The 72,089-nt window shown below is 42.6% G+C and overlaps 3 protein-coding genes across 3 annotated transcripts in view; 1 reads left to right on the forward strand and 2 right to left on the reverse strand.

The window, feature by feature from the left end:
- Window positions 1-2,303, forward strand: part of mrpl18 (mitochondrial ribosomal protein L18) — an 8,542-nt gene extending 6,239 nt beyond the window's left edge. Inside the window, exons 3-4 of the mRNA XM_028812283.2 lie at window positions 1,730-1,964; window positions 2,078-2,303. Of these exons, the coding sequence (XP_028668116.1) occupies window positions 1,730-1,964; window positions 2,078-2,149 (307 nt within the window). The 3' untranslated portion in view covers window positions 2,150-2,303. The remainder of the gene's footprint in view (window positions 1-1,729; window positions 1,965-2,077) is intronic.
- Window positions 2,304-6,346: 4,043 nt separating this feature from the next.
- Window positions 6,347-47,802, reverse strand: si:ch211-203d1.3 (protein phosphatase Slingshot homolog 1). Its single transcript, XM_028812281.2, has 15 exons — window positions 47,340-47,802; window positions 24,962-25,003; window positions 24,468-24,641; window positions 24,271-24,386; window positions 22,467-22,535; window positions 22,314-22,379; window positions 22,030-22,224; window positions 20,161-20,254; window positions 19,868-19,996; window positions 19,718-19,764; window positions 18,699-18,845; window positions 12,304-12,504; window positions 11,937-12,204; window positions 7,826-8,008; window positions 6,347-7,736 (listed from the first exon to the last, which is right to left on the reverse strand). Exons 1-15 carry the CDS (start codon window positions 47,400-47,402, stop codon window positions 6,588-6,590), a joined length of 2,943 nt encoding a protein of 980 aa, XP_028668114.2. The 5' UTR covers window positions 47,403-47,802; the 3' UTR covers window positions 6,347-6,587.
- A 14,236-nt stretch (window positions 47,803-62,038) lies between these two features.
- The window catches only part of ankrd13d (ankyrin repeat domain 13 family, member D), a 36,338-nt gene continuing 26,287 nt past the window's right edge, over window positions 62,039-72,089 (reverse strand). Inside the window, exons 13-15 of the mRNA XM_028812284.2 lie at window positions 68,567-68,736; window positions 68,357-68,436; window positions 62,039-63,159 (exon numbers count right to left, since the gene is read on the reverse strand). Of these exons, the coding sequence (XP_028668117.1) occupies window positions 62,865-63,159; window positions 68,357-68,436; window positions 68,567-68,736 (545 nt within the window). The 3' untranslated portion in view covers window positions 62,039-62,864. The remainder of the gene's footprint in view (window positions 63,160-68,356; window positions 68,437-68,566; window positions 68,737-72,089) is intronic.

Here is a 72,089-nt window from a genome sequence, read left to right on the forward strand (position 1 = left end):
TCACTTGTTGAATGGAATTATGGAAATAAATCAACTTTGTCATGATATTCTAATTTTATGACCAGCACCTGTATAGATATAATGATAATCTTTACTTTGTAATATGTATAGTGTTCAATGGAAGTGTATTAGGGCCAAGCAGAAGAAATGAAAAAAAGATTTGGACACAGTGAAGAAAAATAAATGTGTCAAGAATAAAGTCAACATGCCGACTTTATTCACGACATTCCCACTTTAATCTCTCTTTAATTTAATTTTTCCTTCTCAGCGACCCTAATACGCTTCCATAGTTTCCCACAGAAGTGTAGTCTTGAAACATTGGCAACACAGTCTGTGGACATTTTTGGCTTTAAGCACAAGAGTTGGGTTGGGGTTGTCCTGCAGCTTTAAAGCGTTAAGGTCCTGTCAAATTACACAACTTTTCCACTGATTTCCGGTGGCAGACATTTATGTAATCTTAATGAGTTGGCTTAACTGCAGCAAATGGTCTCGATTTAGTAAGTTGGCAGGGCAGACTGTGTGTGTGTGTGGTTTGTTACCCAGTGAGCACTCGGCTGATAGTACAGCACATCTAATGCGGCTACGCGGGCTAAAGAGCACGAGTGTTTTGAACCTGGCAAACAGAAGGCCAACATTTGTGTTGTGGTTTTACATATGGAGACACAATAAGAAAAATGTTTTTTTAAAAGGCTGAGGCTGCAGCTAAAGTCACGGTTTCTGAAAAGCATTCGTACGGCTTACCTCTGTGTGCTTGCGTGCAGCCAGTTTAAGCGCAGGTGGCTCGGTGATTTACATCCATGGCGTCAGTTGCACTTTGTACATATTGTTCCAGTAGTTTTAAATACTGCTAATCAACTGTAAAAAGTGTGTAAAATGATTAGTGTTGCAGTAATTGTGATGCTCTTTGCATGAACAAATATATGTTCCATTAAAGTTTCACTTTGTTAATTGTTACATTTACTTAAAAGTGCAGCAAAAAAGTATTTGGCATCCAGGGATGCATTAACCCCCAAGTGTGTGGCAGTTTAAGGGTTAAAGCCCCAAGATAACGCCAAAACGCCCGGCACCTTCTGGCAATGAAAACGCACTGGCATGAATTACAGTACATATAGCGGAAACATCAGTATTTTACATTCTAGCACTGTGGGAGACATAGCAGTACAGTACTGTACAGTATATGGGTTTAACTTTACATTCTTTATTTTTAGGTAATGTATTAAGAGTTTGAAATTAAAGTATTTTGGGGGCATATTTAGGGTTTAAACTATGAAAATAGGCATTTTTTTTTTACCACATCCAAAATTTGCAGGTGCTCTAGGAACGTAACCCCTGTGAATTTTGGGGGTGTACTGTACTTTGTAAATCCATTGTATTACTCAAACTGACCATTGTGGAAAATCAGAGTTGCCCCGGCCTCCCCACTTACTCTTTTTAATAAAGGATTTGGCTGGCACTTGGCGCTCCACCTCTGCCCCCATCCTCAAGTGCATGAGCTAACTTGGATGAATTGATGCTGAACACTCGTGCCAACAGTGGCACCTGGTGGAGAATGTCTGAAGTGCAACTTGACTGCTTCAAGAGCACAGAGAAAGGGAATAAACCAAACGCCTTGTGGTGTTCTTTTGATAGGAATTTGCTTCCTAGTCATCCTCCTCATTAAATTTCAACTTGTTTGCATACTTCCAGGGCTAGGTGTAAACGGACTGATTTGTTTCTGTCTTGTGCCCAGACTGTATTACAAGCGCTCCCAGCATCACATCACTGCCTTTGTGGAACATGGGCCTTCTGGCACTGTCGTCATCTCGGCCTCTACCCAGGAGTGGCCCATCAAAAGACACCTGTACTCGACGCAGGATGTGGCTGCCAGTGAAAACATTGGACGAGTGCTGGCCCAGCGCTGCCTTGCGGCTGGAATCCAGCACATGACCTTCACTGCAATCCCCTGGCAGTACAAGTGTGAGTCGGTGAGTTGTAAGCGACGGCAGGCATACACAGTGGTGGGCCCAGAGATACGGAACGTCTAGTTTCATTTCTTTTTTTTTAATAACGCAATTCACTTTTCTTCTTGTGTTTTCAGATCCAGCGTTTTCGTAATGCAGTCAAAGAGGGAGGCGTCATACTGAGTGAGCCCCGGAGAATTTTCAAGTGACTGCCCCACCATGTCCTATGCACACAGACGTTTCTAAAATGGTGAATTTGGAGGTGGTGTGTGATTACAATCTGGACAGTGGACTGAGCACCAGTGTAGACCTGTAAACAGGTTTGTTGAGTCATACCAACCTCGGGGGGGTGTACAGGAAATAAAAAAAAAAAAGACTGCCCTGCTGTAGGTGGTTTCAGAAAGTTGGCAAAGACCATGCCAAAAAAAAAAAAAAAAACCAATTTATTAAAACCGGTTGTTATACTGTACAAGGTCTTGTTCCAAGTGCCTTTTTGTGGGCTAAAGTGGCCATTTTGGTCTAATGGCAGGGTGTGTGATTTTGGTCTTGCACCCATTTTTGGAGACAATTGGATTCGGGTTCGAGGAGAATTCACCAAAAGGCAGCTTCATCAGTGATGAATGTTGGCACATCAGGTATCTGCACAATTACAGATAAGCAGCTTTTTCATTTATTATGAGTGTGTGGGGCGATCATCGCTATCGAGAGGTGAGCCCACAATGCAGTTTTATTTATTAAAAAAAAAAAAGCCATATCCTATAATATTAAAGTCCTGAATACAGTAATCCCTCGCTACTTCGCGGATTTTATATGTAAGCATATCTAAATATATAACGTGGATTTTTCACTGCTTCGCGGGTTTCTGCGGACAATGGGTCTTTTTACTTGCTTCCTCAGTTGGTTTGCCCAGTTGATTTCATACAAGAGATGCTATTGGCGGATGGCTGAGAAGCTACCCAATCAGAGCACGCAGTTAAAGTTCCTGTGTGCTGCTGATTGGCTCAGCGATGGAGTGTTGCATTAACCAGGAAGTCTCATCTCACTCATGCAGCATTAACGTGCTACTGCACAGAAGATGCAAATGATTGCAGAAAAGGTAAAAGTTTTGGATATGTTGAAGGAAGGGAACAGCTACACCGCTGGAGGACACCATTACAGCATAAACGAGTCCACGATTCTTTTTATTTAAAAAGGAGGAAAAGCATATAAGATCTACGGCCGCAGTGTCCTTTAACCAGGGTGCAAAATGAGTTGCAAGTGGACGTGATAAGGCAGTAGTCTGGATGGAATCTGCTTTAGGAATCTTTGCAACAAGGTCGACGACGTCATGACCGCCTACAAGCTGCTACGTGTACTTCGCTATACAGTAAGTGTAAACTTATCTACCGATTTCATATTGCTTAGCAGTCGTCTCTGTTATTAATAGAGTAAATGGTGGGTTGTAAACAATACAGGGAGGGTTTAAAAACGTCCAAATACACGTTAAATAATTAAATAAATATGGTGTCCCTACTTCGCCGAAATTCAGTTATCGCGGTCGGCCTTGGAACCTACCTCCCGCGATAAGTGAGGGATTACTGTAGTAAGTAATGACCAGTAGCTGCTCAGATGATGCCTCACTCCACACTTTCCCAAAATAACAATACAGGAGTATAAACCGAGGTGAGTATGTGACACTGTTCCCTTGTAGAATTCCTGATCTGAACCTACGCTGGCCGTTTACCGAGACGCCTGTTCTGGCCTTGACGTGGGATGCTCAGCCGATCCTTAATAGTTGTTTTGGTAGCCCTGGACTACTACAGAAACAAACACAACAGGACCAGTGACGGAATGGAGCGTTAAAGCTGGTCCTGTAGAGGCGTTAACATGGGGTGACTTATTCTAGTAGAGACATTAATCATCCAGTAATGCCATTCGATTATATGATCTGCGGCCGTTTACAATTCATCGCTTGCTTTCTTATCCTTGGCTCTAGCCACACAATGAGAACGGCCATAATGGTTTGTTCTTTTAAATTGGGCTTGAGACCTTTACTCAAGTAATTGCAGGTTTTCATCATAATCAGATTAGGCCCCGTCATAAACCATCCCACTTACCAGTGTGACAGAGTAAGGAGCTTCCAACAATTGAGCCACTCTTGCCCCATTAAAGACCTCGCTATCCAGATTGTGCCACCATTGCTTGTGTGTATCAAAGCATTTCCCTCATTTAGAGAATGAAGTTCTGGAGGCAGTGAAGGAAATCTGCAACAACATTAGTAAGCACACCCATTATGGAGGTTCATGGTGTGCATAGGTTTAACGTTGTAATACCAGCTGAAGTATGGAAGGTGTGAGGTACAAAGCATCGCTCAGCGGTCTAGTGAGCTTGGACTCCCAACTTGTCAAGCACTCCAATTATAGACTACAGAATAAAGAACAATAATCTTCATCAAACTAGCACTGTATAGGAAACAAAACACAGCAAGATAAAGTTAAACGATCAACATGTCCACAGCAATTTTAGTCGTTGACTGCACTGCTCATGGCTGATTTGATTCAATGTCAGGTATGAGCATCTCGCACATGGACATACAGTAACACTTGTGTTCAAAGTCTGCAAATGCCGTCCTCTATTGTTTGTCACCATCTAGGACTTGAATGGCACTCTTCAGTCACTTGAGCACGCTAACAACATTCTCCACTGTCACAATCCATCCATCATCCAACCCGCTATATCCTAACTACAGGGTCACGGGGGTCCGCTGGAGCCAATCCCAGCTAACACAGGGCGCAAGGCAGGAAACAAACCCCGGGCAGGGCGCCAGCCCACCACAGGGCACTCACACACATGGGACAATTTAGAATCGCCAATGCACCTAACTGGCATGTCTTTGGGCTGTGGGAGGAAACCCACGCACACATGGAGAGAACATGCAAACTCCACACAGGGAGGACCCGGGAAGTGAACCCAGGTCTCCTAACTGCGAGGTAGCAGCACTACCCACTGTGCCACCGTGCTGCCCTACTGTCACAATCACCATTTAAAAAAAAAAAAAAACATGCCAGAGGATTGCCGGGGACCTCAACCCGTCCCAATGGTTTTGGTTAGGAGTCATCCATGGCCGGAACACACTTGCTCCTGCTGGGTGAACTCAAAGTTGCCAATTTGATAGTGGGATGTGTTTTTTGGGGTGGGATGGAGAAACCCACGTGACGAAAATAAATGCTAGACTGTATCCCGTCACTTCAAGCTTCACCAGTCCCTCCATTAGTGTGGCTACACTGGTAATCCAAGGTCTGTATGCTGCCCTTCTAACTTCACCGGGGACAGCAGCTGTAGGGACGTTGATAAGTTTTTGTTTTGTTTGGGTGACATAAAAATCACAAATTACAAAGAGACCATAAATTGAAAAACTTGGACATCTAAAACCCAAATTGGTTACAAAACAGCTAAACATTTTGTAGAGAATGAACAATAAAGCAAAGTAATATTTGCTTTCAGAAAAGGTAACTTTGATGACAGGCTGCCCCCTTCTGTGGGATGCCCATTTTCTCCTGAAAACCTGCTCACAAGTTGAATTTTTGCAATGCAAACACATCATTAATACTGAAATAAAAAAATCACTTGTCTGAATTACCCCCATTTTTGCTCCAGTAATACCACAACATGTAACACAAACATATTATAACATTGTTATTAAACATGTTATTAAACATTAACTCCAGTAACACAAATGTTATTAAACATAACATTAAATTGTTATTAAACATATTAAACATTAACTCCAGTAAACATGTCATTAAACATGTTATAACATTATTATATTGTTATTAAACATTAACTCCAGTAACAAACATGTTATTAAACATTAATCGTTATCAAATAAACCTTAATGACATTAATTACCATTTAATAAAGCTCTTTACCTGGGTCTTGTCACTTCAAGCTTCACATTCACTGAAACAGCCTTTTCGTCTTTCTTGGGCTCTTCCTGGACCCCTTCACGATCTTTTTTTGGAGCCACCATGCAACAAGACCCGTGCCAAGTTGACCAAACCATAGCACGTGAACGGCGAGTCAGTTGTGAAAACGATTGATCTCGTGATCATGCATCACCGACATCCAAGCCCAGCTCCATTCCACAGGTTACCGCAAGGCAATCTTACAATGATTACCAAGATGACTGGCTGATACTGCTAGTAGTCTTTGAAAATTTCCCCCGGCTGTCTTCATAGACCAAACACGGGTGTTAAATCGATACCCAAATATTCATAAAAAGAGGTTGCTTGTAATTTAGGGTGGGGGGAGGGATGCTACTTGAAAGTAGAAAATGAACAAAATCCGGAGGTGACCCTCATAAGTGTAGCAGAGCAGGCACAGATGTCATTCAGTAGAAGAGACTTATAAATTAAATATATTTATTGTTTACATACATACATCCAACAATACTTTTGCATAGACAAAATATTAAAAAAAAATTGCATAAGGCAGTGTTCCTTATTCACCATTTTACTGGCTGGGAGAAAATAATCAGGCAGTGGTGTGACAGTAAAGGAGGAGGAGACGGGTATGGTAAGACAGCCACAGCCCTCCATTCAGACCAAGTCCTTGTCACCAGCTAACCTAACCGTCTGAAGATTGTATGACTGGCCATCACTAACCTCTTCAATCTACTGCTGCTTCATGTTTATTCACAGTCACAGCTTCATTTTCTTGGTCTTCTCCTATGCTTACATTAGTGGAAGGTTCTACATCGGCACTTGTTTCTGTATCGTTTCCTAAGCTTGGCTGTAAAGGCACAGGACATATAATTTGGTCTGGAGCTAGATCTGTTGTGGTTTCCTGAGGTGGTACCTGTGAGCCTGATCCTTCACACCTACTCTCAGACTCCTGTAATGTTGGACTCTCCTCAACTGTTGTTTCAATGTTCCTATCGATTTCCTCAGCATTACTGGTGTCAACAAGACTTGGTTTAGTTTCTGGACCTTCTGCACTCCCCAACTCCTTCAACTTTTCAACTATCCTGGCATCTGACTCCTCATCCTCCGACTTCCCCATCCCACAGTTATCCTGTAGCTCCACTGTTCCACCTGTCTGTGTAGGTTCCTCCATTTCCATCAATTCCTCTTCCTCAGTGGAGGATGAGGTAGGTTCATCTTCCTCTGCTAACTGCCTTTGCAGTTGCATGTCTTTTTCTACCAGTTCACTTTCCTCTTTGATATCCTGCCCATCTCCTAAGTCAGGCCTTGAGGTATCACGTTCACAAAGCCCTGTGATTTCCTGCCTGACTTTTGAGACCAGACCAGCCTCCTTCAGCTTGTGAACAGACTGTAGCCTTTCCATTCTACCTATCTGGCACCGTGGGTCCCCAGCATCACCATGTGTCTCCAGAATCTCTGCCTGCCTCCTGACTTTCCCCCTCTCAGGTTGATACGATAACTTACGAGACATAGCACTTCCCCTCCCGGTCTTGGGTCGGTGTCGCCTGGACGTCTTTGGGCTGCCTCCATGCTCCTTCCCCTTCTGCTTCTGATAGAGTCTGGGACTGTGCTTGTGTCGATGTTCAGCCTGTCTGTCTGCAGTGGCCATCTGCCTTCTAGGTGTCGAGGGGCTATGTCTTGGACTCGGGCCTCCTTTGTGCCTTCTGATGCTCTTGGGACTTTGGCCTTGAATATGCTGCTCTCTATTGGACCTCGGTTCAGGGGAGTGATCAATGGGCTTCTGGTGAACAAGGCGTTGCTTTCTCTGAATTGCACGAATGCGCTCCATCTTCCTAGCTTCCGGTGAGTGAGGTTTGCCTGTGAAAGATGAGCTCTGTACAGAAGGAGAAATGAGCGTATGGTGACAAAAACTGATGTAGGGCACAATGAAACAGTGGGAAGAGAAGAAATGGATCAACAAACCTCTTTATCATCTTCAGCTGCTTTCCTTTCCATCACTGCTGAAACCTGCTCTTCCTCTTCCATTTCACTGATTGATCGCATGAGGGTTGAAAGGTTCATCCGGCGACTGTCCCAGAAGGTGCTTTTTGGGGATAGAGGAACCTGTATACCACAGACAGAATCCAGCACAAGGGATGGGGAGGCCTGTTTGAAAAGATAAGAGATTTTGTGCAGAATGCAGATAAAAAAAATTGATACAAGTCAATGGTGACCAATGTTGGACAACAGCAAACGTCCATGAAGGAAATCTCATGTTACTTCTGCCGCATACTGTAATCCACACATCAAGTCACCCGGTCGTATGCTCACAACGCCCCAAACACGTGTGGTTATTAATTATTAAAATCTTGTTAAATAACTTGCTTCCAGGAAATGTTCTCATGAACTAAAATGAAACAAAGACAGGACTCTTGACCAATGAATGAGGGGGAAATGTGGGTCTTTGATTCAAAAGCACAATCCCTTCAGAACGGCCTTACTGTTTGTGGACTACTAGTGATTTAACAAGATTTTATGTGTTTTGGACATTGTGGGCATACGTCTTGATGACTTCATATGTAAGTGATACAACATCATTATTATTTTTTTTACGGACATTTTTGATATTGTTTGCTGTTGTCTGGCATTGGGTCTTTTGGAGACTTTGCTATGTCCTTTCTTTACAAAAAGTTGAGATTAAATTTTTTTTTCTCGGCTATCACTATACAAACTACATATGGCAGGGGTGGGCAGATTCAGTCCTGGAGAGCCGCAGTGGCTGCAGGTTTTTGCTCCAACCCAATTGCTTAATAAGAAACCCTTATTGCTCAAGTAACACTTCAGCTTCACTTTAGTTGTCTCGCTCGTTAAGATTTTGAACCCTTATTGCTTATTTTAGTCTTAAACAGCCATATTCTTGGTTTTTAATTGTTCCTAATTAGCAATAACAAGCAAATGACAAAAGAGACCAGCATTTCTCCATTTAGCTTGTTACCATTTACACCTCTGTGTGTATTTATTGCACTATTTGGTTTAATTAAATACTTGGAAGGAAAGTGAAGAACTGAGAATTACTCATCTGTTTTAGACTTCAAATCATTTGGATGATATCCTTAGAAAGGAAAATAAATCCAGGATATGAGAATGACCTGACATGGCAGAGTTAAAGCACTAGCAAGCCATGCAATTAAATAATTGACAAGGATTGGTTTTTAATTAAGCAACTGGGTTTAACAAAAACCTGCAACCACTGTGGCCCCCCAGGACTGAATTTGCCCACCCCTGACATATGGTAATAAATATTTTTGGGTGGACTATTCATTTAAATGAACTTGGCACAGTCACAACTAGTTCATGTTTCTTTAGGAGTCAAGATCAGTTAGCACAGCTAATTCAACCCCCCCCTTGTGAACCCAAAATCGCCTATAAAAAGAATTAAAAAGGTTAATATCCGATTTTTTCACAATCATGTTAAGACATTTATTTACCACCGGAAAAGTGTGTTCTTTAGCAATTTTCACGTATTTTACAGAATACAGCGCAGATTTGACTGCTTATGGGAAGACTGTTCCTGGATTTTGATGAATAAGCGGTCATTTTATACACACATCCATCCATCCATCCACTTGGACTACATACAGGGGTGACCAAAAGTAGGCTTACAGTTAAGAGTACGCAAGGTTGGCAGCTTGAACACTTTGCGAGATTGTACCCAAGTGCACTGTGCCATTCTTTTGAGTTAATAAAAGTTAACAAATCTATTGATTTAATAAAGCAATTTTAATAATCATAATGTGCATGTGTTTTTCCATATGAACAACTGTAAACCTACTTTTGCCCACCTCTGTATGTAATCACCAATTTGCCTAACCTGCATGTCTTTAATGATGTGGCTGGGGGGCTATCAAGAGGAAGGGCCTGTTAAAGCCCATTGCGGCACTTCCTGTGTGATTTTTGGGCTATACAAAAATAAACTGTATTGTATTGTATTGTATTGTGGGAGAACACCCCACCCAAACTCAAAGATGACACTAAATCTCACTGGGGGCACTGGCTGAGATTCAAACCCAGGATGCTACAGCGCTAACAACTGCTACCCTCTAGAAGTGTTACTCGTCTAGGAAGTATTCAGTTTGCTGGTTTCCATTACTAATACTATATGGCTGCTTCACTTTCACCTGCAGTGCTAAAACATAATTACTTATGTAGAAAATGTTTTAACTGCAGTAGGCTTTATGAAGGGTCGATCAGGAGCACTTTATTTTCACATTAGGCCACAAGTTGGGAAAACTGAGCTTCACAAACTCTTAAGTCGAGGCCTGTATTTATCAAGCGTCTCTGAGTTGGAAGATGATCTTAACTGCCTAAAAAAAATCTAAAGCAGTTTATAAAAGTTTCCCTAACTACTTCTAAATTATTAATTTGTATTTGTATGTGAATTTCCCCATGGGATTAATAATCTATCTATCTATCTATCTATCTAAATTCATAAAGACTTAGAGTTAGTACCAAATGCATCATCATGATTACCAAGGACACTATAAGGGGCATGCTGCAGCTCTGGGTGCAGTAAAATCATGAAGTCATTGACTCTCAAATGTCAACTCATACTCTTCCTCTTTGGGGGTAGGTGTAAGCTGCTTCATCATTACTTCTCATGTACTTTGGGTTGTAGGAGAAATGCTTATCCAATCAGACATTCAGTGCAATCCCTACGAGCAATTCTGAGACGCTTGATAAGGTTTCAGCAAGTCTGCAATTGGGGTATACACATCTAACCCAAGAGCAACGAGCCATAACTTCAAGGAACTGCAGTTACCATAACGGGATTGGTGGAAACTGTAAAAAACATTTTTTTTTCTTTTTATCTTGCATACCAGTAACGGAGCACTGCACGATAACGTGCAATAAATACACTTGACTTGACCATTCCTAGTTTTCCTCCTCTTTCTCTGTACATTTACCATTCGTTTGCTCAGAGGTTGATGTGCTTGCTGCTTCCTGAGCAGCTCTTCTTTTCTCCACCCTAGCGGCCCGCTTCTTCTCTTCTTTCATCTGCATCTTTTTGCGTTAAAACTTATTAAGTCAGTGTTTGTGTTGCAATTACTTAGTACGTTTTCATTAATTTTTCACTTAAGTCTTCAATCTGCCTCAAGAATGATTTAAGATATGAAGAGGTAGGGGAAGTGACGGCGAAGGTGGTAGGGAATGAACGGCACCTGTACACATGCGCCGCCCTGCTGGCCACTGCCGAGAGTTGATTCCAACATAAAATAAAAATAAAAAGAGGAATAACCTCGGAGGTCACTCATGAACCCGAAAGTGGATAGTAGACGTCACGTAGTATATGTGTAGCAAATTTCAGGTCAGTAGGTCAAACGGTTTGTGAGCTACAGGTGATTTAAAATCCTGGACAGACAAACGGACAGCCACGGTAGCGTATTATATAGAAAGATTTGAACTTTTGAACCATTTTAATAGAAAGGCAGCTCCACACGTGTGCTTTTGGGCTATTTCACTGCTAATTAACACAAAAACTCCATCTATGATGATTGCTGTCTGTGTGTCTGTGATAAAATACGTTACTTTCAGTTTCCCTTTGCTGCCGTAAACATACCTCAGAATTGTGAAATGTATACTTTATTTTTTTTTTTTTTAAATTTAGAACCTTCCCTTCCTCAAAATGGAAACAGTAGTGAGAATTACAGCTTTTTTTTCCGCCCCCGATTTGGTACGATGCACCACCGACACAATTTGAAAACTTCAAGAATTGGCACAGTGTTTAAAAAACTAATTTAAGAACACAATTTCACAGACAAGTTAATGGATGGTGTACCATAATCGTGAAAAGAGCACGTTGACTTTTACCACAAACTTCTCCTTCTCCAAAACTTACTGCCTCCGAGGGATACTGATATGAAGGGGTGAAGATCCCATACGCAAAAAGACAGCCAAACAAACTGGGACAATACAGGTAAACTAGAAACACAGCCGCCTTCTCCAAGAGTGGTCAGATTATTTTGTAGCGTTTAGAACTAACAAACACGGCACACTTTTGTGAGAAGCTTATCAGACACATGATCTGCTTACTTACAGGCTTTACCAGCTCTTGGACAAAGTCCTCCTGTTCCAGGTCTTCCACACAGATTTCTGGTGCCCTCAGGGACTTCTCTCGGACCCACAACTCTTCTGGGTAAAAATGTTCCTGGACTGGCACAAAGCCTCCCCGAGAGGAATCTGCTAGACCTAAGCCCTTGGATTCTTCCTCATCATCAGTGTCGGTCAAACTGCCGCGATCTTCGCGGTCCCTTCGCTGCATCTCTTGAGATCTGCGCTTCCACAAGAGATTGTGCCGTTGCTTGCTAGAACATATATAATCCAGGAAATAATTCAGTGAGGTTTGGGAGGGAGTAATAACTTGGTAGAAAGGAAGGGTAAACAAACAAAGCAAGGTACCATACCTGGCATCAAGAATGCCCTCATATGTTGCTAGCTGCTTCATGAAGGCAGGATTGGGCTTTACAATCCCTCTCTTCTCCTTCACGTATTTCAACGCCTGCTCCAGCGACCAGCTGTACTGCTTCATGGCAAAGGCTATGACTGTGGACGCAGACCGACTCACTCCCATTTTGCAGTGAACCAAAACGTTACTGCCGGACTGCCTGCAAGAAATCAAGAGCAAGACAATTCATTCCTCTCATATGGTTTAGTAATCTTGCCCTTTAGACAGATGTCTGTATGTGCCAACACAAAACTACCATCAATGCCAGAATTGTATCTATAAAGACAGCACTGCCCAAGATGTCTCTCCAACTCCAACCGCAGAAAATGGTAAGGCCTGAAACTCTAACTTCAATTTAACCCTAGTTGCATTCAATGGAGAAATATTTCTGATAAAAGTCAAACGAATATAATACGCAAACGAAAAACAAACAAAAAATAAAAACGATAACACGTGCTTCAGCGACAGCACACACAAAATGAAATATGACTTGAAATGGAAGTTGTCACTTTCACCGGTCAAAGTTGAGAAAGTGGGCTCTAGGGAGTACAGCGTTTTGATTGGCGAGTCCTCAGTAGACTTTGAATAAATCTTCGGCCATCATGCCCTACATTTATAGACAGACACTGAACATCAGATGCAGATTTCCGAGAGGATGATGAATTCAGGCTTGTCGAATTAAAGTAGTTGCTGGCCAACTTCTTTCCTGCCACGGATGATGTTTTGTGGCATACATTGTCCACGAAAGGCACTTTAACCTCTAAGGTTCTTTCAGTTAGGAGAGAGGCGGATGTGAGGCAGACAACATGCCTGCTTTCAAAATAGAGGAATGACGCAGGTTTTTCATGTATTTGTTATGAAAAGGAAAGTTCTGAAGATAAACTGAAAACTACATGCTGTCTGGGAGAAAGGTGCTGCACCAGCTACAAAATGAAAATGCAAGTGGAGCAGGCCTGTTTCACTATGGCGCATGGCATTTTTAAGGAACACCTTGGTTGGATTAAGAAGAATTGACTCTTTAAATTACAGTGCATCCGGAAAGTATTCACAGCGCATCACTTTTTCCACATTTTGTTATGTTACAGCCTTATTCCAAAATGGATTAAATTCATTTTTTCCCTCAGAATTCTACACACAACACCCCATAATGACAACATGAAAAAAGTTTACTTGAGATTTCTGCAAATTTATTAAAAATAAAAAAATTGAGAAAGCACATGTACATAAGTATTCACAGCCTTTGCCATGAAGCTCAAAATTGAGCTCAGGTGCATCCTGTTTCCCCTGATCATCCTTGAGATGTTTCTGCAGCTTCATTGGAGTCCACCTGTGGTAAATTCAGTTGATTGGACATGATTTGGAAAGGCACACACCTGTCTATATAAGGTCCCACAGTTGACAGTTCATGTCAGAGCACAAACCAAGCATGAAGTCAAAGGAATTATCTGTAGACCTCCGAGACAGGATTGTCTCGAGGCACATATCTGGGGAAGATTACAGAAAAATTTCTGCTGCTTTGAAGGTCCCAATGAGCACAGTGGCCTTCATCATCCGTAAGTGGAAGAAGTTCGAAACCATGAGGACTCTTCCTAGAGCTGGCCGGCCATCTAAACTGAGCGATTGGGGGAGAAGGGCCTTAGTCAGAGAGGTGACCAAGAACCCGATGGTCACTCTGCCAGAGCTCCAGAGGTCCTCTGTGGAGAGAGGAGAACCTTCCAGAAGGATAACCATCTCTGCAGCAATCCACCAAATCAGGCCTATATGGTAGAGTGGCCAGACGGAAGCCACTCCTTAGTAAAAGGCACATGGCAGCCCGCCTGAAGTTTGCCAAAAGGCACCTGAAGGACTCTCAGACCATGAGAAAGAAAATTCTCTGGTCTAATGAGACAAAGATTGAACTCTTTGGTGTGAATGCCAGACGTCACGTTTGGAGGAAACCAGGCACCGCTCATCACCAGGCCAATACCATCCCTACAGTGAAGCAGCTGTGCTGTGGGGATGGTGGCAGCATCATGCTGTGGGGATGTTTTTCAGTGGCAGGGACTGGGAGACTAGTCAGGATAAAGGGAAAGATGACTGCAGCAATGTACAGACATATCCAGGATGAAAACCTGCTCCAGAGCGTGCTCTTGACCACAGACTGGGGCAACGGTTCATTTTTCAGCAAGACAACGACCCTAAGCACACAGCCAAGATATCAAAGAAATGGCTTCAGGACAACTCTGTGAATGTCCTTGAGTGGCCCAGCCAGAGCCCAGACTTGAATCCCATTGAACATCTCTGGAGAGATCTTAAAATGGCTGTGCACCGACGCTTCCCATCCAACCTGATGGAGCTTGAGAGGTGCTGCAAAGAGGAATGGGCGAAACTGGCCAAGGATAGGTGTGTCAAGCTTGTGGCATCATATTCAACAAGACTTGAGGCTGTAATTGCTGCCAAAGGGGCATCGACAAAGTATTGAGCAAAGGCTGTGAATACTTATGTATATGGGATTTCTCAGTTTTTTTATTTTTAATAAATTTGCAAAAACCTCAAGTAAACGTTTCTCACGTTGTCATTATGGGGTGCTGTGTGTAGAATTCTGAGGGAAAAAATGAATTTAATCCATTTTGGAATAAGGCTGTAACATAACAAAATGTGGAAAAAGTGATGTGCTGTGAATACCTTCCAGATGCACTGTACATGGACATCTCTTTCTCTTGGTTATACGGAGGCAAAGCTTGCTTTTTTTAATTGTTCAGGTTGTATCTTTTTCTTCTACTTTGACTTCTAGTATTTAATGTCCGGTTTCTCTGCTAGGTAATGATTAAAAAGTTTGAATATTTCCTCACTGAAACTTACCTTGTTTATTGACATCATCTGCCCCCAGTATGCTTTTTCGAGTGATTCTTATTTTGTTTAGCCTATCCAAAGGTAGTGATCTGAATATGTTTGTCTTTAATGTTTGCTCAGGTGCAAGCTGTGCTCATTCTATTAGAATTGTGCAGCCTTTTCAGGGATAATGATGAGAAAGCTAAAGGATATTGGCATTTCTCTGGACCCTGCTAAGGTGTTTTGAAAGTTGCCAGCCTCTATTGGTCTGTTTGATTTGTGCAGCCCTTTTAAAAAGGTAGTTTATCTGGTATGTCCCAGTAGCAGCACAGCTGTTGAAGTGGTTTCTGTCCTTTATTAAGGTATTCTGAAGTGTAGCCCTTTCAGGGGATGTGCCTGAGATGGCGATCCCTTGGCCCCTGTAAATGTATTCTTGCTTGCTCTGTTTTGAAGTGAAGGTCGCCAGCCTTGGCCATTCTGCTTGATTTGATTTGTGAGCTTAAGATATGAAGGACAACTGGATGTCATGGGGTGTACACATAAATCAAAGTTAATAATTTAGGCATTACTAGTACCAACTTATCCACCAATAAAAAAAGGACCTTAGAGGTTTAAGTACCTTTGGTGAATACTTTACACCACAAACCAGACAAGTATAGTCATGACTATGAATACGCCTTTTGGTTGCCTTGGGAATCCTGTGGCTCACAGGTATGTGCAAAACTGCAACTGTGAGCATCCCATCTACTGAGGATTCCCCAATCAAAAATAATGGCACTCGCCAGAGCCCATCATCTCAACTTTGGATGAGTAAAAAAGTGATTGTTTTCATTTCAGGGCACATTTCATGTTGTATGCAGTGTCACTTAAATAAATAAACAAAGAAATAATTAAATACATAGAAAATGAGCAACTCAAATATTTCGAAACGTTTAATTATTTATGCTCACATATCATTGTGTTTTTATTAGTGATACTCTAATCGATCCACCACCGATGTACAGGATGAGTTTAGACATTTTCATTTTGTCTCCGGTCATTGAAATGCGCACTCCTCATTTTGAGGGTGAGCAGCACATAAGCTTGTGATTCCTGCATCTGCTCACGTTTTTAATTAGAAAAAAAACTGATAAAGTAGAATTTGCCTTTGCCTCAACAGTAAACAACAGGCTTAATAAACATCTTATTTTATTAGAACTGTGGTTTCTAATTATGATAAAACATTTTATTTTCTTGTATGGCATGTGTATTATGGATAAATACTTTGTATATACATTTTATTAGTTTAGAAAGGTGTATTCTACGGGTATTTTATTTATTTTGGTATTTTTTTTTATGGTCACGGAACAAGATGCTTACAGGATTTCATTTTGTTAATTTGAAAAAACAAAAACGAACAAGTCGCACCTTGTGGCTGCAATTTAAATTGTAGAATTACCACTTACCATACAACGTAAGCCTTCTACGCAGCCGTTTATGCAGGAGCTTGGTGTAAATCATATAAATAATTAAAAGGATAATGGAAACACATTTTAATAGATATCAGAATAGTCCAGTTCTAGTAATATTAAATCAGTTATTGGTATCATCCCAAATAAATAAATAAATAGGAGCGTCAAGTCAAGTCAGGGAGCAGGCACTGGTACAGTGCGTTGCTGCACCCACTACATGACGAAACAACTCGGGATCCCGGTTGGCAACCCCCCAGGCAGACACGTATTGATTTAATATCACATTTCACAAAGCATCTGTGTATTTATTTCTTTTTTCCCCCCAAAATGTTCCTCCATATAGTAGTAGTATTCTAGCTACCCTCACTGAACTGTACATTTATGTCAGATCATGTATATTTCCTAATCTGATGTTTTATACAATTACATGTTTGAATTGGAAGCTTAAAAACGAAGATAAAATGTAGGTTTCATGGTGAAATTTACACACTATACTCATTTCTTGAAATGGATGTCACTGTAGATGGGTAAAGAGTTAAAAGTAAAAATGAAAATAAATTTCTTAAAAACACTACTTTTGCTAATAACAACACCAAACACATTTAAAAATAATCAAGTTCTAAGCAACAGCATTTAAAATCAAAGAAAAATGCAAAAGGTACGTGGGACACGAACAAGTCTTGAGAATCACACGTGCAGAAAGTGACGATTTGACCCTTGTGTAAACTCAACATTTTCTGAAGCCATCAATAGCAATTAAATCGGAAGCCGATGCAATAAAATTATAGTTTTTCCCACCCCAAACACTGACACATCTAGGGCATAAAATGGAGGCTTTTTCAGTCAAAGAGCTACAAAACAGGTAGCTATTCAAGTGCTGGATTGTTTTTATTGATGTTCTTAACAGCTTAATGCAGTCTGATAAAGTAAATAAAAACAGAGCAACAAATAAAGGAATCAACACAAATTCCTAAAACTTGTTTCCATCTTCCTCTCCCCCCTCCTCATTCAAGGTCCTGTTTTCCAATTCAAAATCTTAATCACACATAAATGCAATTCCTCTACATATACTGCTCAGATATTCTAGAAGTATTTATTTAACAATTTTTTTCTAGCAAAAATTGCACGCGTGTTTGCCATTTTGAGTATACAGCTGGATCGACGGGCATGTAGCTCACGTGACACGAGTAACTGGACATTTTTCGTAGACTTTGATATTATTTTCTATTATCCAGTGCAAGTCCAAGAGGCCCAAACAGAAACTTTTGTTATCTCCCTTCAGCTTGATCAAATTTGATTAGAAAAGAAAACAAATCCATCTAACTAGTGTTACAAAAAACATATACCATTTTTGGGTAGAGTATTCCATTAACCTGAGAAGACATTTTACATCACTGCCATTTTAAATGCTAAAATGTATTTATCAATACTGGTCCATCACAAAGCCACACTCATTTCTACTAGGCAGAGTTAAAACCAACCATTAAGTTACATTTCTTCGAGTTACTGGAGGAAAGCGGGGTCAGAATCCTCCTGGAGTTACAAGGCACCGATCATAAATGTTCTTTGACAAATGATACATACCTAGCTCTTGAGGTAGATTGTCCATCAAACTGTTTCCACAAACCCTCACCCAGCTCTGCTCTGCATGCTCTAGGTTTCCTTTCTATGATGTACCATCTGCCTATTCAGTTTCTAAACCTACTTTGTTCGATACATGGACAGCCAAAAAACTGACATACAACACATCCAGCCTGTCATTCCATGCACTGAAGGAATAATGCAAACCACTGTTCCACCATGAGACAATAATGAATGTATAAAAACTGCCCCTAACACCACAACACACTCAGCACAACCTGTTTATCCGATAAACAAACATTCCAAGTGTTAAACGTCAGCCCAGACAATCCACCATCTTCTCTCCTGACTGCCAGCCTGCTGAAATCACATACAAGCTTTGACTTCAACAACTCCTTTGGAAAATTTGATCGCTATGCCCACCTACAATTGTAGATTCACTAAGAAGCAGAAGCACTTATGCATCGCATGCTTTATGGTTTTTTTGTCTACTCAACCCTTGAGACACTACCAGGCATCCTTGATGAATTGGTAGGTGTTATTCCAATGAGATAACAGATCTGTTGTTTCATCATCATAGACGCGGACGTTGTAATACTTGATGGATTCTGGAAAGAAGTTGTCGATTTCTCGTGTTACATTCAGAATGTGGCCAACCCTGTGGGACAAAAGAAGACATTTTAAAAAACAAAACCTTCACAGTGAAGCCAAAATAACTCCAGTTTTGGAGAGAAAGTTGGAGAATTCTGGCAGTCAAGCTTGAAAAAGCAAATACCCCATCGCACCTTTCCTGCTTAAGGAAGGGGGGGTGTAAGATATATGGGTAGAAAACACAGAAAAGTAAATGTTTGCCATCTACTTAATGACATTAAAATACTGAGGGAACATGTATGCCATGTTTTCAAAGAGATGAGCAAATGGATCATCTTCTCCTTGGCACCGTAATACAAAGGGAATACATATGCCATCTACACAAGGATATCAGATAGCTGACTTGCCATCAAAAGAACTGTTTTTTGAAGAGTACCAAACTGTAAAGTTCAACTGTTGAGTGTATTCATTGGCAGTGAAAGTCATGAAAAGCAAATATGGAGTCTATACATGGGTCCTCACTGGCAGGTGTCTTAATCGTCACATTTCCATAGTGTACAACGTTCAACTGTTTAGTCTGCTCAAAGGTCAATGTGGGTCAATAATACCGCCTTCCCCTTGAGTGGCCAAACAGTGCAAGTAAGTTGAGCCATCAGCTCATGCATGATAAGTGACATTCGGCTCATGGGTGTCACAATGATCATTTCTACTCAGGAATGGTGACATTCTGGGAGTCAAAGCAAACTATCAACTAGTAGAATTTCAATGGGACCTGCCTGTCCAAGCCTTTCTTGTAATGATGATGGACTACTGAGCCATGAAGGAAGCAATATGCTGCTGTCTACTGTGCGGTTATGGAAAGTTAGGTAAAATTTGATATGTCTGCTAGAAAGGTTGGTTTTGCACACTTGCCACTCTACAAGCAAAGACGGTAATTACTTGTTTCTCTGTAGTTCTTCCCAGTTGGCTGCATTCCATTCAGAGCCCTACAAAAACAAACCCAGAACAGAATGGTAATCCCGAGTTAAAACAGATGCCACTCTAATTAGAGACATTCAACAAATCTTGGCAACAAGAAAACCTATTCACCAGGAAGAGGTAGTCAAAGATCTTGGACGGTTTGTCCATCTGGGCCATAATTATCATCATTTCATTGTCAATGAATTCTCGGTGCTCCCGCATGTCACTGCCGGTCAGAAGCTCCAGCTCACTACGAATCTGCAAAGATAAGGATGCCGTTTCTCAGATTTAGACGTTCACTGCCTGTGGTCAAAGCTTGGTTCATTATTACTGACCACAAGTCTCTTTCATTTCAGCACACACACACACATCAGCATCACTCCGCACAAATACGAAAAAATAAAATGGTAGAAAATACCAACCTCTTTGGATGTGATGCACTCCAGGTCTTTGGTGCTCATGATTTTACGGAGTACGGACCGGATCTTTTGTTGAGTCTGCTCTCTCTCGGATGGGCTGTAGGGCACAAGACATGAAATCAGCAGAGCCTTTGCTGGAACTCCCCATCTACTAGGAGTTTTCCTTCTCTTCACAGAGATCAGAAATGCTGCATTCACATGCTATCCGTCACATGGGAAAAAAAATTTCACATCTGAGAGCTGGTTATCATAGAACTCAACCAGCTCAAGGGAAGTTGGTCTCATTCGTGTCGGGAAATAGACGTCCGAGGCAGAACTCCATTAGCAGCGATGTTGCTTTTTTTTTTTTCATATTTTACACTATCATCCCGAGGTATCCTGTATTTATTGAACACGTGGGACTTTAAGGTTATTGCAAGTACTGTATATACAAGCATGAATACCAGGAAAACGGCTCAGAAAGGGCCTACTTTGTAATGCTGACCTCCCACCTTCGATAATGCAAAATAAAAAATTTAGATCAGCCAAAAATGGTATTTTTCTGGTTGCTTTGTATTTGGATCCATAGAATATGTGTTTAATACCCTTGGATTACATATCATTTTTAACAAAAAAAACAAACCTCTATATATCTCACATACATAGCTAATCTGATTAATCTTTAGCTACTTTTGTGCAGACTGACCAGCAAATCAAAAGACATTTCTCATTTATCTCAAAACACCAATCTGAATTTCATCAGAAAACACAAGAAAAGGGAGACATTACAAGTAACAACTCTACAAATTCTGTCGCCCGAATTTTCATAATGGCAGCATCAACTTCATCTTGAGGTCTCACAGGATGGCAAGCCTTGCCAACTAAAGATCCTATTAAACGGACAGTCCCTTTGTCTTATTCAACTTAATATATCTCCTTGTTTCAGTCTAACAGTTCACTCTGAGGCACTGCTGGAAATCTTTGGGTTACAAAAGTGCATCACAGAGAATAGAAAATTCCCCCCTCACCTTGTAAACGGGACAGCTTCTAAGCTGCAAGTGACATGCTTCCGTCTGAGCAACTACATCTGGTACCTTAAAAGCCCACACTGAGAGTGTTGGTGACAACTCAGTGTCTTCTCATACTAGGAACCTCAAGCGTCACCTCAAGGTCTTATGCTGGTACAGTCATTCTCAAATTCAAGGTGTCCATGCGGTGAGAAAAACTCACAAAGTCTTGTGATAGTGGATGTCTTCCTGTTTCCTTAACTTTCATTATGCCTGGGTGCATGCCACTCAGATTCAAGGCTCATTTTATAATGTTTCACTTTAATCTGGGATCTTGTTCTAAAGACTACTGCAGACACAGGAAAATTCCCACTATATACTGTATGTAGCATATTTTGTGTGACACCCCTTAGTTACGTATTTATTCTCTGGAGTTTCCTCCTCTTCTCCAAGTCCACTACAGTGAATGTCAACCTACTTCTAAGGTCTTGTTTCTCAAAACGTGTTGGACTCAACTCGAGTCTCCTTATACTGGAAATCATATTTGTCAATTCAAGGCCTTATAATGAGGCACATGTTGAGGTCCCAATATGCTGCAAATTGACCCTTTAAACTCAAGATCTTGTCATACTGAAGTGTCTCCTGCCAGTCACATTTTCTCATAACAGGAGTCTTATGCCTTAGCTCATGACTAAATTATATGGTGCCTCCCTAAAGGTCTCACTATACTAAACGTCAAGCTGGAAATCCCTTGCTATAGTCAAAATCTTCCCTCATATCAATGTCCTAAATACAGAGTTTCTCTGCTTACTTGAACCTCCTCTCATCGTAAAGATTTTCCTGAAGAGCTGCCTGCCAAAACCACTTCTCTCACCCCCACCTTTACCTGGACGTGTTGTTGAAGCAAGAATCGGGCCGTACAGACTCCAGATCACTCATCATGTGCCACTCGTTGATGCAGATCCGATCAGATTCAATGTTTGCTTCATAAATCTTTGCCCAGTCCAGGCTGCATCCGCCAGGTACTAAGCCCTTAATGGAGGCTGACTGACAGGTCTTGTGTAGAACTTGAAGGACTGACCTGGACAATGCAGAAATGTATGACTGTGAAACATGTCACATATGCGATTTGTGAGAATAAAATGGACCACAAGTGGGCAAAAGGATTACCACATGGTTTGCACAGAAATCGGCTTGAAGATGAGAGTCTGTCCAGAAGTGGTGACACTGAAGCCCCTGTGGAGAGGAAGAAACTATGAGGCTTCTTAATAGAAAAAAAAAAAAAAAAGACACATGCATATACGCATACAAACACAGACTGACCCATCGCCGTCCAAGTAGACCTGGGTGTCACTCCAGATGGGCAGGACCAGGCCAATGGTGCAAATGTCCCTAAAAGAGAGACAAACACAATTTTATGTCTTGAAGGTGACATTTGTGAAATGTGCAAGTGTGTTCCAATGTAAGGTGAATCCACTGAATGAACTGAATGAAAGGCAGCCACAACCTATCTAGTGCTCTTCACTGAAGACAAACATGGATGAGAGTACTGGCTAGTGTTGTGTTCCAGTATTAAAAAATGTTTACCTAACTACTCAAATTTTTTTCCAACATCACTAACCACCATTAAAGCTAAACTTAGTACCAGAACCTTGTATTCATACCCCACCAAAAAACCACCCACCTTTCGAACAAGTATGTGTGTATCAGCACACCTGAAACTTCAATGGTGCTCCCACCCCACTCTGCATTATGATATGCGAGTATCTATATGCTTGAGACACCAAGAGGGAAAGCTTCATTAAGAATTCATGTGCCTTGGATGGACCCTGGCAGAACTGGGGTAGAGTGTGGCAACTGGGTTTCCACAGAGTGCAGGTGAACCGTACAGCAAGAATGCGAGCAGTCTAGGGTGACAAAGCAGCTTGGAGTCGGGGGAGTAAGAGTTGTTTTCCGTTATTTGCTTTAGGATCATTTTGGTACTGAGGTACGATACTCGAGTACTGTATTGACATTAGTACTGACCCAACACTAGCACTAACTTAAACAAGGGCCGACAGGGAAGTGCTTAGGGTAAAATGTGGATTATTATCTACCTTGGTGGTGCAATGTATCATGCTCTCTATTAAATATGGCATACAAGTCCCATATTGGTAATGACCCCCTCTACTTAAGCATTCATCCTTTGGATTTTCACCCTTTTCTCTTGGTTTTCCTTCTGGGAGTGTCACACTCTGTTTGAGGTCTCACTACATTAAATGTATACTGGACACAATTAAAAGTGAGGACTGATTAACTCTTAACACCTGTCACAAGTTGTTCACTTTCCGGGACCAAAACCTGGCGCTTTTGTTCACAGTCCAACAGTGGACCAGAAGACTGAAGTAGCTAATCTACACAAGTCATGGGTGCCTCAGATCAGATTAAGGTGGTTTGATAGACAATGGAGGATTCTTACTGACACCACCCACCCCTGTCTAGGAAGCAGGTGGCCTCATGGTCATCACTCAATATTCTCAATTAGTCTATTTTTTTCTTGATGAATTTAGTGACTTGCTCTTTCTTAATTACTACAAATCTAATACTAGTGGTGGTAGTTTGAGGGGTTTCAACAGATTGTTTTGGTCACAGAAACGTGAATGGTTAAAAGAGCTGTGGAGTCGGTAGATAAATCCTTCGACTCCAACACCTTAGTTTCTGGTACTTCTGACTCCGACTCCTCTGTATTTAATATGCTAATGTATTTTCCATGTTGACTGAAGGAAGGCAACATACACGTCGTTATTTAACCACAGAACTACTGGTTAGGAAACCGACTCTCTACCATATTGGTCAGTTTAAACAAAAGACAAGAACCCCCGAACACACATCAGGCCATAGACGCCTACATCATTACACTTGTTTACCCTCAAATGAACTTGTTAAACACATTATATAAGTCGGGATCTGATTTTATGATCGATTTTTCAGGTTTCAAGACCCGACTTATACCAAAAAGAATACTTCCTGACTCCAAGTCCTAGAAGTAAATCAAACAAATCAAATCTCTTAAATAGTTTGAAAAAAAAAAAATCAAATCAGTAAAGTGAACTGCAATGTCCATCATTACTACAAACACAAAGATTACTTCTCTTTGTCTGGAAAGTCCATGCCGAGCAAGATGTTCTCATCCTCATTTGCGCTTGTGGTCACGATGACTAGATACCGAATTCGATCCAGCTGCACTGACTCCAGACGCACAGCCTGCAATGACACAAGGTGGCAGGTTATGAGAGTTCACCACAAGTCCCTCCATCAATTCCCTGATCCTTCCCAGCCACTCACCAGTCGGATTTGATCTTCTGGCCGTAACAGCTCCAGCATTGACTGCAGGTGGCGCTGCTGGGAACCCGAGCTCTTTGATCTCATCAGGGAGAGCAAAGTGGGAGAGACATCGCGGTGGTCCACATCCTCATTATCCTGCAGGAGGAGAGCTGCCCCTTTCACTAGGACAAAACTCTCCCTGAGTGAAAAACCACAAAGTAAAGGAGAAGTGAGGGGCAAACATGATAAGCATCACCTGCCAAACCCTCCAAAGACACTTTCCACATTCACACTTACACCTCCACTTGTCTTGGTCAGCGTTTCTAATTACCACCCCAACCCCAGAACCCCCCCCCCCCCCCCACACACACACATCATCAGTTTAGAATTAAAGACATCCATTTCCTCCAAAAGCTAGGCATAATAGTCCTGCTCCACTGAACACCAGGGGTTGGAAACAAGCTGCGGTAACTGATAAGAAAAAAGGAAAGACTTAAAAAAAAGTGAAGTGTCACTTGCCTTTTTTGCAATCTTCCTCTTTTTGGAGGTTCTTCATCCTGAAATGACAGAAAAGTATAATTAAGAGCTTGTGGATCTGTAGCTTTAAGTATCTTCATCTATCCAGTAAGTAGCAGCAAGTCCGTGAAGGGGCACACTCAACACCATCCTAATCCAAATCCTGCAAAATTCAAAGCGGTAGGTCCAGGATGTTGGGGATCAGGGAACTTTATAATGACAGCTCCAAGGTTCTTATACCCAGTGGACTTTGGCATGCCCGGCAGTCCTCATGGAAATCATCGTGTCCCAATCAGCTTTTAAAATGTACCAAGCATGCGCATCACCTTCTGGGATCATCACAGGTAAGCAACATCACCCTAGGGGGGAGAGGGTGTTGTCACTAAACGTTATCTCTTTTCTCACCTGCAGTGCCAAGAAAACACCCACTGAAGGCATCGGAGTCCACCTCCTTTGGTCAGAGCCCCATAAGAGTAAATGCCCCAAAGGGAAAGAGAAGTCTCAATCTGGACCTAAAATTCATAGAGGACAGAGATCTCACTCAAGACCTTCTCTACCAAGCTACTGATTCAAACAGTCAAGAAGGCCAACTTTATTTCTGTTGCTACTGTGGTTTTTCTTTTCCATTGAGCACCCATTTTCTTTGATAGTAATCAAATTAGGATTAAAAAGGGGCAACCCGACTGGCACCCCAACATTTTCATGGAGTCCTTCTGGATCCTTCCACCTGTCCCTACCAAAAAGGAATTTATTTCATGGATGTTGCTTCACTCTATAGACCACCAGATCATCTTCATTTTCTGCATGAGAAAGAAATTTGTGCACATATTTACCCATTCAGGATTTTGAATGTGAACTCTTATGCTGTAACAAAACACTTCCAATGTCAAAATAAACCATTTTCTGTGGATATTTCACTGAAGAAGAGCAGCTCAAAAGTCAAGTGTGTGCATTAGTATTAAAGTGCTACACATTCATACTGTGCCAGGAACCCTTTTGCGTATGCATGTATGTCCCAGTTTTGCACATCATTCACGACCGATTTGTCCCCATTCTTTACGGAGATCCTCTTGGTTGGAAGGATGGCGTCTCTGGACAGCAGTTTTCAAATTGTGTCACAGATTCTCAACAGGGTTAAGATCAGGGCTTTGACTTGGCCATTCCAAAACATTCACCTTTCTGTTTTAGAGCCATTCCAGTGTCATGTTGAAAGACAAATCTTTTCCCAAGCAGTAGGTTCTTAACAGACTGGAACAAGTTTTTCTGTAATATTGTGTGGTATGTAAGCTCATCCATCTGACAAAACTCCCAGTCCCAGCACATGAAAAGCATCCCCATAGCATGATGCTGCCACTCCAATATTTATGGTGTTTCTTGAGATCTGGGCAGTGTTGGTTTTAAGACACAAACACATCTTTGACGTTTGGCCACAAAGTTCTATTTTGGTCTCATCTGACCATAAAACCTTTTCCCACATCTTAACTGGGTCTTTCTCATGCTTTGTAGCAAATGCCATACATGCTTTTATGTGGCCCTTCTTAAGGAATGACTTCTTCCTTGCTACCCTCCCACAAACACCTGCTTTATGGAGAGCTATTGAAATTGTGGACCCTCTGCACCTTCACTTCCAGTTTCACCCTAAGAGCTTTACAGAATTCAAAGAGGGACGGGTGCATTTTCAGTCGCCTAACCCACCAGTTGACGTCTTGCTCTGACGTTTAGTTTTCAGTGAGATTGTTGGTGCTGTGATGAACCTTCCACTTTTTGATGATGGATCCAACATTGCTTAATGGGACATTCCTACTCTTCGATATCTTTTTGCAGCCATCTCCTGATGACATTTGTTTCTCACATCAGCAGAATGCTCCTTTTGTCTTCATTTTTGCAGTGATTGTCCAACAAAGACTAAGGCCCTCACAAAGGTGGCTTTTTATATCCAGAGAGACAGAAAGGACTCACGAGTAGTACCTAATTATGTGTAATTATGACCGTCACCTCTGTGTTGTTTGTGATTCATTTGTCACTTTTGTTTAACCTGGAGCTTCCAAAGCACAGAGTTTTAAATACTTATGCAAACACTAACTTTGGAGTTTTTCTTGTTTAGTTAAATATTTACAGAAAATTGTTTATTTGGAAATGTACTGTTACAGCGTAAGAGTTTACATTCAAAATGTTGATTGGATAAATATGTGGACAAATCTTTCGTCATGCAGAAAAATTAAGATGACTTTCAAGGGGATTCAATACTTTTTGCATGACATGGTACACCCCAAACATACACCCCTCCCCCCTACACACACACACACATAGAGAAGTCAAAATATTATGATCACTCCCATATTAAGCAAATATCATCGACAACCTCATAAGAACTGCACATGTCAAGGACAGGGATATAAAGTGCCTTCAGAAAGTATTCGGACCCCTGCACTTTTTCAATATTTTGTTATTTTGCAGCCTTGAGCAAAAATCATTTAAATGAATTTGTCCCCCTTGCCCAGCAACACTCAATACTCCAGAATGACAAAGAAAGGGAAAACAAGAATTTAGAAACTTTTGCAAATTTATTAAAACTAAAAAAAGAGAACTATCACATCCATACAAGTATTCAGACCCTCTGCTATGCCAGCTGAACTCAATCTCAATGAAAATCCGTAAAACAGGATGCACCTGAGACTAGTGATGGGCCGCTCGATACAGTAATCCCTCGCTACTTTGCGGTTCACTTTTCGCGGATTTTATATGTAAGCATATCTAAATATATAACGCGGATTTTTCGCTGCTTCTGCGGACAATGGGTATTTTTACTTGCTTCCTCAGTTGGTTTGCCCAGTTGATTTCATACAAGAGATGCTATTGGCGGATGGCTGAGAAGCTACCCAATCAGAGCATGCAGTTAAGTTCCTGTGTGCTGCTGATTGGCTCAGCGACGGAGTGCTGCATTAACCAGGAAGTCTCATCTCACTCATTCAGCATTAACGTGCTACTGCTTCAGGGGCTGTGTCCAAGCGCCAACAGAAGATGCAAATGATTGCAGAAAAGGTAAAAGTTTTGGATATGTTGAAGGAAGGGAACAGCTACACCGCTGCAGGACACCATTACAGCATCAATGAGTCCACGAATCTTTTTATTTAAAAAGGAGGAAAAGCATATAAGATCTACGGCCGCAGTGTCCTTTAACCAGGGTGCAAAACAAGTTGCAAGTGGACGTGATAAGGCAGTAGTCTGGATGGAATCTGCTTTAGGAATCTTTGCAACAAGGTCGACGACGTCATGACCGCCTACAAGCTGCTACGTGTACTTCGCTATACAGTAAGTGTAAACTTATCTACCGATTTCATATTGCTTAGCAGTTGTCCCCGTTATTAATAGAGTAAAGGGTGGGTTGTAAACAATACAGGGAGGGTTTAAAAACGTCCAAATACACGTTAAATAATTAAATAAATATGGTGTCCCTAGTTCGCGGAAATTCAGTTATCTCCCGCGATAAGTGAGGGATTACTGTACTCAAGTTTTGACACTGTGTCGGCTTGCTTCAAATGCGCCCGTCACGTGATTTTGAGGCACGCTAGCGTAATGACGTCATTGATATCCGCGCAGTCAGCCGTCAATTTGGTCACTTACTAGTCTGCTAAAGTGCTTTGGCTCAAAGCGTAAAAGCAGTTGTCCGTGCTACAGCGATAAGGTGCGCTAACCCCAGTTCAAATCCTAATTGGGGCTCGCATATGTTGAAATAAGGATTTTGTATAAAACAGTTAAGTAGTACTTGTCTGTAAGTTAACAAATATATTTTGGAGACATTATGAACGATTTACATGGGGCACCTTTTTCCTTGGTGTGGAATCGTGTCCACCTAGAATCTGTAACAAATTAATGAGCATATTTTGCATAAGGTAGCACGTATTACAACAATCCAGAATCTATTCTACCCCACGTCAATCATATCAGAGAGGCTAAGAAACGCTTCACTAAAGCCGACGTGGTCATTACACCAGTATATGTGCAAGACACTCCTCATTAAACATTTTTACTATTCAGTGAATCCCAGATCTGTAACTAATTTGTATTATTGATTTCCAAAAAGCAATGTGAGTAAAAGCGTGTGCTGCATAACTAATCACAACTGTCTTTAAAACAGAATCAACGCCATCAGCAGTGCCTTCAGCAATTTTAGGAAAGCCTCTGGATTTCTGCGTTAACGAGACAAAAAGTTGTAAAGAAACTTTGCGAATTAATCCAGAGGTGAACATAAAGATCACTCAAGTACTGACAAGAAGGAGCAGCTGGATAAGCACATCTGGAGCCAAACTTTCAAAAAAGCACCTGACTTTGTCAGCAACATCCTTTCCTTCTGAATGCATCTTATCAAAGGCTGTGCTGCTTGGGGGGGGTGTTGGTAAATAAGTAATTTTCCGAACTGCAACACAACAGAGTAAATCATTGATGTAAATAGAATTATTGAAAGACTAAGCTTTTGTCGTTTCTGTATTCTTAAACCATCTTCGACTTCCACAATCCCCACAGTCAGTCACATTTAACGTTCCCTGCTCCTTACCTGTCTTGTTACCCAAAGCATCAACACTCAGTTTCATTCAAGGCTTTACCGTCCTTCCTTTCATAAACATAAAATAAGACACGCATTTCCTCTACATACGTGTCCAATAATAATAGTAAACTGGCAAGAATGAGAAAAAGCACAAGATGGGAATATTCATGACAAGAGCCTCGGCATCAGGGTGAGAATGTGCCTTGTCACCCATTACGTGAGCTCGTCTGCCACCCTTCAGTTGCACTGGCACACGTTACACTCGGGGTGGAATGCAATGGAGAATACCGACACCTTCAGAAGTGGAATAAATCGACTGTATAAGTAGAACATTTCAGATAAACTATGAATTTTGTTAATCATAAACAATGCAACATAACGATTATATGTGGTGTTACTTTTTATTTATGCTCACCAAACGTTACATATCTACAAGGGAAATAAATGAACATGGGTAATATGTTTATAATCATTCTCACTAAAATACACTGTCAAAATATATTAATGAGCAAATTGAGACACACTGGCCTTTAGGAAATATCAAAAAGCGTGTGCACTGTCATTTAGGACAGAATGCATTGTTAACGTGATACACTCTCTACTGACGCGATGTCACAAAAAAAAAAAGAAACAGCACAGTCCATGCAAACTCATATCCTCCTTGATTTTTGACCTTATGATTAATTGTCAATATCAAATCAATAAAGTCATTTTAAGAAGATGACAAGTCTGCTATAGTTAGTTCAATTAACGCTCCTTTTAAAAAGTTTGCTTATACAGAATATAAAACAGAATCTCAATGATACGGGACTCGCGAGTAGTAACGAATAATATGCGACAATGAGAAATTATAATTACTAATAACGGGAACAAGTAAAAACTACGACTTCCTAAAACGGACACTGTAAATGTATAGGCATTTCAATAAATAATTTAGGAGACTTGTGTGTGCATTTCAATATCGATTTAAGAACTAGGTAGGCCACCTGAAGTACTATAAATGGTAGCTCAAGCAGCACTTAACAGTAAACAGTCTAACAGGACAATGACTGACTGAAACGAAGATGCTGCGCCGCTACAATAAAGGTTCACACTGTCATTCTGCACGTTTAGAAGGCACTGATTGGCTGAAACTGTTTATAGCGAATTGTCCCAAGTTGGAAGTGCCATATAGCGATCAGAAACAAAAAGACACATTTAGGCATGCTGGACAGTAGTTTGTTTTTCTACAATACAAATTCAGTACGATACCAGGGTCTCCAAACACACAAATATGAAGCTTATTACGTTTTACAGTGAAACTCTTTACATACAAAATATAATTAGGGACGCATGCCCCCTGCCCGACTATGGCGGCCCAATCTTCCCTCGATTTGCTCGCTATCCATCCAAGCTGAAAATATTGTTAAACGGAGGAAGTGAAAAAAAAAAAACCTTTCACAAGTGGAGGATCAACGACGCAAACCCCTGGTGTTGTTACTGAGAGACAGTTGCAATACCATTGAGCCACCTAATCGGGATAATTAACGAGCTCTGCACAACTGAACTACTACTACTGTTCTTACTGCGGCGGATGCAGAAATATGTTGTTTGACATATACACGTTAAATTGGTTTAATTGACACGAGAGTATCATTGTTGTATTCTCCTAATGAAGACGAAAAAATGTATATAGATGTATACTATATGACGTACGGTTTTGAACAAAATTAAGCTTTCCATAAAAAGGCTGCACGATTTACCTCATATTATGTATATAATTATATAAAAAACTTGATATATGACAATATATCTTTGACACTATGTATCAGGCAAAGGAAATCACAGCAATCCACAAGAACAATAATTAATTCTCAGCAACTACCTGAATTGTAGTTTAACTATATCAACTGAAGTGTGTAATGTCAATACGAATTATAAAATATAACTAGAGACTTACCGGTAAGTGTCAGATTGACTCTCAAAATATAGAGGTCAATGCCTTTGAGTGTGCTGAGGCTTCACAAAGATTCAGTAACCAGTGACCATGTCTGCTCAAGGCTTGGAAGCCCTACCATAATCCAATCTCAGTACTACTCATGTCTGCTCGAGGCTTTGAAGCCTGTTAACCCAGTGCGCATGTTCGAGGCATCGAAGCCCGTCATGATGCAATCTCAGTACTACACGTCTGCTCGAGGCTTCGAAGCCCGTCATGATGCAATCTCAGTCTGCAGGTCTGCTCAGTGCTTCTAACCAAGCTTGACGATTCCAGTGTGCATGTCTGCTTAGTGCTTCGAATCATTATTCATCGAGCTCTCGTTTGAAGTACATATGGCATCAACAGAGTTCAAAAACTCAGAATTCCCATTGAAATAGAATGTCTGTGGATTATCCATACATGTTAAATGATTGTGCCCGATAATACTTTGTGGCAAAAAATAAAATTATAAATTACACATCATACAAATGCCGACTTGTAGAATGCATAATGCTGCAAAGAAGAGCTTTAGTAATACGGGTGACAACACATCTCTCACTAGAATACTCTCATAAATATCCATTCTTCGCCTCATGCAATGTTTTCATGCAACACTGAACGCATGTCATATAGTATACATCTATATATAATTGTTTTTGTCTTCATTACATACATACATAAAAAACATGCATTATATACATCCACCCTGCTGAAAACATTAGTGGTGCAGCAGTAGCGTTGCCACTCCATAATAAAGCTTGCGTGGGTTCGGGTCCCACGTCCACCCATTGTGAATTGTGACCCAAAAGAGTCTGTTTTTCTTTTTTTCTTTCATTTAACAGCAAATTCCACTGTGGACCAAGAGCGAGCAAGGCGAGAACACTAGTAAAGATCTATCAAATGGAAATGGGCATCTTGTTTTATGTCTAACAAAAAAAAATATTTGAGTGATGATTTCAACTGTTATTGTAGTTGTTGATGGCGGGTTTAGCAGTTTAAATTTTTAAATATTTAATAAGGTGGAATGTGTTCTTACTTTGAGTGTTGGGGGGGTGGGGGGAGAGCTACACGGTAAATGTGTTAGTAACTGGGATTGCGCCTCTATAACTGGAAGATTGCTTAGGAATGATACAGACTGGACATCTGCATGTTTTAGGAAATGTTTTATTATTGCACTGTGCTGTGACTAAGACAACTTTTTACTGATCGCCTGTCCAGACCTTGAAGATGTGTTCACGAGGGAGGGATGCTGCTGTTAAAAGCAAATGCTTTTTCGTCAGCAGGTCCAGATGTGTTTATCCCACTACTTTTTGTTGTTGCCTCAGCACTCAAGAGGATCTTTAATACCGACCTTGATACGTGCAATGCTCACTTGATACATGCACTGGTCACCTTGGAGTATCTCGTGTGTGTCCGTGTGTCAGTGTGCCGGTGACTGATCAGTGCCGTGTCTCTCAGCCTCTCTGATGTGCTCCGGATTGACACCTTTGAATGTTTGGTGCAGCAGAGCAAATTCAACCTGATCTACCACAGTGGGTTTGTGATCGCCTTATTCAATGGATGGGTTCATGGATGTCAAATGGCGATGAACAGAAGATGAATTAATGTAAATACGTGAGCTGCCTTATGCAATTAGTCATCGCATTTTGATGGCGATTCTAAGTGGGGATGATTCCCGAACAGATGTCTTATGCGATCCTTCCACAGTATCTCTCAAAATTATTTAGTTCAAATTGGTTATAAAGATTTCACTCGAGATTATTTTTTTTAAATTATGAGGAGTCTTTAATTCGGATCGAACTCTGGCTAACACTACGCTCAGAATTTGAAAAGCAACCACCTTAGTTAATTGAGCCACTGACGGCGTCTTTTCTTCGTAGCGAACTCGTTACTATTGAGCTCCAAAAAATATTGTAAAATATTAATAAATGAAATATTTTAATACTTGATCGAATAATAAGATTTGTGATTTAAAGATTTCACCTTTTCTTTCTCAAATGTGCTTACCTATATCATGGCAAAGTACAGGGATAAACGTTTATTTTCTGTCTACTCCGTTTTAATTAAGTCAGAACAAAGAAAACATTTAATGCTATTAAATGTGATCTCAAGAAAAGATGAGGGTTAATTATAATACTAATAACAGGAGCGATTATAATGATACAGTGCAAAAGTAAACACTAATTGAAAGAGCTGGGAATCCATGAGTGAGGCGTCTTATTTTGTTTAACTCTTGCTATCGTATAGTGCATTCTGCCTGTCGGCGTTAGTTATATTTGTATTTTTTACACATCAGACATTAGAAGCTGCTGACAAACTCTTCTCTTCATTGTCAGTCTGTAGCTGCGACAAAATAAAAGCAATAAGAGTTGTAACAGACGTCATTGAAGTGGATCATAAGTTTGCGTAACGTTAATGAAAATGGCCAGGAGGTGTCCCTAGAGAGGTGAGTGTCAAATGCTTCGAAGCTTCAATACGATTTCCAACACAATTGCTTCAAACATATCGATGCTTCGTGAGGCTTCACTCCGCCCATCACTACCTGAGACAATCAATTATCAATCAATCTTTCTATACCTTGTTTGGATACCACCTGTGGTCAATTCAACTGACTGCACAAAACTAGGGAAGGCCCATCCTGGCCTATGGAAGGCCCAACAGCTAAGAGAACACCATGCCACGAGGTTGAAGGAAGTACGTGTAGAGCTTAGAGACAGGGTCATGTTGAGGCATAGATCTGGGGAAGGCTAAAAACGACTGTAAAGGTGGAAATCAGCACAGTGGCCTTTCGAAATTCTTAAATGGAAGAAATGTGGAACAACCTGAACTTTTCCTAGAGCTGGCCAAAGTTAGCAATCAAGGAAGCGGGACCTTGTTAAGAGATGTGACCAAGAATAAAATGGCGGAGATCTAGAGAGCCTGTGTGGAGATAGGAGAAACTTCCAGAAGGACACCCACCACTGTAACACTTTACCGATCTAGAAATCATGACAAAGTGGCCAGGCAGACGGCTCTCCTCAGTAAAGACACATGAAAGTCTGCTTGGAGTTCGCAAATCTAGTTACAGTTTGGTGCCGCTGTGAGCGGCAGCCTTTCCAGCAGCTCCATGTACGACTTTATATTTTTCTACCTTTTTCTCTATCTCGCTGGTCATTCCTACCACTTTCTTTTATGTGGACTCATTTCCTGGACACTTTTTATGTGAATTTCCCCTTGGGGATTAATAAAGTATCTATCTATCTATTTAAAAGACACCTAAAGGATTCCGAGACTGCGACCAACAAAATTCTCGAGTTGGAATGAAACCAAGATTGAACGGTTTCTTGGTTTTCACATCAGTCATGTCCTGTCTGAAGTAAACCAGGCACAACTCACCACCTGCAGAATACCATTTCAACAGTGAACCATGGTGGTGGAAGCATCATGCTGTGCGAGCTTCTTTTTCGGCAGCAGGGACTGGGAACTTGACAGGGTTGAGGGAAAGCTGAACAGAGCAAAGTTCACAGATATCCAGAGTGCTCAGCATCTCAGATTGGGCTGAAGCTTCACCTTAAAACATGACAATAAACCCAAATACAAAGCAACAACAACACAGGAGTGACTTAGGGACAACTCTGAGAATGCTCTTAAATTCCCCAGCCAGACATGAACCCAATCGAACATCTCTACACAGACCTGAAGATACGTGTCCACCGATGGTCTTCATCCAACCTGACAAGGATGTGCAGAAAATAATGGCAGAAAAATCCACCAACTCCAGATACTGTATGTAAAGATTATGTCATCAGACCCAAGACGACTTAAGGCTGGAATTGCAGCCAAAGGGGCTTCAGTGGAGTACGGTGTCTGAATACTTGTGTCAATGGAATAGTTCAGCTGCGTTTTATTTTTAGTAACTCTGCAAAAAGGCCTACACTTCAGATTTTGTTTTATGAGGTCTTGAGAGAAGGGGTTTGAGATACTTTCTGAAGGCACTATATAACAATATGGGATCCAATTTGGGGTGGTGCTGCCACTGTCAGAACAGACTTGGGCTCTTGGGCTTTACAAGAGTTCCATGAGATTGAACGAACAGATATCTGTTAGGGCACATTGGTGGCACAGTGGCAGGGAGACCAGGGCTCAAGAGCTGGGGGTTTCCTGCTTGGGACTTGCATGTTCTCCCCATGTCAGTGTGAGCTGCCTTCCATAAGCCCAAACACATACATGTTAGGTAGCTTAGCGTTACTGCATTGGACCCCGATATATATATATATATATATATATATATATATTATATATACATACATACATACATACATACATACATACATACATATTATATATATACACACATATACATACACACACACAGTGGGTACAGAAAGTATTCAGACCCCCTTCAATTTTTCACTCTGTCATATTGCAGCCATATGCTAAAATCATTTAAAATTAATTTTTTCCCTCATTAATGTACACACAGCACCCCATATTGACAGACAAAAAAAAGAATTTTTGAAATTGTTGCAGATTTATTAAAAAAGAAAAACTGAAATATCACATGGTCCTAAGTATTCAGACCCTTTGCTCAGTATTTAGTAGAAGCACCCTTTTGAGCTAATACAGCCATGAGTCTTCTTGGGAAAGATGCAACAAGTTTTTCACACCTGGATTTGGGGATCCTCTGCCATTCCTCCTTGCAGATCCTCTCCAGTTCTGTCAGGTTGGATGGTAAACGTTGGTGGACAGCCATTTTTAGGTCTCTCCAGAGATGCTCAATTGGGTTTAAGTCAGGGCTCTGGCTGGGCCATTCAAGAACAGTCACAGAGTTGTTGTGAAGCCACTCCTTTGTTATTTTAGCTGTGTGCTTAGGGTCATTGTCTTGTTGGAAGGTAAACCTTCGGCCCAGTCTGAGGTCCTTAGCACTCTGGAGAAGGTTTTTGTCCAGGATATCCCTGTACTTGGCCTCATTCATCTTTCCCTCGATTGCAACCAGTCGTCCTGTCCCTGCAGCTGAAAAACACCCCCACAGCATGATGCTGCCTACCGCCATGCTTCACTGTGGGGACTGTATTGGACAAGTGATGAGCAGTGCCTGGTTGTCTCCACACATATCACTTAGAATTAAGGCCAAAAAGTTCTATCTTGGTCTCATCAGACCAGAGAATCTTATTTCTCACCATCTCAGAGTCCTTCAGGTGTCTTTTAGCAAACTCCATGCGGGCTGTCATGTGTCTTGTACTGAGGTATGTGTGGAGACAACCAGGCACTGCTCATCACTTGTCCAATACAGTCCCCACAGTGAAGCATGGCGGTGGCAGCATCATGCTGTGGGGGTGTTTTTCAGCTGCAGGGACAGGACGACTGGTTGCAATCGAGGGAAAGATGAATGAGGCCAAGTAAAGAGATATCCTGGACAAAAACCTTCTCCAGAGTGCTAAGGACCTCAGACTGGGCCGAAGGTTTACCTTCCAACAAGACAATGACCCTAAGCACACAGCTAAAATAACGAAGGAGTGGCTTCACAACAACTCTGTGACTGTTCTTGAATGGCCCAGCCAGAGCCCTGACTTAAACCCAATTGAGCATCTCTGGAGAGACCTAAAAATGGCTGTCCACCAACGTTTACCATCCAACCTGACAGAACTGGAGAGGATCTGCAAGGAGGAATGGCAGAGGATCCCCAAATCCAGGTGTGAAAAACTTGTTGCATCTTTCCCAAGAAGACTCATGGCTGTATTAGCTCAAAAGGGTGCTTCTACTAAATACTGAGCAAAGGGTCTGAATACTTAGGACCATGTGATATTTCAGTTTTTCTTTTTTAATAAATCTGCAACAATTTCAAAAATTCTTTTTTTTGTCTGTCAATATGGGGTGCTGTGTGTACATTAATGAGGAAAAAAATTAATTTAAATGATTTTAGCAAATGGCTACAATATGACAAAGACTGAAAAATTGAAGGGGGTCTGAATACTTTCCGTACCCACTGTATATATGTGTGTGTGTGTTTACCCTGTGAGGGGCAGGTGCTCTGTCCACAGGTTGCTCCTGTTTGTGCCCAACTTTCGTTGGGATAAGCATGATTTAGCACTGGATAAGCAGGTTTAGAGAATGAACAGTTGAAAGGACTACTGTTATTAATCAAACTTTATCATATTTAGTGTCTTTTGTAGTAAACACTGGCACAAAGGAAAAAAAAGATCATAAAAAGCCAGAGATCAACAACAGGCCAATATAAGCTTATTCAAATGATAAATTGTCAATTATTCACATCACAAGTATCGTGCAGTGCGCCGTTCCTGGTTATCTAGAACGTGAACACACTTGACTTGAGCATTCCTAGTTTTCATCCTCTGTACATTTATCATTTGTTTGCTCAGAGGTTGATGCGCTTGCCGTTTCCTGAGCAGCTCTTCTTTTCTCCACCCTAGTGGCCCGCTTCTTCTCTTCGGCATCTTTTCGCGTTAAAACGGATTAAGTCAGTGTTTGTGTTGCAATTACTTAGTACGTTTTCTTTCATTTTTCACTTAAGCTGGCACTTAAGTCTTCAATCTGCCTCAAGAATGATTTAAGATATGAAGAGGTAGGGGAAGTGACAGCGAAGGTGGTAGGGATGAGAATGCCGTCCTGCTGGCTGCTGCCGAGGGTTGATTCTTTAATAAAAATAGAGGAATAGCCTTGGAGATCAATCATCACCCCGAAAGTGAATAGTAGACGTCACGTAGTATACGTGTACCAAATTTCAGGTCAATAGGTCAAACAGTTTGCGAGCTACAGGTGATTTAAAATCCTGGACAGACAAACGGACAGCATATTAGGTAAAAGGAGACAGATGAAACGTAACACCATATTCTACATTATTACTACATATATTAAGTAGCAAAGGTGTCCAACACCACTACTACTTGGGTTAAAAGGTAATTGCCCCCTTACTCTCTGAAATAGCTGACCAAAGTTAACTGATAATTGGACTCGGCTGACTGAAATAACCAAAACACTGTATGGACCCTCACCATGACAGTGAAGTCTTAATCACAAGGTTTTTGAGAAGAATACAAGGCTCAAATCAAAAGAAACACCAAAAGAGATGAAGGAACAAAGTGCTGTGCAAACTTAGTATGGCTCTGGAGCTCCACTGCATCACAGTAAATGCAAATATCTTCAAATAAAACATTTGGAACAGGAAAGTCTGGCCTGCCAAAATTACCCCAGGGACACAGCAATGACTCATTCAAGATGCCAGAAGAACATCCAGAGAACTGCAGGCCTCTCTAACCTCAGCTAAAAATCAAGGCTCACAACTCCACAAGTAAAAAAAAATGGGATACATGGGAGAGTAGCAAAGAGGAAACCCCTGCTACTCAACAGTAACATCAGTGCTTGTCTCGCACCTGCAAATAATCACCTAGAAGCTTCTTGGAATCCTTTTAAATGGACAAACAACTAAGAAGTAGAACTCTCTGCATGAGAAAGGGTCCACTATGTCTGGTGTTCAACAGCAAGAACATCGGCCCTGCAATAAAAGGGAGATAAGAACTGTGATGGTGTGAAGAAGCTTTGCAGCCTCAAAACCTGAAAGACTGGCCATTACTTAAAGGAACCATGAATTCTACGTTTTACTAGAATATCCTTAAGGAGAATGTTCGGTCATCTGTCTGTGACCTGAAGATGAAATGTAACTGTGGTAGGCAGCAGGACAACAATCCAAAACAAAAAAAAGGAAGTCAAAAAACTGAATGAAGAAACAAAAATCAAGTTTTGGAATGGCCTGGTCAGACAGACAGACAGACACTGTACAGACTTTACAGACAAATGAGGAACCATTTCCACCCCCACCAATGTGTAGCACCCGCCTGGATGATGCAACTACAGACATTCTTACCACACATTAGCTATGAGGTGGTGAATGGGTGAAAGAGCTAGTTAGGCAATTGAGACAGGGGGATGACTAGCGGGCCAGAATGACCAGGCCGAGGTGGGTAATTTAGCCTGGACATCGAGGTATACCCTACTCATTTTGGAAGAGGCCCAGGGATCTTTTATGGCCACAGAGAGGCAGGAACTTGGTTTTAGATCTCATTCAAAGAACAGGCCCAAATTCTCACAGCATGGTGTCCCTGATGCTGCACTGGGGCATTGGGGTACACGCACAGACCACAGGGTAAGCACCCACTGATACATAGCCTTACCAACACTGAGGTTCACTGCAATCCCCTTTCTCATCATATTGCACTTTGTTTAAAGGTCTGATGCAATTCATTGTGTAAAATACGCAAAAACAGAGGATATTGAGAAGGTGCACATATTTTTTCACAACCCTATTGTTTAATTGGTGGCTATAATGTTTTTCTGAGGGACTGATGCACTGTCCAGTGTTGAATCTTGTGCCCTGTGCTACCAGCATGGTTACCAATGAACAAGTGGCTATCAGATCAATAATATGCCATCTCATAATCTATCCCACCCAATCCAGGCCTGAATAAGATGGGTGGGACAGAGCACAAGGCATAAAAATGTCCATGACATTGATCTTTTGTGATAGTATGGCTCCCTAAGTATACAGTGATCCCTCCTCGATTGCAGGGGTTGTGTTCCAGAACCCTAGAAATCATATGTTTATATGGTTATTTTTATATTGTCACGCTTGGGTCACAGATTTGCACAGAAACACAGGAGGTTGTAGAAAGACAGGAACTTTATTCAAACACTGCAAACAAACATTTGTCTCTTTTTCAGTTTAAAGTTTAAACTGCGCTCCATGACAAGACAGAGATGACAGTTCCGTCTCACAATTAAAAGAATGCAAACATATCTTCCTCTTCAAAGGAGTGGGCGTCAGGAGCAGAGAGAGAGAGAGAGAGAGAGAGAGAGAGAGAGAGAGAAGCAAACAATCAAAAATCAATAGGTGCTGTTCGAGCTTTTAAGTATGCGAAGCACAGTGCGTGAAGCATGTCGTTTGACAAAGCGGCTGCAAGGAAGCCCAGCAAGGAAGGGAGCAATGTGAAGGTAGTCTTTCAGCATTTTTTAGACGAGCGTCCGTATCCTCTAGGGCAGTGGTCCCCAACCTTTTTGACAGCAAGGACCACTTTATTAGATGAAAATTTTTCCACAGACTGTTTGGGGGGGGGGTTCAGTTTTATACATAATTTACTTAACAATTACTATTATTATTAAGTTATTAAGCAGTTCGCATATGTTTGCAACCCAAGATTTTTCTTCTTTTTTTGCATATAACAGATAACAGACATATACTTTACATTTGCCATTCCTACAGATTGCACATCACAAACAATAACACTGCTATCTTTTTTTCGTGTCTGCCAATTCTATAGGAGGGTGACAATGAGTTAAATTTCAATGGATGTTTTTCAAATGTTGACAAGCAATAAGCAAAAGGTATCACTGAAAACCACCGAAAACAAAAACAGTACCAGGAAAGTTCGAAGAAAGATTTTCTTTTTTTTACAATGTTTCTGTTTGGGGATCGTTGTGCAAACGTGCACAACTGAGCTGCGACCACAGATCTAACTGCTCTGTGGATGATTCGTTCAAGCATTTCAAGGTCACTTCGTTGTAATGAAAGCATCTGCTGAATGTACTTCGTAGTAACGCGATTTCTATAGACTTGTGTCATATGAGGAAACTGTCGGGACCATAAAAATACTTTGTTGTAATACTCTCTCACCTCGGTCTCTCTCCTCTCTCTGCACTGCTGCAAAGCCTCGCCCGGCAAGCGTTCTGAAAAGTCTGAGCGAGTCTCCGTAGCCGGCAGTTCTCTCGCGGGCCGGCTGTGGCCCGGTAGTGGGCCGCGGACCAGGGGTTGGGGACCCCTGCTCTAGGGGAGCGAACAGTCCCCCTGCTCACACCCCCTCCGTCAGAAGCAGAGAATGTCAGAGCAAGAGTGAGAGAGAGAGAGAGAAAAGCAAACAATCAAAAATCAATAGGACTGTTTGAGCTTTTAAGTATGTGAAGCGCCGTGCGGGAAGCATATCGCGTAACAAAGCAACCACAAGGAAGGGAGCAATGTGAAGGTAGTCTTTCAGCATTTTTTGAGGAGCGGCCGTATCCTCTAGGGGTGCGAACAGCCCCAGTGCTCACAATATATTTGAGGAGTTTTATTTAATACTTAATACATGCTCTGATTGGGTAGCTTCTCAGCCATCTGCCAATAGCGTCCCTTGTATGAAAACAACTGGGCAAACCAACTAAGGAAGCATGTACCAGAAATTTAAAGACCCATTGTCCACTGAAACCCACGAACCAGCGAAAAATCTGCGATATATATTTAAATATGCTTACATATAAAATCCGCGATAGAGTGAAGCCGAAAAAGTCGAAGCGCGATATAGCGAGGGATTACTGTAATCAATTTTGCAGCTTGCTACTCTTGGAAGTCTAGAATTTGACCTTTTCTGCATATTTTCTAATAATCTCTACATGGTCCCAGCTGCTCCTGCATGGAGTTTGCATGTTCTCCTTTATGTATGTGTAAGATTCCTCAATGTGATGAAGTCTGCTCCTATAGTCCAAAGCCATTCAAGTTAGGCAGATTATTCCTCCATCCTTCCATTTTCTAAACTCATTTAGGGACTGGGATAGGCTGCAGCAGCCCCATGACCCTGCTCAGAAAATAACTGGATTTAGAAACGACTGGATATCCTAGTGGCACAAAGGTTACAGGACTACATCACGATTTGAATGATCTGTGTGGAGTTTGCATGTTCTCCTTATGTCTACTGTTTCCACCCTCCCACATCCCAATCATATGTTAAAAATTACTCCATTAAACTGACCTGCTGCCAAAGCACATTCCCAATGGTGAGGTCTATCCAGGGTTGGTTCCCAGAAACTCTACCTTAGAACATAAACTGGTTTGGAAAAAAAGATTAAATTTATACAAAAGGCAGAGTTTTTATATAATTCAATTATATAATTCAATTTCTTGCTCCACTAGCCCCCCGTGTAGATTTTGTGTTCTCCCACATGCAAAAGTCAAGCAGCCCAAATTATAGCGAGACATTAGAGTGCATAGAGTGATGTGTGATATGCCAGGGTTCAGGACTTGTTCCTGCCTCATACCAGATGCCTACCAGTGACCCTCTACTAGAACAAGCACTTCCAGGTAACTGACGAATAGATACAATCAACCTTGTGGAAGACATACCGGGACATTGTAGCTATTAGCTAAACAAACAAGCTTGATGGCATGCATGTTCTTAACCTAAGAGCAACACCAGATGTGGCAGCCACATGCCATTGGGCATCTTCCTCAGACACCCATCTCTGGGTTTCCTTCTTGTGAATTTCCCCTTGGTGATTAATAAAGTATCTATCTTCTTCCTTCTCAGACCTCGGAAGGCTCGTCTTCCTTTCTACCACAGGAGATTTTCTGCTCCTTCCTATTCTGTTTGAGCCGGTTGGTCTGGTCATGAGAGACATCTTTTTGTCTCATCCACCTCTTGGTTCCACAGGCCCTGGACTTTCAACTCCTCACTACAGAACTTGCACAACTTGCCTGGTGAAGCAAGCAATGCAGTTGGCAGACTTGGTGCCACAGACAGGAGGACAGAGCTACAGGGACGGCGTAAGATGAAACGTCTAGCTGATCTCATTCCTGCCTGCCATGCCACCCCATGCTCTGAAGAACAGCAGCATTTCCCTTTTGTGCAAGGCGGCTACACCTTCTCGGCACAACAAGTTGGGACATGGCTGACGAGCAAAAAAAAAAAAAAAAAAAAAAAAAAAAAAGGTGCCACTGCAGCTTCAGGCCTCAGCTTGTCTTGCCTCCTTTTTGAAACCCCTCGCTGCTTGGAATTCAACTTCCCCCTCTACTAGTGCAACACTCTGGAGTTCCCACATTAGACAAAAAAGAAACCCACCATAAAGTCACATCTGCGAGGCTGAACAAATGTAGACCGAAGTATTTCAAACATGTCAGTCACGCACACCTCTCACTTGCTTCTCCACACTCGGCCCCCCTGTCCTCAGATGCCCCTGGTGTCAAAGAGCAGAGACTGGGCTCACCGTGGAGCTGATGGGACCCAACATTAGGGTTAGAAAGTGGACACCACAAAGGCTCTCATGGGCACCAGAAAGCGGGTCACCAAACAAAAATATTCCAATTTTGTGCCACACCATAGGCCATCTTCACCAGGTCTTGGTAACCAAAAAGGTGCCAGCAGGCAGTTTGTTCACATTGCAATGTGGTTAATGCCCCCCTAGTGCCCATCCCCCACCTCATCTTGGGGTGCCACCAGAGCACCTTTTCTCACTCGCTATCAGCAGTCAAGATGGAGTCAGCCAGGAGACCTTTTAGCGGCTGTACTTTGGAACAAGGGTAGTGCTAACAAGACAGGCTGGGCTCGCTCATGGGATCAGGGGACTAAAAAAGTGCCACCGAATAGACCTCAGGGCACTAAGACGGCACCAGCCAGTAAGCCTCAGGGCACTAAGACAGCACCAGCCAATAGGCCTCAAGGCACTAAGACGGCACCAGCCAGTAAGCCTCAGGGCACTAAGACGGCACCACCCAATAGGCCTTCCCAACTGGGTTGGTGCACAGTCTATCTGGTAGCACCACTGCAGCCCATTAAAACTAGTGAGGACAAGCCTTTGGGCAGCACTAAAAGACAAGGCGAGGATGACTTTGAAATGGCAGAAACCTCAGTAATCCTGCTGCAAGGCGATTATGGGTGGTGTCACTCTTATAGATCATCTTCAGCATGTCTTGAGGTGCCACAGGAGTGCATGGTCATCAGGAGACGAGGTTGTACCATCCAGACAGGATCTCTTTAGCATGTCTTGCAACTGTGGGGGATGAGGAGCATGCCAAGAGAAATGCCACCCTTACCTTATCATAGGAGGACCGTGGGTGGTGCCATCCAAAAGATCACCCTCCCCAAGGTGTCTCTAGCGACATGCCCAACGTCTGTGACTGTCATCCTAAAGCCTGATATGTGCACTCACTTGTTAAAAAGAATATAAAATATTCAAGGATCTTTAAAAACCAAAAATATGATTGAATGCCAACAATGCAACAAAGAAGAATAAAAGATGGCACGGCACAGAACACAAAAGATTCCCCAAGCCATGACTGTAATACTCTCCTACTGAAACGGCTCCACTCCCAAAGAATACAACCAGTAAAAACCAGTCAACCAGAACAGTTTAATCAACTGTGACCAGCAAAAGGCATCCAGAGCAGAGCACAAGAAAACATGGTGGGCACTCAAGTCTTAGCCAATGGAAGGGCAAATAACTGGCAGATTATGGTGTCCAATATGACCAAGCGATCATCGTGAACCTAGTCTGACTGCCATGGTGCCACATTTACTCTGCAACAGAGATGCACCGCCCCAGACCCTGCTGCCCAATGCTCGAGCTGGCACAGACCATATCTCACTAAAGAGACAGGACTTCTCATGCACTATCAATTGTTTCACTGTAGTGCAGCCCACAGCTCGTTGACCACCCAAGCCGCCCATTTGACACTCCTATACATACACGGTTGTCTTCCCACAAGCACCCACCCTAAAGAGCCATGACAACCGAACTACAAAGACGACTTAACTGGGAACCGACTTGTTCCCAGTTAAAAGGAAACGATTTCTCCTCGGCACACACTGGTTGAGACTGGTTCCTAGTGGTGGAAATAAAAAAAAAAAAAAAAAAAAAAACCAACAACAACAAAAAACAACTTCAGCAGCAGAGATGATTCTCCAACAGCGAGAGGACCAGTACTCCCAGTATCCATTCAATTTATGGAAAAGGAGACTACCAGTAAAGAGATAAAAGTCAATCACCACAAGCACAACAGTACGGAGAGGACTGTTCTGCCAGTGCAGATAGGCATCAGCTAACTTTTAAGCCAGACCCCAGTTACAATCAGTACACAAATGAGCATCCCAGTATTCCCACTAGACTACATTGGTTTCCAGTGGTTGTTTGGCAGATAGAGGAGTTTTCCTGTGCTACAGGCTAGTTTCAGGCAGCCAGTCCAGTTCAAAGAACCAGGGCAACCATTTCCAAATACTTTCCAAGACAACAAGAACCAATTCTCCCAGCAGGAACCCTCTCACTCCATCCAGGCTGGCTCAGTCTGATCTGCTCCACACACTGCAGGTAGCCATTCCAGTTGGTAATGCCAGTGCATTCTGGATGTCGGTAAACACAGTTGGGCTCCCCGTTAAGAATAAAAAAAAAATAAAATAAATAAAACAAAACACTCCTCCAACAAACCGGTTTCAGGCCAGCCGTCTAGTTAAGCCCGTTTCCCAGCTGCCACTTGGAGATTTGCTTACAGATCAGAAACAGTCAAAAACCACTTCACCCAGGGAAGGTTGACATCACGATGAGGATCGACCCCCAAACCCAATGCACATTTTATCTCTATCTACCTCAAACCAGCTGTTTCCCCCAGTATGGAATTCACACCGACTCACAATATGCTGTTTTATATGCTATGGCGGAGTGGTGGCAATCAGAAGGTTGCCGGTTTGAATCCCATAAATGCCAATAGGGACTCTGCTCTGTTGGGCCCTGAGCAAGGCCCTTAACCTGCAATTGCTGAGCGCTTTGAGTAGTGAGAAAAGCTCTATATAAATGCAAAGAATTATTATTGTTATTATTTTCTCAGGGTATTCAGGATCCCAATAAACAGACCTGAGCCTCCAGCCCCGAGTTTAAGGTGGAGGGAAGTGCTTCCAAGTAGCTTCACAGTAAACAACCAAATCTCCTGGGTTGGTTGATATCACAATGAGGGTCTTGTCCCCCATTCATGCAAACCCCTTCCCTACACCTCAAATAAAACTGGTTTCCAGAATGGACACAACTCCAGTTCTGACTGGTTCATTTCACCAGTGCCTCTTCAGAAGGAGGAACTACTCCTCCATCAGTGGCCACACATTAGACCTGACTGGTTTGAGGTCGCATGTTCAGTTCGTAACAGTTGTCTTTGACTGCATTCTGGATCCCACTAAACAGAAGATAGATAGATAGATAGATAGATAGATAGATAGATAGATAGATAGATAGATAGATAGATAGAGATGTTAAAGGCACTATATGATATGTTTTATTTATCCCAAGGGGAAATTCACATACTCCAGCAGCAGCATACTGATAAAAAAAATATTACATTAAAGACTGATAACAATGCAGGTAAAAAAAGACTAACTTCGTATAATGTTAAAAGCCCAACAGTGCAGGCTCCCAGTTGTGGATAGTGATAAATTGCTGCCAGGAAGCCCAGTCCAGTTACGACTGGTTCTTAGTGGCCACTTGCAGATTTACCTATTGCTAGCTAGCCCACCCCAACTCACATCAAACCAAGTAGATCACAATATGGAGAGGATTCCAGTCCAGACTGGTTCACGGTAAACACTACATGGTCTCCCCAGTAACTCCTCCACCAGTGGGCACACATCAAACCAGGTAGCCAGTTGAGTTAATAACAGCTGTTTCCTAGTGCATTTTTCATCCCAATAAGCAGACCAGAACAGCCCAGTTCAGGAAAAATGATAACTGGACTGGCTTTCTGGATCCAGTTTAAGAGTGGTTCCCAGCAGCCTCATGCATAATTACCTACACCTAGCCAGCTTACTTCAGAGTACAGCTTCCCAGTTCATGTGCCCTGGGTGATGTTAGGAGCAAGGCCAGTTCACACATACAGACCAAAGCAACTGGTTCCCAGTACAGAGGTGTCTCCAGGTAGCCACTCCAGCTGAGACTGGTTCTCGGTAAAGCGCCTCAGAAGACTGAAGTCACTCAAACTCCCCACCCCCAGCGACCACACACACCACACGAAACGGCTAACCGGTGGGGACTTGGCTGGACACCCCGCTACTGCCAGGTCCCCCTCACCTCCCAGACGAGGCCGACAGAGCGCCACACTGACCTGCACGACGGGACTGGGCGACGAGCTCCCGGACGGGGAGCGCTGCAGGGTGACTAAGGCCATCTGGAAAAGCCAAGCGGAACGGTGAGTAACTTCTTGCTGGGGTCTGGAGGAGCGGCGGGACTCAGGTGAGCTTCATGGCCGAGCCGAGTCGGGACGGACTGGGTGGGTGGTACGGAGCGGTTTAGGGAGCTCCGAGGGTTCGACTTTCTTGTCACGAACGAACGAGGCACTGTGCGAAGTCTCCGCAGTTTGTCTTAAAAAAAAAAAAGTTCAGTTCCGACTTTCTCGGAGGGGAGGAGTGAGTCTCAAACCAGGAAGGGAAAAAAACGAAAAAAAAACAAACTTCAGTCAAGAAAGACAGCCAAGGAGGGCGCTCTTAAAGGAACCGCGGCCGGAATTATCAGCTGCGCGGCACGTCGCCCATTCCATTCCAAAGTGCGCACGCGGGTGGCGATGTGACCAGCGAAACTCCGCGGCTCCCGCTGAGCGCGACTTGGGTCAAGCGCACCCCGCCCTGCCAGTCGCTTTTACACAATCAGCACAGCAACTCCCGCGCTCAAGGCGGGAAGTAAACTTGTGGACAGCGCAGCAGGCGGGAGTTTAAAGTTCCGAAGTCACTGGACGGATGGACGCGCGCTCGAAGGGAAAGACGCGCAGACTCCGCACAGGCATCATGCTGGAAAGGAGCACGCAACAGGTGTAAAGCGGCAGCACTAATCACTGCGCCACTGTGACTCAATTCGCAAATATAACAGACGGTGGTGCAAACTCAAGTAAGCAACAAAAAGTTTAAATTAAACTGAGGCGCACCGCTCACGGGCGTGGTGCTAGAACTGAAAACGCGGGAGGTGCGAGGCGGCAGCATTAACCACTGAGCCATCGTGGCTTCATTCGCAAATATAACAGCATAAATACATTTAAACTAAACTAAGTTTAGGTGTGTTTGTGTAATGTGTAAGTAAACGTCGCACGTGATGAGGACAACGCGCAGACTCCGTAAAGACGTGACGTTAGAATTGAGAGCCCTGGAGGAGCGAGGCGGCAGCACTAACCACTACGCCACCGTAGCTTAACAAACAAGTATAACAGCATCATCATGCACCTTCGAACAAAATTCAGCAAGCGACAATACATTTAAACTAAACTAAGTTTAGGCGCGTTTGTGTAATGTGTAAGTAAACGTCACACGTGATGAGGACAACGCGCATACTCAGTAAAGGCGTGACGTAAGAATTGAGAGCGCTGGAGGAGCGAGGCGGCAGCACTAACCACGGCGCCACCATTGCTTTATACGTTAATTTAATCAGCCACCTTAGGCCTAAATAGGTACATCGATAGATAGAAATTTAATTAATCGCAAGGTCTCCAGGACTTAAAACAAATCCGAATCATATTATGTGATATCATCTAATGTGAAATTCTACTCTACTTCTAGAATTTTTATTTTTATACCGTATTGAGGATTTGTTCTGTGTATTGTATTGTATTGGCCTCCTTCTTTTGGACACCCACTGCACGCCCAACCTACTTGGAAAGGGGTCTCTCTCTGAACTGCCTTTCCTGAGGTTTCTTCCATTTTTTCCCTACATGGGCTTTTTTTTTGGGGAGTTTTTCTTGTCTTCTTAGAGGGTCAAGGCTGGGGGGCTGTCAAGAGGCAGGGCCTGTTAAAGCCCATTGCGGCTCTTCTTGTGTGATTTTGGGCTACACAAAAAATTAATTGTATATCCGGTAAACCAAACACGGGGGTTGGCAAGCGAAGCGAGCAGGGGGCGGAGCCCCCTAGTACTGTATAAAAAAATTTTATAAGTAAATTAACTTAGTGTAAAGTGATTACAATTCCACAAACTTATAAGTAATGGGGTGTCAGTCCCTGGCGCATCATTGTCTATTAAGATGTCCGCTAGACCAGCCCAGTACCATTCAGCACACAGGGAAGAAGACGACTTAACACAGAGCGGTGACTCATTATAGGCCCTGTGGGCGGAGGGTAGAGATGACCCCACGTGGCGCTCCTTGGTTGTCCCAGCACGTTACTGAATGTACAGTGCATCCGGAAAGTATTCACAGCGCATCACTTTTTCCACATTTTGTTATGTTACAGCCTTATTCCAAAATGGATTAAATTCATTTTTTTCCTCAGAATTCTACACACAACACCCCATAATGACAACATGAAAAAAGTTTACTTGAGGTTTTTGCAAATTTATTAAAAGTAAAAAAATTGAGAAAGCACATGTACATAAGTATTCACAGCCTTTGCCATGAAGCTCAAAATTGAGCTCAGGTGCATCCTGTTTCCCCTGATCATCCTTGAGATGTTTCTGCAGCTTCATTGGAGTCCACCTGTGGTAAATTCAGTTGATTGGACATGATTTGGAAAGGCACACCCCTGTCTATAGAAGGTCCCACAGTTGACAGTTCATGTCAGAGCACAAACCAAGCATGAAGTCAAAGGAATTGTCTGTAGACCTCCGAGACAGGATTGTCTCGAGGCACATATCTGGGGAAGGTTACAGAAAAATTTCTGCTGCTTTGAAGGTTCAAATGAGCACAGTGGCCTCCATCATCCGTAAGTGGAGGAAGTTTGAAACCACCAGGACTCTTCGTAGAGCTGGCCGGCCATCTAAACTGAGCGATCGGGGGAGAAGGGCCTTAGTCAGGGAGGTGACCAAGAACCCGATGGTCACTCTGTCAGAGCTCCAGTGGTCCTCTGTGGAGAGAGGAGAACATTCCAGAAGGACAACCATCTCTGCAGCAATCCACCAATCAGGCCTGTATGGTAGAGTGGCCAGACGGAAGCCACTCCTTAGTAAAAGGCACATGGCAGCCCGCCTGGAGTTTTCCAAAAGGCACCTGAAGGACTCTCAGACCATGAGAAAGAAAATTCTCTGGTCTGATGAGACAAAGATTGAACTCTTTGGTGTAAATGCCAGGCGTCACATTTGGGGGAAACCTGGCACCATCCCTACAGTGAAGCATGGTGGTGGCAGCATCATGCTGTGGGGATGTTTTTCAGCGGCAGGGACTGGGAGACTAGTCAGGATAAAGGGAAAGATGACTGCAGCAATGTACAGAGACATCCTGGATGAAAACCTGCTCCAGAGCGCTCTTGACCTCAGACTGGGGCGACGGTTCATCTTTCAGCAGGACAACGACCCTAAGCACACAGCCAAGATATCAAAGGAGTGGCTTCAGGACAACTCTGTGAATGTCCTTGAGTGGCCCAGCCAGAGCCCAGCCTTGAATCCCATTGAACATCTCTGGAGAGATCTTAAAATGGCTGTGCACCGACGCTTCCCATCCAACCTGATGGAGCTTGAGAGGTGCTGCAAAGAGGAATGGGTGAAACTGGCCAAGGATAGGTGTGCCAAGCTTGTGGCATCATAGTCAAAAAGACTTGAGGCTGTAATTGGTGCCAAAGGTGCATCGACAAAGTATTGAGCAAAGGCTGTGAATACTTATGTACATGGGATTTCTCAGTTTTTTTTATTTTTAATAAATTTGCAAAAACCTCAAGTAAACTTTTTTCATGTTGTCATTATGGGGTGTTGTGTGCAGAATTCTGAGGAAAAAAAATGAATTTATTCCATTTTGGAATAAGGCTGAAACATAACTAAATGTGGAAAAAGTGATGCGCTGTGAATACTTTCTGGATGCGCTGTACCCCTCATACAGGAGATGAGTGTCGTTTTCCAGGCTAGTAAGCAGCTTCCTGTGTTCTACCACTCCCTCCAGTGAATCCAGCCTGACTCTCAAGATGGGAGCCTTTTTAATCAGTTTCTGTAGTCTGTTGACATCATTTGCACTCATGCAACTTCCTCAGCTCACTGCCACACAGGAAATTACACCGGCCATTTACAGACTGACAGAAAACACGTTAAGAGTGGCCGGCTTACACCAGGAAACTCCACTCGAGGTTGTCGCTCAGATGCACCCTGAGGTGTTTGTATGTTTTCCCCACCTACATTTCTTCACTGTCAATGAGAACCAGTGGCAACGTGGGCTTGACTCTCCTGACGTCTGCGATCATCTCCTTTGTCTTATTACTGTTGAGCAACAGGTGATTAAGCTTGCACCATTCAACAAAGTCCTCCGCTGGTGTCCTGTATTCACTTTTCTGCCCACCACTGGCACACTCAGCTATGGCTGTGTCATCGGAAAATCTCTGCAAAAGTTGCTCAGGAGTGGTTTGAGGAACGTGACAAAGAGTTCAAGGTGTTGACTTGGTGTAATCAGTATATAAGTTTAGGATGTCACTGTGCTCTGTGCAGATATTTTGACTCTGCTTTTCTTTTCTTCTCACAAGTACAGCTAACACAAAGCCAGATTTAGTACACAGGGGACCAGCATTTAGAACTGCTAGGCAAGCATCTTAAAACAAGACACGTTAAAGACAACTGCAAAATGGGCAACGTGTACTATTTCTCTGTGTCACAGTCAGCATGACATTGGATCTTCCTTTCCTTGTTTTGGGATGGCATGATTCACGTAAGTGAGGGCCTGCACATGGAGAGAGTGTATAAAGCCTTGGAACATTGCCCGGCCCACCTTTGAAATCGACGGACGGATGGGAGATAACATCATCCGATCCAGAAAATCCTTCCAACGCAGAGATGAAAATGGCAGACTCTACTCATTGGGCCCCCACTACCTGAAAGGTCTTGTCATGGCTTCCTCGTCTGTTATGCCAAGTAAACCGTCATTAAAAAAAGCGAAGTTATTTCTCCTATGTGATTTCTTACCACTGTATCACTAAGGGAGGGGTATTGCCTTTTAATATTATATCTATATAGATTTGGGTTATGTAACACGCCACAATTACAAATGAACTTATTCCAACAAGGGAGCTAGCACCCCCTGCTGGATTCACTTGGCCTCCAAATTCCCCAGATCTCAAACTGATGGCAGGGGTCGCCAACTCCAGTCCTGGAGGGCCCCAGTGGCTGCAGGTTTACATTCTAACCCTTTTCTTAACGAGTGACCCGTTTGTACTGCTAATTAACTTCTTTTGAACTAATTTTTAATTGACTTGCTCTTGAATACTCGGACCCCTTAATTGTTTCTTTTTCCTTAATTAGCTGCCAAACAATAATGAGATACAAAATGAGCCAAAACAACTTGTGCCCATCATACATCCATCCATTCTCCAACCCGCTATATCCTAACACAGGGTCACAAGGGTCTGCTGGAGCCAATCCCAGCCAACAGAGGGCACAAGGCAGGAAACAAACCCTAGGCAGGGTGCCAGCCCACCGCAGGGCGCGCACACACACACACACACAATTTAGAATCGCCAATACACCTAACCTGCATGTCTTTGGACTATGTGAGGAAACCCACGCAGACACGGGAAGAACATGCAAACTCCAAGCAGAGAGGACCCAGGAAGCGAACCCGGGTCTCCTTACTGCGAGGCAGCAGCGCTACCACTGCGCCACCATCATACACTATCTGAAAATAAAGAAAGATGGAGGTTTCAGCAATGCTGATCTGCTCAGGTCCACAAAACATTTTATCAGTGCTCTTAGAAAAGAGAAAATCAACAATTTTGTAAATGTGTGCTATTGCACAATGAGAGCAGCAACAAGCCATGGAATTAAAGAACGAGTTTAATTAACGATAAGAATCGGCGCCTAATTAAGCAACTGGTTGGAGTGAAATTGGTTGGAGTTTTATGCCCTGACTTAGTTGGTCTTCTCTTGGCTCCCTCACTTCACATTTCATTTCTGTTTGGGTGCCATTTAAGGAAAGAAATGAAGCAATTCAGGGTAACACATCTTAAAAGAGAGGTCAATTAAAATTAATTCACAAGAAGTTAATTAGCAGCACAAATGGGGCACTCATTACAAAAAAAAAAAAGGTTAGAATGAAAACCTGCAGCCACGGTGGTCCTCCAGGACCGGAGATGGAGACCCCTGATCTATGGGATGTGCTGGAAAGACAAGTCCGATCTGAGGAGGCCCCACCTCACATCTTATAGGACTTGAAGGATCTGCTGCTCACGCCTTGGTGCCAGATACCACAGGACACCTTCAGGGGTCTTGTGGAGTCCACACCTCAACGTGTCAGAGCTGCTGTTTTGGCAGCACAAGAGGGATTGCACAGTATTAGGCAGGTGGTTTTATAGGTTGTGGCCGATCTATCTATCTAATAGCTGATGACAAACCTGTTCCATAACAGTTTAGAATGTCTGGCCCTAAGGAAGGGGTGATCCAGGCCTGAAAGACATGATGATGTTAAAACTTGGATATCTGTGGATTCTAGTACAGAAGACATTACGGCTTTGATGGATAATTTGCATTGTTTATGATCTGTTTGACCCAAAATACTATCATTATGGAAGCTGGTAAGCTCAAGTTTATACTTGGAGGTTGGAGGTCTTCTGTTTCTTGTGTGTTCTTGGTGAAGTACACTGACTGTAGACTTCAATAATGAGATGGTTTCACATATCAGGGAGACTACGCCCCAAGCTCATATCCCTTTAGTCTTACATGACTACCGACACATTATGAAGACCTTGGAAAGGCTAACATTGGCACACATGCAGCCCCTGGTCAGAACAGCATGGGCCCTGTGCAGTTGGGCATTTGCATTGCTAATCTGTCTGACCCTGCAAATTGTAATTGAAGAGGCTGATAAGGTCAAGTTATAAAAATCAGACAGCTCAAATATAATATTTATTTTTGGAGGTTGGTCAGCTTAACGAAACCCTCATTTGGCACTGGCCCTTTAACCAGGAATGATCAGGATGCTCCTATATGGTACATCTGGCAAACTGGCCTTCTGACTCTTAAGAGCTTAAACTTAAGACTTTAAACTTTGACTTTTTCATTTATGTGATCCCTAGCCCAGGCAGTCATTCCATCCTGCCTAAAATCAGCCACAATCATGCCAGTGCCAAAGAAGTCTCCCATCACCACCCTAAATGATTATCGCCCTGTGGCCCTCACTCCAGTAATCATGAAGTGCTTCGAGAGACTGGTTCTCCAGCACATCAAGGACTATCTCTCCCAAGACTTTGATCCCTACCAATTTGCATATCGCATGAACAGATCCACAGAAGATGCCATTGCTGTAGCTCTCCACTCTGTGCTGAGCCATCTGGAGCAGCAGCAGAGCTACGTCCGGATGCTGTTTGTGGATTACAGCTCAGCTTTTAATACCATCATTCCTGACATTCTAATCACCAAACTGGTCACTCTTGGCCTCTCCCCTCTCACGTGTGTCTGGATAAAAGACTTTCTTACCAACCGGCTCCAGACTGTGAGACTTGGCCCCCAACACTCCTCCATTTACACACTGAACACTGGTACCCCGCAAGGCTGTGTGCTGAGCCCCCTTCTGTACTGTCTCTACACCCACGACTGCAGTCCGGCCCACAACAACAACCTCATCGTCAAGTTTGCTGATGACACCACAGTGGTCGGACTCATCTCAAAGGGAGACGAGGCAGCTTACAGAGAGGAGGTCTTGAAGTTGGCAGCCTGGTGTTCAAAGAACAATCTGGCTCTAAACACCAGAAAAACCAAGGAGATTATTGTCGACTTCAGGAGGCACAGCACCAACCTAGCCCCCCTTTACATCAACGGCGAGTGTGTGGAGAGGGTCCATACCTTCCGGTTTCTTGGCATTCTTATCTCCGCTGACATCTCCTGGACAGACAACATCACAGCAGTCATCAAGAAGGCTCAGCAGCGGTTACACTTCCTGAGGGTCCTCAGAAAGCACAACCTGGACTCCAACCTGCTACTGATCTTCTACCGCTCGTCCATCGAGAGCCTGCTGACGTACTGTATCACAGTATGGTAGGGCAGCTGCACCATGGCAGACAGGGAGAGGCTTCAGCGAGTAGTAAAGGCAGCACAGAAGATTATCGGCTGCCCTCTCCCCTCCTTGATGGACATTTACACCTCCCGCTGCCTCAGCAGAGCAAAAAACATCATCAAGGACAGCTGCCACCCCGGCTCTGATCTGTTTCACCTGCTGCCCTCAGGGAGGCGCTACAGGTGCATCACAACAAGGACAAACAGACTCAACAACAGTTTTTTCCCAAAAGCCATAACCATTCTAAACTCACACGGGCACTGACTACACAGTCTAACCCCCAACCCCTGGACTTCCTTCTATCCATCAACTGTGCAATATCCAATATCTAAATGGTATTGATAATAACTGTGTAATATCTGTATACTGTACAATATCATTACTCTCAGGGTCCAACATCCACTACTCACTGCACATGATCAGCATTATTGTGCAATATTTAAATTATGTGCAATAACCCAATAGTGCAATAGTTATTTATTCTTTCCAGTATTTAAATAATGTGCAATAACTCGATTTAGTTATTCTTTCCATTTGTATATAGCGTCGCAGAACGTTTTTTGCAACTTTTTGCACCATTTGTTTATTTACTTGTTGTGTTCTACATATATGTCTGCACTGAAGGAGCTGCTTTTAATCTCATTATATATGTGTATTGTGACAATAAAAGGCATTCTATTCTATCCCCACAGGGATGACTTGCCTCAGTCAATTTGGGGCTTCAAAACATCCAAGTGTCCAACCCGCAGAGGTATAAGCCACCTCAGTCAAGCCGGGATGACAAGTTAACACCCAAATGGCAGGCTGTTGAGCCGTTCACGCCACAGTCACAAGGCAGCGCTCAGCCCGTTTCCTCCCTGCTAATCTATTAGCTGCCTACTCGACTTCTCATGCTTAGAGCTGCCTGATTTAGTCGGACGTGTGCCACAATTTGACACTTGACAAGCCCGGCGTGAGAGCTTCTTTGCACAGACTGTCCGTTTTGTTTTTTATCACCTTCAGCACCATTCATGCAGTAATCCTCAGGAAACAGCAGACGGTTCTTCACTTCTCGATTTTCAGTTTTATGCACCCCCTCCCACCGCTTGATAAGCTTATATGGCTTTTTTGAGTAATCATTTTTAATTTGTTCGCAGCATGGAGGCCAAACCAAGGCAGGCCCTTTTTAGAGGCATCACGTCTAGATTCCTCCAGCAGACAAAATAAAATGAGAGCCATCTGGATGACAGAGTCCTAATATTTCTATTGTAATGTGACTTGGCATGGAGTGGCGAGACTGAAGCCATTACGAAAGGCGCTATATCAAGTAAAGATCTGCTACTCAAGTATCAGTTTCCCATTTGTTCTGTAAGCTTTATCCCGTCCACTTTCAGGCTGCTGCTTCTCAAGTTCAGTCTTGGGGTTGCGGTGGCTGCAGGTTAAAACCCAACTAACATAATTCAACGCTTCCATTCATTAAGCAAACTTTCCAATGACAAAGCTGGATTTGTTCAGTTTGTATTGAAAGGAAGGTGCTAAACATGTACAGTGTGCCCTCCATAATGTTTAGGACAAAGACACATTTGTCCTTGGTTAGCCCTTCTGCTCCACCGTTCAAAGGGGCAAATCAAATGATTCAGACATCGAGATTAAAATGCACATTGGAGACTTTCATTTAACGGGATTTGCAGACATTTCGGTCACAAAACACTTACGCTATGGAGGAGATTCCAGGAGACAGACAGTTCCTCTAAGAGAGCTGGACAGGGCCCCTCGTCGAAGGTCCTTAACCCATCAGCAGGACCCAGCGGTATCTGCTCCTTTGGGTGACCAAAGTGATGTTGGGTTATTCGGGTCAAAACCACTCGGTGCACACCTAGTCAGGTTGCGTTTCCTGCATGAAATCTGCTTCCCCGTGTTCTCCACCTGTACTCCTTTAACCGAATGCGCCCCTCCAACAACAGCAGAATTAAAATCTTACACAGTGAAACAGATAAAGATGTCTAGTTATTTTCAGTAACATGTACGATCAAGTCTCCAAAATCACCTGCAACGCTTTTGCCTTTGAGCAGAATTCCTGAAAATGAGAACCGCCACTCAAACGTTGCCCCCAAGAGTATCAGATATTCAGGCAAATGACATTCATGTATAGTCAAGTCAAGCCACGTGGAGGTCCAGTTTTCGCTTCATGATGACCCGCTGATATTTTGTATAGATGCCACATGGGATGGATGGGCATCCCGGGAAAGGAAACAAGAAGCAGACCTGGAAGGAAGGATACGAAAAGATGGACAAACAGCCCATGTAAAAGAAACCACTTGCGAGTTTTTATTCCCCCGGCACGCTAGATGGCAGAAGTCCCCGCTGTAATAAAAGGGACCGCACTCCCTTTTCCAGGCGAGTCAGAGCTGGGAGGTAGAGAGGCAACACTCGACTGGAGGAGGGCAGTGCGGTGGTGAGAGAAATTCGAGTAAACCTTTTGTTTTGTGTTTTTTGTAAGTTATAAAGGAGTGTGGAGTAATAAACCAACCTTTATTTGAACCTGAGACTGTGCTTGTGTGTTCATGTTGGGGGTTTGGGGCCTGCTGATGCCTCGGTATCCTTCACAGAGGGTACAAATACCATATACAGTGGCAGATACGTTCTCCCGTGGATAAGTCGGGACTTGATTTTACCGTATAATTTCTGGTATTTTATAATGTCGGTCGTATAAGTTGAATGCAGAAAACTGACGCTATTGGTCCAAGAGATTACAATATGAAAACGCTCACCTGAGAGAGGAACCACGGAGCACACGGCCTTTTTTTTTTCCTATGTATTGTACCTACGTGACCACACAGTAATACCCGAACTATTCCGAAGCGACGTTTGCACTGTTTAGTGTTTTTTGTATGTCATACTCTCATACATCTTTATCGTACAGCATCCCTTATCTACGATGGAGCGTTCGATCAGAAGAAAATATGAAGCTGGTTTTAAATTAAACGTCGTTGAAGTGGCAAATGAAATTGGTAACTGGGCTGCTGTAACAAAATTCAATCCATCTGAGAAACTGGTGTGAGATTGGAGGAGGCAAGAAGATGTAAAAAAAAAAAAAATTAAGTCTCGCATTTTGAACGGGCGTATAAGTCAGGGTCTGATTTTATGATCAATTGGCTGGCTGTCAATATGATGAATGAATTTGCTCAAACTCTTTCTTCAGTTTGAGTACGTCCATTTTCCCAAGCAATAAAGGTTTTGATGTTGCTTAGTAACTACGAGCATGTCTTCCTTACCCAGGCTGTAAACCCATTTAGGAACTTCTTGTCCCAGGTGCCCATCTTTTCTCAGGTTATAAAGTAACTGACAGCCTGGGCATCACCATGTCTTCCTCTTTTTGCTTGAACAGCTGTTTTAAAAAGTGAGGTACAATTCGGGAAGAGGATATGCTTTGATGTGTCCTGGATTTAAGTTCATCTAGTATTGTCTTGAGCAAAATATACTGAAAATATAGACAAAAATCAGCAGATTTTGCACACCACAACATTTCTCATCACTGATGTTTGTGGTTTTCATCCCACCGCAGGGCGCACACACACAATTTAGAATCGCCAGTACACCTAACCTGCATGTCTTTGGACTGTGGGAGGAAAACCACGCAGACACGGGAAGAACATGCAAACTCCACGCAGGGAGGACCCAGGAAGCAAACCCGGGTCTCCTTACTGCGAGGCAGCAGCGCTACCCACTGCGCCACCATGCCACCTCCATCATACAGTATCTGAAAATAAAGAAAGATGGAGGTCTCAGGAATGCTGATCTGCTCAGGTCCACAAAACATTTCATCAGTGCTCTTAGAAAAGAGAAAATCAACAATTTCGTAAATGTCTGCTATTGCACAATGAGAGCAGCAACAAGCCATGGAATTAAAGAACGGGTTTAATTAACAATAAGAATCGGCGCCTAACTAAGCAACTGGTTGGAGTGAAATTGGTTGGAGTTTGATGCCCTGACTTAGTTGGTCTTCTCTTGGCTCCCTCACTTCACATTTCATTTCTGTTTGGGTGCCATTTAAGGAAAGAAATGAGAAGTTAATTAAAATGAATTCACAAGAAGTTAATTAGCAGCACAAATGGGGCACTCATTAAAAAAAAAAAAAAAAGGTTAGAATGAAAACCTGCAGCCACGGTGGTCCTCCAGGACCGGACTTGGCGACCCCTGATCTATGAGATGTGCTGGAAAGACAAGTCTGATCTGAGGAGGCTCCACCTCACATCTTATAGGACTTGATGAACATGATATCAAGGCATAATTGAGGATGTAAGAGTACCTAAGTCTAAGAACAACTGCCCTTAGTGGAGGTGTTTGGATATTTTTGGGATGTTGTTCACAAGTGCTTGAAGAAGTAAATGCAAAACCAATTAAGAAGATTAAAGTGGCAGCTGGTTTTCTGAAGATGTTGTACATGTCCATGGTGGGGAAGTCAGAGAGAGAAGTATAAATACAAAATTCTCAGTTTACCAGTTCATCTACATCCCCATCCTCACCTATGGTCAAGAGCTACGAGTAAGGACCAAATGAATGAGACTGGGACTACAAGCAGCAGAAATTATTTTTCTTCGTAATGTTGCTGGGCTGACGCTCCGTGATAGGGTTAGAGGCTCAGTGTACAGTACATCTGGAAAGTATTCACAGCGCATCACTTTTTCCACATTTTCTTATGTTACAGCCTTATTCCAAAATGGATTAAATTCATTTTTTTCCTTAGAATTCTACACACAACACCCCATAATGACAACGTGAAAAAGTTTACTTGAGGTTTTTGCAAATTTATTAAAAAAAAATTGAGAAATCCCATGTCCATAAGTATTCACAGCCTTTGCTCAATACTTTGTCGATGCACCTTTGGCAGCAATTCCAGCCTCAAGTCTTTTTGAATATGATGCCACAAGCTTGGCACACCTATCCTTGGCCAGTTTCGCCCATTCCTCTTTGCAGCACCTCTCAAGCTCCATCAGGTTGGATGGGAAGCATCGGTGCACAGCCATTTTAAGATCTCTCCAGAGATGTTCAATCGGATTCAAGTCTGGGCTCTGGCTGGGCCACTCAAGGACATTCACAGAGTTGTCCTGAAGCCACTCCTTTGATATCTTGGCTGTGTGCTTAGGGTTGTTGTCCTGCTGAAAGATGAACCGTCGCCCCAGTCTGAGGTCAAGAGCGCTCTGGAGCAGGTTTTCATCCAGGAGGTCTCTGTACATTGCTGTAGTCATCTTTCCCTTTATCCTGACTAGTCTCCCAGTTCCTGCCGCTGAAAAACATCCGGACAGCATGATGCTGCCACCACCATGCTTCACTGTAGGGATGGTATTGGCCTGGTGATGGGCGGTGCCTGGTTTCCTCCAAATGTGACGCCTGGCATTCATACCAAAGAGTTCAATCTTTGTCTCATCAGACCAGAGAATTTTCTTTCTCATGGTCTGAGAGTCCTTCAGGTGCCTTTTGGCAAACTCCAGGTGGGCTGCCATGTGCCTTTTACTAAGGAGTGGCTTCCGTCTGGCCACTCTACCATACAGGCCTGATTGGTGGATTGCTGCAGAGATGGTTGTCCTTCTGGAAGGTTCTCCTCTCTCCTGAGGACCTCTGGAGCTCTGACAGAGTGACCATTGGGTTCCTGGTCACCTCCCTGACTAAGGCCCTTCTCCCCCGATCGCTCAGTTTAGATGGCCAGCCAGCTCTAGGAAGAGTCCTGGTGGTTTTGAACTTCTTTCACTTACGGATGATGGAGGCCACTGTGCTCACTGGGACCTTCAAAGCAGCAGAAATTTTTCTGTAACCTTCCCCAGATTTGTGCCTCGAGACAATCCTGTCTCGGAGGTCTACAGACAATTCCTTTGACTTCATGCTTGGTTTGTGCTCTGACATGAACTGTCAACTGCAGGACCTTCTATAGACAGGTGTGTGCCTTTCCAAATCAGGTCCAGTCAACTGAATTTACCACAGGTGGACTCCAATTAAGCTGCAGAAACATCTCAAGGATGATCAGGAGAAACAGGATGCACCTGAGCTCAATTTTGAGCTTCATGGCAAAGGCTGTGAATACTTATGTACATGTGCTTTCTCAATTTTTTTACTTTTAATAAATTTGCAAAAACCTCAAGTAAACTTTTTTCATGTTGTCATTATGGGGTGTTGTGTGTAGAATTCTAAGGAAAAAAATGAATTTAATCCATTTTGGAATAAGGCTGTAACATAACAAAATGTGGAAAAAGTGATGCGCTGTGAATACTTTCCGGATGCACTGTATATATTGTACATATACACACGCACGCACACAGATATACACGTATACTAGCTGTCGTCCCCACGTAGTAGTGAAACAGGACAGTGAGGAGGACCCTGCCCGGCTCCCCACTCCTGACGTCCTGCTTCCCCATCTCCTTGGCCCGCAGCCTCTCTCTCGAATCAGCACAAATATATCGCTCCTGCAAGCAAACTATAGATTCTTAGCACAATGAAGGAAGTCACAAAATCAACCGGAATGTTTAATCAAATTATAGAGAAAAAAAAAAAACGATATAAATCCGTTAAGTAGTTCTCTCATGAAAAGAGACAGACAGACAGACAGACAGGATTATATATATATATAGAGAGAGAGAGAGAGATGAATGTCGTTTTGAGAGGCGGTAATCTTTATGTATGTAAACAGCTAATACATTTTTTTTAATGAGCAGGTGGATACATTCAAGTGGTAACAAAATATAAACGGTGTGTGCAAATGGACCGAAAAGACAAAAGGGGATGATGCAAAAGCTACTTGAGTGTAGCAGTTAGGAAATAAACTCACAAATCTTATCAATCCCTTCAAGCTTTTACATTAAACCAAAAGTCTGAGGAAAAGAGGAAGTAAACAAAAACCCAGTAGAAAAGGTGAATTATATTTTTCCAGCCATTTTAATTACAGTATACATCGGGCAAGTCTGCTTTTATGTGGCTCAACTTTCCCGCCCCACCCCCCCACCCCCCAGCCCCCCGCCTGCAATTCTTTGTGATGGGAAAGGAGCCACAGAAATGGAGAACAGTGAGCTGGCTTTTAAAAACATTTGAAAACACAAACATCTTTGTCAGTTCTTAAATTAATTTTTCATTTTAACATTATCTCTTTGATTTTCTCTTAAGCTAGCATAACACATTCTTCATATGAGCTATTGCACACACTGCTCTGGGGCAGGGAAGGCAGACCTGGGTATCTAAACCCACCCAGCCAGCTCTCTCCTGGTGCAAGATCGCTCTCAGCAACACCCCGCCTGAGCAGAGAAAGAGAGAGTGCAGTGGATGGTGGGGGGCAAGACTGACAGATGCCTCCTCATGTTTAATTCCATCCCAAGTGTAATGTTTTGCTGATGAATACAAACTCAAAAATTAACCCCCCCCCCCCGTCCTCTGAGGTAAGGGAGACCCCTGCAGAGCAAAATGAAAAATAAACGTGTGCCTAGCAGCTCCTGTTCAGTTGAACAGAAGTAATCAATACTGGTCTGCTGTGAAGATTTAGGATGGGGAGGGGGGGGGGTTTGAGAAGGGCCCCCACCAAAAACTTACATACAGAAAATAGCTAAGACCATTCCTTGTACTCTCTCTCTCTCTCACCGGGGCAGGCCCTACCTCCATCAGTGCTTCCTGCTCTAGAAACTAAGGGAGACCTCTCCTTGCTGTTCTCGTACCCGTCTCCCCACTCCCTGAACCCTACTTGTCAGTCAATGACAGCTGAAGTATCCTCTGCAGCTCCTCTTCTTCCTCGCGCCACCGCCGGTCCCGTTCCTCTTGCTCACGGGATGACAGTTCCATGGCGAGGCGCAGCTGTTCGTCAAAGCTCGTCAGACTATAAGGTGGTGGGGGTGAACTGACAGGCGTCAGATGCTGGTTAGCTGGAGAGAGGGGCAGCACTGGGGTGTCATCATTGGCAGTATTGCTACCGTCAGCATCCCCTCTGTTGCCTACCGCTTTTGGAACTGAGAGGGACAGGGATTCCCGAATTGCTCTAAAAAGAGAATTACAAAGATTTAGGTTAAAAATACACACTTTAATGCTTGAGGACATCAAGTATGCCAACAGTCTACTCTGTCCGCCCATCCACCTAGTCGATGTTTGAGTGCCAACACTCCAGCCACACACACACACACATCCCCTCCTGATAAGTTTTTTTTATTATCCCTTTTATTCACTTTAACAAAACGATAAGTGTCTGTATCTTCATCTATGTATATACATATAATTTTTAGGTGTAGTACTGTATTCCTTTAGTGCTGCTTTTACAAATCCCATAATATATATATATATATATATATATTATATATATTGTGGTAATGTACAGAACCAAAATTAGAAAAAAGTTGTCTCCGTCCAAATATTTATGAACCTAACTGTATGTTTGCCCAAAATGGTTTAAGAGTAGGGCATTCCCAAAATGTGGCCTAGCAATGTAAGTGAACAATGATGTCACTCATGGGCTGAATCTTACCCTTGGGTATATTTAGTTAATTTTAGATAAGATATGTGAATGATGAACATTATTAGTTGAATGATAGCATGCTTGTTGCATATGATGTTAATGCATTCTGTTACATCCGTCCCTTCAATAATGGTACTAACAGGGACAAATACAGAATGACCAGAGATTTTTTTAGGTAGGATAGAAGTTTCAAGGTGCTGCAACTAAACTTGCCAATAATGGCACTGCAGAGTCAGGACTTCCACAGTACTCCACACACATGACAATCAGCTATCTGCACAAGTCAAATTGTAAGGTGTTTGTAAATCTGTTTGTTTTTTGCCAATCACACAAAAACAGCTAAACCGATTTTCACAAAAGTCTGCATGCATGTTGCCTTTGGTCCAATTTAAAATATCAAGGAGAGAGTATACAAAGACACAGCGACTTGTTCAGGGAAATCCCCCATGGTGGTACAGGTCACTCACTAATGAAAGGCTCAAGAACGTGACACCAGATTTCCATTATCAGCACACTCCTGTATGGAAACTCCGATCAGGCTGAATTCGCTGGCCTTCTTTTCAAATATTTGTCTCCAACAATAATTTGGCCAACAGATGGACAGCCATTAGAAAGTACGAGTGAATTCACATTTCATTAAATGGCAAGACACTAAATAGCATGTATGTGTCGTTATTTATACAAATTATTTTCGTACAGTGCTCTTCACTGAGTGCAGCAGGCACAGAGCGCTGTGAACAATTATCTGTTAAAATACAAGCACAGATAATACTAAATTCAGAACTGGTACACATATAAATGCAGATTTGATAATACACACAAAGAACAACGTAGAACCAATTAAACATAAATGGAAACCGACAATAACTTTCCATTCATTAACCCTTTCGGCCCTGGATTTTCTCTTTCTATGAGGAAAAATTATTTTGTGAGATATTCTACCTTTGGGGTGTCTAGAAGATCAAAAAATGAAAAAAAAAAAAAAAAAAAAAATGATCACTATTATTATACAACAGCTGCCAAATACTTCAATCTTCTTGGGGAAATAAAATTGAAAGTGGAGCTACTTACTATGTGGTGCGCACTGTCCAGAAGCGTCCATTTTCATTTCTGTGTTTCTCGGACTGTATGCCGGTCTCTCCAGTCTGCGTTAATAGTAGCTTTACAAAAACGGCTGCATATTTTTTTTTTTTTTGATCTTTATTTCACCTTACACGATTTCTCGTATTAGGAATTTGTTAGTTTTCGCATACCCCTTGGGGTCAGAGCGCACGGTCAGCCATTGTACAGCGCCCCTGGAGCAATTACAGGTTAAGGGTCTTGCTCAAGGGCCCAGCAGAGTAGGATCTCTTTTGGCAGTGACGGGGATTCGAACCGGCAACCTTCTGGATACCAGCGCAGATCCTTAGCCTCAGAGCCACCACTCCGCCCCAAACATTTACAGTATGTACTAGTTATAGGATGTCAGGGCTGAAAGGGTTAATTGATGAACTACAGCCAGGTGACAACGGTCCTTCTCTTGTACAATTTTAAAGTCACAGTCCGGCAGACCTCGGCCAACTGGCTGCCTACCTGCTCCTGGGTTTCCTATAGTGGAGTCTGTGCTGGCTGGCTGTCCAGGCTGACGAGAGAATCTTTTATGTATTCCCAGCGCATCACTTTTTCCACATTTTGTTATGTTACAGTCTTATTCCAAAATGGATTAAATTCATTTTTTTCCTCAGAATTCTACACACAACACCCCATAATGACAACGTGAAAAAAGTTTACTTGAGGTTTTTGCAAATTTATTAAAAATAAAAAAAATTGAGAAATCACATGTACATAAGTATTCACAGCCTTTGCCGTGAAGCTCAAAATTGAGCTCAGGTGCATCCTGTTTCCCCTGATCATCCTTGAGATGTTTCTGCAACTTAATTGGAGTCCACCTGTGGTAAATTCAGTTGATTGGACATGATTTGGAAAGGCACACACCTGACTATATAAGGTCCCACAGTTGACAGTTCATGTCAGAGCACAAACCAAGCATGAAGTCAAAGGAATTGTCTGTAGACCTCGGAGACAGGATTGTCTCGAGGCACAAATCTGGGGAAGGTTACAGAAAAATTTCTGCTGCTTTGAAGGTCCCAATGAGCACAGTGGCCTCCATCATCCGTAAGTGGAAGAAGTTCGAAACCACCAGGACTCTTCCTAGAGCTGGCCGGCCATCTAAACTGAGCGATCAGGGGAGAAGGGCCTTCGTCAGGGAGGTGACCAAGAACCCAATGGTCACTCTGTCAGAGCTCCAGAGGTCCTCTGTGGAGAGAGGAGAACCATCCAGAAGGACAACCATCTCTGCAGCAATCCACCATTCAGCCCTGTATGGTAGAGTGGCCAGACGGAAGCCACTCCTTAGTAAAAGGCACATGGCAGCCCGCCTGGAGTTTGCCAAAAGGCACCTGAAGGACTCTCAGACCATGAGAAAGAAAATTCTCTGGTCTGATGAGACAAAGATTGAACCTGGCACCATCCCTACAGTGAAGCATGGTGGTGGCAGCATCATGCTGTGGGGATGTTTTTCAGCGGCAGGAACTGGGAGACTAGTCAGGATAAAGGGAAAGATGACTGCAGCAATGTACAGAGACATCCTGGATGAAAACCTGCTCCAGAACGCTCTTGACCTCAGACTGGGGCAACGGTTCATCTTTCAGCAGGACAACAACCCTAAGCACACAGCCAAGATATCAAAGGAGTGGCTTCAGGACAACTCTGTGAATGTCCTTGAGTGGCCCAGCCAGAGCCCAGACTTGAATCTGATTGAACATCTCTGGAGAGATCTTAAAATGCTGTGCACCGACACTTCCCATCCAACCTGATGGAGCTTGAGAGGTGCTGCAAAGAGGAATGGGCCAAACTGCCCAAGGATAGGTGTGCCAAGCTTGTGGCATCATATTCAACAAGACTTGAGGCTGGAATTGCTGCCAAAGGTGCATCGAAAAAGTATTGAGCAAAGGCTGTGAATACTTATGGACATGGGATTTCTCAGTTTTTTTATTGTTAATAAATTTGCAAAAACCTCAAGTAAACTTTTTTCACGTTGTCATTATGGGGTGTTATGTGTAGAATTCTGAGGAAAAAAATGAATTTAATCCATTTTGGAATAAGGCTGTAACATAACAAAAGGTGGAAAAAGTGATGCGCTGTGAATACTTTCCGGATGCACTGTATTTATGTGTTTTTAAAATGAAATACCTCCTACTGTCAGTTTTTTTTTAAATCGGAGAATAGCAGGCTGCAAAGAATTGTGAATTTATGCGAGTCACGCATTTAAAACAACATTTCAGTTGCATTAATTGCATCATGGCACAAGTGGTAGGAGACAGGGTTCTGGTACAGGGCTGGTTTGCATAATTATGCAACTGACTGGTTACAGTTCACACAACAGTTTCAACACCCTAACTGCCACGCCTTGGCAAGCTGCTGAAATGTTACCATTTAGATCGTTTTATGAATACTTTTCAGTGGCAGACCCTGCACAGTGCCAGCTGCTTCAGGGGTAGGTTACACCAAACAATTGAAATGACTGAGTCTGGCAAATGAATGAATTACAGTTTATGCCACTGGTACTCCTGAACCCTGAATTGGATAAGGAAAGTTTGAGAATATTTTATGTTTGATCAAATCAGAGGTTATTAATTTCAGTAAAGAGAATTGTCCAGTAATTACAATGACATGTAGCGATATAAAGTGGGATGCTTCATTAGGGCAAGAGCTTAAAACACCTCCTTGAATTTTGCTGGTCACAAATAAGCATAAGTGACTGGAAAAGTGTTCACTTTCGTCAACTAGTCATGAGCACGGAAAATCATAACAGTGGCAACAGACATTCTTAATTACTGCTATTTGCTTAAACCCTGGGGCGGCACGGTGGCGCAGTGGTAGCGCTGCTGCCTCGCAGTTAGGAGACCCGGGTTCGCTTCCCTTCATGGAGTTTGTATGTTCTTCCCGTGTCTGCGTGGGTTTCCTCCGGGTGCTCCGATTTCCTCCCACAGTCCAAAGACATGCAGGTTAGGTGGATTGGCGATCCTAAATTGTCCCTAGTGTGTGCGTCCGGCAGTGGGCTGGTGCCCTGCCCGGGGTTTACTTCCTGCCTTGCGCCCTGGGATTGGCTCCAGCAGACCCCCGTGACCCTGTAGTTAGGATATAGCGGGTTGGATGATGGATGGATGGATGGATATTTAAACCCTAATATTGTGTATGTGAAAGATCTGTAATTGGGATTAACTTTAACATACCAGCTTAATCCTTGGATTGCCCAAAAGTTATAAAGCCTGTCAGGTGGCAGCACAGCGATTTCTGTTAGCCCCCCTCCATGCACATTTATTATACTACAGAATGGACATTTAAACTGATCGGTGAACTTTACCAACGCGTTTGTCTCAGCAAAATTGGCGAGTGACTTTGTTCTAGCAACACAGTAGCAATGGTGCACCATGTGCAGACAAAACCACCACAAAATGGCAACATAACAAACAAAAATAATGGTAATAAAATTATATTACCTTGTAATTGCATTATTGGTTCAAAACTCCAATAGATTTATATTTCATGGAAGGTTTTAAACCAACATACCACGATTGGGTGGTGGAAAAAAAAAATATTTAAAGAAAAATAAAAAATCTTAATATGGTGTCCCAACTAGCAGTTCTACCTTGACACAATTTTCAACACCCATTTCTTTCCTTACCGTTCCAATTGGGGGTCTTCTTCATAAGGTGGCGTGTTTGAGGTGGGCCTAGTGTTGGTCAGAGCTTCCCAAATTGTCACCTGTGAGATTGAAAGAAAAAAACTGACAACTAAACAGCTCACAAGTTTAGCCTCGTCAGTTGGTAGCACTTTACCCAGCTTGCACGTAGCCACCATACTTTGCCCGCATCCTTGCTTTGCAGCTGCTTACTTGGTCACTTTCTGTTCCAGCATCCAGAAGGCTCTGCTGAATGGCAAACTGAAGGAGGTCATCATCCTCATCTCTCATTGGCTCATTGCGGCCAGCACCTATAGTAGTGTAGTCTTGCGGGATTTCAAATACAGATGGGTCAACCTCACAGGTTAGTGGAACCGAAGAATCTGAACGGAGGAGGAAGAGGAAAAAATATTTAGAATTAAAATGTCAAAAACAAAAATGACCAACTCTGACCTGATTGAGTTCCTGGGGTCATTACAATAAACTATTTAAGTTCATGTGTGTTAGAGGAGCATTTCCAGGAAACATTGAGTGCAAGGCAAGAATACAATTAGGATGAGGTACCAGGTTAGGGCAAAGCCACACTCATGGCCAGTCTAGAGTTAGCTTAGTCTGAACATCTTTGAAATGTGGTGGTGGCATGCAGAGAACTCAAGGGAACAAGGAGAGAATGGGCAAACTCCTCACAGGCCGTGACAGGGTCAGAAATCGAACACGGCTTTCTTCATGCAACCCTTAAACGTCTAGCAGTAGGACCAGCAGCAACTGTGGATAAAATTATTTATTCAAACAACTGAACATGCACAATGTTTCAGTGGAAATTATGCAATCTTTGCTGAAATGTTTGATTTTTCATAGTCTCCAATAGTCAAACGGTAAAATAGTTTACAAACTTTTTGGAGATAATGTTTGAAGGTTGGATAATGCACTGAAAAATAAGTGGTAATTAATATAGTGTAATGGAATTGGGGGGGGGTGCGTATAGCTTTTCTAACAGTTACGATTTGGTAACAAATGCAATTTCTTCTGACCGCTTTCCTGTTGTTTTTGGATAAACCTGTTGATCCTGTTATTAAGTTTTAGAATCTAAGGGGTTCAAATCTACCATGTTTTGTTTTTTCCCCCAAATAAAGTTTATTTAACATAGCTGAATTATTTTTGCAATGTTTTTGCCACCATTTTTTTCATGCGCTTGTTACTGTGTTGCTAGGCACCTTGGCCAGTGACATCAACGATATGTGGGTAACAAAGGTCACAATGTTTACTTCCTATTCATCCGTGTTTATGGAGAAATAACAAAAATATTAATGTGTGTTTATTTAGTGTTTCCAGTAACACAACTTCTGCTCTACGTATTTTCAACAACAATTTAAAGTTTTGATTTTTGGCTTGGTGACAGTGTATATTTGACTTCCTGGTTACAAATCTTTGCTTGTCTTTTGGTTCTTGTCTCTTCTTCCAGTTCCTTATTTGAAGAAAAAAATCGCCAACCCTTTTGTGGCAGACTCCTACTCCTTTTTACATCACCTTTTGTAATTTATTTCCAATTGTCTCTAGAATATAGACTTTTATTTGTTCTCTCTCTGTCCAGCAGGAAGCTACCCGACAAGGTGATCACAAGAATTGTTTTCAATATTCATATCAATGACAGAATAGAAAAACGTTTCTCACAAGTTCCATAAACAATCGAGGTCTCACTTGCCTGGATGCGAGTGTGAAAATAATCATATGTCAAAACACAGGAAAATGCTAAACAGAAAAAACAAATTTATACAACCTGACATACCTACATTTCTATGCAATTTCCAGTTTATAAATCACAATCATCTAGTAAATGTGTGTACCTGAACACTGCTTGAACCTCATGCAGTTGCCATCCTGAAACAACCATATATGAAGTACTCCAATCAATTCCGTGCATAAATCACGATATTGCAGAAATTCATTGGCTGGTAAATCAGCCTTTCTCCTGATGCGTTATGGCTAGGGATTTCTTTTGCAACAAACTTCTTGAAGTGTAAACAAAGAGCAGCGAGTGGAACCTGGTTTTATCAGTGAACAAGAGGCGAATGGTATATTAGCCTTTACTTTTTAAAAAAGAAAAGTAGTGTAATAAACTGAATAAAAAGTAGTAATCATCTTCAGTGACATTCGGGCTCCCATAAGCTGATATGCTTTCAGCATATTCTCCACTAGCTAGGCATCATTCTCTGCTGTGTGACTGCCAAGAAAATTCTGGACAACCCCCACGAATGCTTCCCATGCTGCCGATTCAGTTGGCTTCAGTTTCCTTTTGAACTCATCGTCAAGCATCAGTTCACAGATTTCAGGAACAACAAAAACACCTTCCTTAATTTTGGATTCACTTTTCTCGAGACCAAACTTATTTATTAAATGCTGAAAAACATCGCCATTTCTGTCCATCACCTTGACAAAATTGTCAAAGTAATGGTAAATCTAACGAACAAAATGGCCTGAAATGCAATGTTATGTTTAACATTAAAACCTCTACCTACTGCACCGTCATGTCCGAGTTGTGTCATTATGCTTTAGAGTCATAGAAGACCTGGTAATAAGTAACAAATATTTTTTTCTGCTAATTAAAAATTAATCATTTTTAAATAAAATTAATAATGACAAGGTAAACAACGCACAGCTGTTAGTAATGTGTGGCAAATTCTTTTATCTCAATGGCATCCCTAATGGAATTACTGGTATTTATCAAAATGGTTATCCGCCTTTACTGTCCAGTCACCCTAGTTGTCCAAGACCTGGAACATCATAACTAAAACACGGGATGTGCTGCTGGACAAAAAGGGTTTTCAGATTTGGAGTCAGCAAGTGAAACCTGTTAAAGTACAGGTGAAAGACTCCCAGTAGCAAAATGCTTGTTGACCAGTGTTATTATTTGAGTCTACCAGACTGTGCTGATGAAAACTTATTTAGTAGTACAAACGTATCTATCCATTGCAAAATTTAAGGACATGTACAATTCTGATGTGCAAAAAGAATGAAACCTGTTTATTCTCGAGCAGAGACGTCTGCATGGGGACCTAATCCAGATCCTCAAAATTCTCAAAGGTATCAATAAAACAGATCTAGCCAAATTCTTTCAACTAAACAGCGAAACATATAGTAGTGGAAGAGAAGGGGAAGTGCATTTAAAACTGAAGTCAGGAAGAATGGCTTTATTCAGAGAGTTGAGGGAAATTGGAAAACAAACTACCTTGTCATGGAGTTAATTAAACTTCATTTATATAGCGCTTGTCTAACCTACTCAAAGCCCTTTACATAGAGAGAGGGGAACCAGTTCAACCACCACTAATGTGTAGCCTCAACCTGCATGATGAAAAAACAACCTCTCTCGTGCCAGTATGCTCATCACACATTAGGTGTAAGGTGGTGAAGGGGTGAGAGAGATGATTAACCAATAAGGAGCAGGGATGATTAGGGGGTCAAAACAACCAAATCATGGTGGAAAATTTAGTCAGGATACAGGGATACACTCTACTCTTTTTGAAAGATACCAGGGATCCTTTATGATGACAGAGAGTCTGGGCCTTACTTATGCATCTAATCTGAAAGTTGGTGTTGATTGTTTGCAGCACTGTGTCTCCATTATGTACTGGGGCATAGGGACCCACAGTCAGACCACAGGGCAAGCACCCCCTGATGGCCCCACCAACACCTCTTTCAGTTGAAGCAGAAGTTTATAATCAGAGACGATAAAAATGTG

Source organism: Erpetoichthys calabaricus, chromosome 10 (assembly GCF_900747795.2).
Source record: "Erpetoichthys calabaricus chromosome 10, fErpCal1.3, whole genome shotgun sequence".
In the NCBI taxonomy this organism is placed as follows: Eukaryota; Metazoa; Chordata; class Cladistia; order Polypteriformes; family Polypteridae; genus Erpetoichthys; species Erpetoichthys calabaricus.

Coding starts and splice junctions, on each gene's coding strand:
- si:ch211-203d1.3 (XM_028812281.2), bottom strand. CDS start 47,402: ATGGCCTTAGTCACCCTGCAGCGCTCCCCGTCCGGGAGCTCGTCGCCC. Junction 12,505..18,698: donor CAATTCATCAAGGATGCCTG/GTAGTGTCTCAA, acceptor GATTTCTTGCAG/GCAGTCCGGCAGTAACGTTT. Junction 12,205..12,303: donor GAGGGCATTCTTGATGCCAG/GTATGGTACCTT, acceptor TATATGTTCTAG/CAAGCAACGGCACAATCTCT.